The sequence below is a fragment of the Xenopus laevis genome, chromosome 3L (assembly GCF_017654675.1).
Source record: "Xenopus laevis strain J_2021 chromosome 3L, Xenopus_laevis_v10.1, whole genome shotgun sequence".
Lineage (NCBI taxonomy): Eukaryota > Metazoa > Chordata > Amphibia > Anura > Pipidae > Xenopus > Xenopus laevis.
The window spans coordinates 159,364,693-159,436,781 of NC_054375.1; the positions used below are offsets into that span (position 1 = coordinate 159,364,693).

Here is a 72,089-nt window from a genome sequence, read left to right on the forward strand (position 1 = left end):
CAGAAAAAGAAACAAAGTTTCTAACTTAAGGTGGCCATACACGGGCCGATAAAACCTGCAGACAGATCGTGTCGGCAGCTTATTGGCCGGTGTATGGGGCCCCCCGACAGGCTTCCCCGATCGAGATCTGGCCGAAAGTCGGCCAGATCTCGATCGGATGGGGTGAAAAATCCCGTCGGATCGCTGTTGCATCTATTCGTTGATGTGGTCCCGTGATCTGACCGCCCATTACTATTCGTTAGGATCCGATTGTTGGGCCCTAGGGCCCACGATCGGATTAGCCTGATATTGCCCACCTCAAGGTGGGCATATCGGGGAGAGATCCGCTCGTTCGGCGATGTCGCCAAATGAGCGGATCTCTCCGTGTATGGCCACCTTTAATTGGCTTTTGGCAGAGAGCCCAGAACAGCTAAAGCTGCAGATAAGATACTTTTGTAACAATTTTGAGATAAGCAAATAAGTAATTGTAACAATATAAGATGAAAGGTCCCTTGGGAGACTCACAGCTTAAAGGGCAACTCACCTTCATTAGCAAAACTGTAATAACTGGAAAAACCCCACAGAAATATGTTCAAACTTTTATAACCTGCCAAATTTTGTAAAATGAACATGTTAATTAGGAGGTGATTCTCCGTCTTTTTATTTCCACAATGTTGTGAGGTAATTGTTTGGGGAGACTACTGAATGCTGTGACCCAGTACCACCCTGAGTTCTACACTGGAAACCTCTATTAACAGCAGACTCATAAGGGTCACATGGATTGGGCTCAAGGAACACAAGATATAGGTCTGGGCCACACGAGAAACAGTTATTGCAACATTAGAAGAAGGAGAAGAGGATAAAGCCCGAGGAAGAAACCAGTCAGGTCTCACTAACGCTTCTCATTTTAACCTTCACTTCATGTTCCCGCCAGTGATTAGCGCGTTACTGCGCATGTGTAACAGCCGGTCCCTGCGTGTGTGAACTGATCCTGCCGTCTGGCTTATTACTGCGCATGCGTCTCACCCCTGCACATGCGCACTGACTATTTGCCGACACCTGTGGAAGGAAGAGTTGTACAGAAAGCGGGAAGCAGTCCGACTCTGCATGTGTGTGATATGGGAACTGCTGGACATTATGCCGCCTCTGCTGTGTATTATTTCTTCAGTTCAGTCCCTTGCACAGCAACTGCAATTCACTCATTTCTCACACTGACACACGTCGCCTCATTTTGACTGACTGAAGAAAACCTGTGTGATCACCTGCATTACCTGTCCTGCCCATGTTGTACATCCAGGTACTAATAACTTGTATTTCACTAATAATACCTCCTCCAGGTAATGATAACTTATATCTGACTGATACCTGAGATACTGATATAACTTATATCTGACTGATACCTGAGGTAATGATATAACTTATATCTGACTGATACCTGAGATACTGATATAACTTATATCTGACTGATACCTGAGGTATTGATATAACTTATATCTGACTTGATACTGGGTCTGATATAACTTATATCTGACTGATACCTGAGGTAATGATAACTTATATCTGACTGATACTGAGGTAATGATATAACTTATATTCTGACTGATACCTGACTGATACTTATATCTGACTGATACCTGAGGACTGATAACCAATGAGGTAAGTGATAAACTTATATCTGACTGATACCTGAGGTAATGATATAACTTATATCTGACTGATACCTGAGATACTGATAACTTATATCTGACTGATACCTGAGGTAATGATAACTTATATCTGACTGATACCTGAGATACTGATAACTTATATCTGACTGATACCTGAGGTAATGATAACTTATATCTGACTGATACCTGAGGTAATGATAACTTATATCTGACTGATACCTGAGGTAATGATAACTTATATCTGACTGATACCTGAGATACTGATATAACTTATATCTGACTGATACCTGAGGTAATGATAACTTATATCTGACTGATACCTGAGGTAATGATAACTTATATCTGACTGATACCTGAGGTAATGATAACTTATATCTGACTGATACCTGAGGTAATGATAACTTATATCTGACTGATACCTGAGGTATTGATATAACTTATATCTGACTGATACCTGGGGTAATGATATAACTTATATCTGACTGATACCTGAGGTAATGATAACTTATATCTGACTGATACCTGAGGTACTGATATAACTTATATCTGACTGATACCTGAGATACTGATATAACTTATATCTGACTGATACCTGAGGTACTGATATAACTTATATCTGACTGATACCTGAGGTATTGATAACTTATATCTGACTGATACCTGAGGTAATGATAACATATATCTGACTGATACCTGAGGTACTGATATAAGTTATATCTGACTGATACCTGAGGTAATGATAACTTATATCTGACTGATACCTGAGGTAATGATAACTTATATCTGACTGATACCTGAGGTAATGATAACTTATATCTGACTGATACCTGAGGTACTGATATAAGTTATATCTGACTGATACCTGAGGTAATGATAACTTATATCTGACTGATACCTGAGGTAATGATATAACTTATATCTGACTGATACCTGAGGTAATGATAACTTATATCTGCCTGATAAAACCCTGAGGTAATGATACTTATATCTGACTGATACCTGGGTAAGGTTAACCTGATAACTTATATCTGACTGATACCTGAGGTAAATGATAACTTATATCTGACTGATACCTGAGGTAATGAAACTTATTGACTGAACCTGAGGTAATGATAACTTATATCTGACTGGATACCTGAGGTAATGATAACTTATATCTGACTGATACCTGAGGTAATGATAACTTATATCTGACTGATACCTGAGGTAATGATAACATATATCTGACTGATACCTGAGGTACTGATATAACTAATATCTGACTGATACCTGGGGTAATGATAACTTATATCTGACTTATACCTGAGGTAATGATAACTTATATCTGACTGATACCTGAGGTAATGATAACTTATATCTGACTGATACCTGAGGTACTGATATAAGTTATATCTGACTGATACCTGAGGTACTGATATAACTTATATCTGACTGATACCTGAGGTAATGATATAACTTATATCTGACTGATACCTGAGGTAATGATAACTTATATCTGACTGATACCTGAGGTACTGATAACTTATATCTGACTGATACCTGAGGTACTGATATAACTTATATCTGACTGATACCTGAGGTACTGATATAACTTATATCTGACTGATACCTGAGGTACTGATATAACTTATATCTGACTGATACCTGAGGTACTGATATAACTTATATCTGACTGATACCTGAGGTACTGATATAACTAATATATGACTGATACCTGAGATACTGATATAACTTATATCTGACTGATACCTGAGGTACTGATATAACTAATATCTGACTGATACCTGGGGTAATGATAACTTATATCTCTGTATAATGTGTGTGAGACTCATGCTGCACATGATGGGATATTCACTATAACACAAAGAGCTGACAGTGCTGCTGTTGGTGCCAGAAATCTGTATGTGTAAGAGTGACTCAGCAGTGAGAGCACATGTATGTGTGGTGTGTAATTGTGAGTCAGCGTGTGATCCAGACGTGTGACACTAATATTCATTATGTCTCGCTGAACTCCCCCGGCCCTGTCTAATTAAGTCTCACTGTAATTACCCCAAATCCTGTGTCTGCTCCACACAAAACTCCTGCTGCTTTGGGCGTTACATCGAATTAAATGTTTATTTAGGCCAGAAAATCATTAAGAAAATTCACAAATGAATGAATCTGGCAATTCAACACCAAAAAACAACGTTATTTTTTGCTGACAGATTAGTTGTTTTCTTAAAATGTTATAAAATGGCCAATTCTAAGCAACTTTTCCATTGGTCTTCATTATTTATTTTTTATAGTTTTTAATTACTTGCATTTTTTTGGACTCTTTCCAGCTGTCAAATGGGGGTCACTGCTCCATTTAAAGCTAACCCTAATAAATGCTGCAAATGTATTGTTATTGTTACTATTTATTCCTCATCTTTCTATTCAGTCCTCTCCTATTCTTTCTTGCCGAAAGACCGATTTTATCGAAGTCCGACCAATCCTTCGAAATTATCGTGCGGTTAGTGGGTTTTGAACGATCGTACATCTTAAGATTTTTCGGCCGACATCTGTCAGGAAATTGATCGGCCAGGTCAAAAAATCTTTGTCGTTCCCAGTGCAATGTATCTATGTCTGGTGGGCCAAGCAGCTCCCCTTTGTTTTCCTGCCAAATTGGTCTTTTTAGTTGATGGTCAATTCGTACGATCGTTCCGAGAAAATCGTGGTCTCACGATGACGATCGGATCTTTTAAAAATCTCAACATCTTTGGTCAGCTTTATATGTAACCTCGTCAGGTCTGAGATGCCGGATTTTCAGATTCGGACTTTTCCATCCTCAGGTATTATTAAATTCTGTAAAATTCATGAATTTTTTATCACTAAACATTCGGATTTTTTACAAAAAAACACCCCTTTTTTTGGGTTTTTGGAGTTTGGAGAATTAGACCTTATTTATTATTAAAAAAGTACTATTTAACTGGATCGGGGACAAATGAAAAAATCTTGGGAAAATCCGAATTGTTTTTTTTTTCTGAATCGCTCGATTCTTTTCTGGCTTTTTTCAAAAAAGCTAAAATTTTTCGGATTTTTCCCAAAAAGTCCGAAATAGTCAGACTGAGAGGCCGGATTTTGGATTCCGACTTTTTCCATCCTTGGTTTGAGTTTTTTCCCCCCCCACTTAAAATTAAGATTCTATATTAAAAAAAATAATATTTTTCGAGTTTTTGCCATTCGGACTTTTAATAAATATATATATAGTAATTTAAACATGAAATAAACCCAATAGGCTGGTTTTGCTTCCGATAAGGATCAAGTACAAGCTGTTTTATTATTACAGAGAAAAAGGGAATCATTTTTAAAAATATAGGATTATTTGGATAAAATGGAGTCTATGGCTTTTCCATAATTCAGAGCTGGATCCCATACCTTTACATATATATATATGGGGTTATACAGGCACATTCCCAGCGCCGATTCTGGGGCTGCTGCTGCCGCCTGAGACAGCCAGGGCAGCCATCAGGGGGGACAGGGAGGAGAGTTTTAGGGGGCCCCGAGGGTAAGGGGGGGGCCCTGCCACGCCACACTTACTTGATTAGCCGGGCCCCCCATCTTTCTGAGAGCTGCTGACTTCGGAAAGGCATGGACGTTTAAGGGGCCCTGGCCACCAATTTTCTTATAATGTGGGGGGGGCCTGGCCACCAATTTTGGCCACCAATTTTTTTTCTCATGGGGGGCCCTGGCCACAAATGTTTTTTTATGGGGGGCCCTGACCACCAATATCTTTTTATTTTTTATTAACCTGTGGGAACCCTAGCCACCAATATTTTTTTTGTTTTTTTTTACTGTGTGGTGGGGGGGCGGACCTGTGGTGTGGGGAGGTGTGGCTTGCAGTGGGCGCAGCCCAGGGGGCCCAGGAAATTTTGTCGTATGGGGCCCTGTGATTTCTGATGGCGGTTCTGGAGACAGCAGCCCAGATGCCGCCCCCTCCTCTCCCATTCCGCACTAAAAAATTAGCGTGGGGGCGGGTCTAAGGGGGCAGTATCGCTAGTGCCTTAAGCTCAATGGTGCTCTCTGCACTAGCGGAGCTGAATTTCCAGTTAAAACCCGGAAGTTCGGCTCTTAAAGTTACAAGCAGCTGCTTTTTGCTGCCCCTTGTAACTGCCGCTCGTCTCATCTTGTCTCATGGCAGAAGTGGCCCTGCACATCCCCCCACCTCCAATTCTGATGAGAGTATTTGCCGATAGATGTGTTTGTATAACTGTAACTTTTCTCAGATCCACTTTCATTAGTTCTATTGAAGGGCCTAGATGTGCTGGGGGTTTGGGAGGCACGAGGAACGTCTTCCTTACTGGTAAATGTGCCTCCGGGGCCCGGGCATTAATATCGCTGCTTATGAATGGCCAAGTACAATGTTACTGATTGTGCAAAGTGAGGGGCAAATAAAAGGCAGAAGCTCACGGGTTCCCGTTCTGACTGAGGCAGACTTTGAACTCAGTGTTTCTATAACTGGGGAAAGAGAATTAGTCACAGAGCCACTGGCCCTTTATTAACCCTCAGTGATATTAATTTGCTTTGGGCTCATTCCCAGCCTTTGATGTGGGACATTGGGCAAGTGTCAGGGTCGTCCTTTCCAGTGTTTCAGGCCTTTACACGGCAGATAACATGACCCATGAACCCTTGTGCAAACACCACGCCCAGTCTCCACACGTACACTCACATCAGCACTCGCATTAGCACCCACATTAGCACCCGCTCAGCACTCACATCTACACTCACATCAGCACTCATATGAGCACCTGTTCAGCAGCAGCACTGGCACTAAGTCCAGACACACAAACACACAATAAGATAATATTGACAGTACTGTTGGTTGTGCCAAAATGTGATATCCAATATCCAATAGAATATCAGTAGTAGCAGTAATATATGTTAATTGTCCTCTGAATGCTCACCTCCTGTGCTCCTGCCCAGGCACAACAAATCCAGTAATATTCACTTTGCTTTATAAGGAGTGTAAAAAAACTACATGTTTTGGGCCCACATGCCCTTTGTCAAGTGGGCAAAGGGCATGTGGGCCCGAAATATGTAGTTTTAAATACTCCTAATAAAGGAAGTTTTTGCAGAAAAGTTCTGCGCCTCCAGCCTCCTCCATTCAACTGAATATTACGTGATATCCAATATGGTGCTATGTGTAAATAACGTGGGATATCTCAAAGTGCAACTCCCAGTACTAAGGATTTACATTGGACTAAAGCTGGCCATAGACGCAAAGATCCGATCGTACGAATCGTGGATTCGTACGATTTTCGGACCGTGTGTGGAGAGTCCCGACATTTTTCGTCCGTCGGAGATCGGTCGTTTGGTCGATCGGACAGGTTAGAAAATTTCTGTCGGCTGCCGATAATATCTCTGCGTGTATTGCCGATCGTACGATTTTCAGAGGGAGACTGTCACTAGTGTTGTCAGACATAAGTATCGTACGATTGCCGTCGGGCAGAACATTGGGTGATCTGTTCTATTTGATCGGAATGGTAAAGACTTTGATCTGAATGGTTAGTGGAGGTTCGGGAGATGGGAAAGTCCGATCGTACGTTGATTCGTACGATCGGATCTTTGCGTCTATGGCCAGCTTTACAATCGAATGCCACTTCCAAATGCCACTGAAACTGAGGGATATGATTGTTTTCAGAGGCTCCAGCAGATCCAGCAGGGGCTCCTATGCTACAATATCACACCTCCCAACATCTGAAACATACAAAGATCTGCCTTGGAAATGTCTTGACTGCACTAGGGCCCAAATTCCCCTAGCAACCATGCACTGATTTGAATAAGAGACTGGAATATGAATAAGAGAGGTCGGAATAGAAAGATGAATAAAATGCAATAAAAAGAAGCAATAAGCATAACATTTTAGCCTTACAGAGAATTTTTTTTTAGATGGGGTCAGTGACCCCCATTTAAATCTGGAAAGAGACAGAGGAAAAGGTAAATCAAAAACCACAAAAAATAGAAAATGAATTGCAAATTGTCTTAAAATACCCCTCTCTAAATCATACTAACAGTTGCTTTAAAGGTGTACAACCTCTTTAAAACACATTTCGCCTACTGAATTTATTGATGGATATTGAGTACAAATCAGCCGAAAGAGTTTTATTCAGCTGGACAGATCCTTTCCCAAAGTTACACTGAAGTAATGGTGGTTGGAAGAGGAATTTTCTCTCCATCCTGTTCCCAATGTGTTTTGTCTTTGTCACAATGAGTGCGTCACAAGTATCACACGTATTCTCATCAAAGTCAGCAGGATAATTGCACTTCCTCTCTTGCACTTATTCCCACTCACTACACAACTATTTTGTCTGTTCCAGCATTTAGTCCACATTCTCACGTTGTTTTTTGTTGTCTCCAGTAAACGAATGCTGATTGCCGGAACCATATTCATTTCAGTGATGTATCTGAAAGGTCTCGGCAGTACTTAGGGGCCGATTCACTAACTTCGAGTGAAGGATTCGAAGTAAAAAAACTTCGAATTTCAAAGTTTTTTTGGGGCTACTTCGACCATCGAATGGGCTACTTCGACCTTCGACTACGATTTTGAATCGAAGGGTTCGAAGTAATCGTTCAACTATTCGACCATTCGATAGTCGAAGTACTGTCTCTTTAAAAAAAACTTCGACCCCCTAGTTCGGCATCTAAAAGCTACCGAAGTCAATGTTAGCCTATGGGGAAGGTCCTCATAAGCTTGGCTAACTTTTTTTGATTGAAGGATATTCCTTCGATCGCTGGATTTAAATCCTTCGAATCGTTCGATTCGAAGGGTTTAATCGTTCGATCGAAGGAATAATCCTTCGATCCTTCGATCATACTATCTGCGCTAAATCCTTCGACTTCGATATTCGAAGTCGAAGGATTTTAGTTCCTAGTCGAATATCAAGGGTTAATTAACCCTCGATATTCGACCCTTAGTGAATCGGCCCCTTAGTGTGCAATCACCCTTTATTGGTGTATTCTCACTCACGACATGTTTCGGGAGCTAGTCCCTTTTTCACTTGAAAATACACCAATAAAGGGTGATTGCAGACTAAGTACTGCCGGTTCCTGGTCTGTTTCTAATTTCTATAAATCAAATGCTTATAGATACTCGCTACTGCTATACAGTGCTATACTGCTATACGTTATGTTAACGTGTTACTTATCACCCTGATATCATAAATGCAGAACTGCATTGTGGCTATTATAGTATCATAAGTAATAAACGAATGCTGCCGTTTCAGCATTACAGGAATAACCCCAGTTGTGTGCAGGTTTATTGCTCCGAAATAACTGCAAGTTTGCATTCCCTGCGCAGAAATGATATTCTGTTTATATGGTGCCACATAGTAAGGAAGCTTGGGGAATAGGGAAATCAAACACTGATTGGCTGCCATGGGTTACTGCACTAGTGCAAACTTGCACATTGTTAGTAAATAAGCATACAATATACAATAGCTGAAAGGGGAAGCTATCATTTACACAGACCTGCCATTTTCAAATAATTTACTGCAATTAATGTAGGTTTTACAAATGAATTCGTTTAATTTTTGTACATCTTGTATAAGCTCAGGAAGCAAGGTCACTGGCTTTCTGAACTGTTAAAACTTTGTGCATTTGTTGATGCATTTCTAACCAGCAGCAGAAAATTCCAGCAGGGGCTGCAGCTGCAAATATGCACAACATGTCTCAATGACCTTAATATATTGATAATGGGTTGAGTGCTGAGGAACTCAACTGTATTTGTATGAATATATATACAGTTCTGGGACCAGTTATGCAGAATGCTGGTGACTTGGGTTTTTCTGGAAATTGAATCTTTTCATAATTTAGATATAGTAGAAGATCATGTAAACATTAAATAAAGCCAATATACTGGTTTTGCCTCCAATAAGGACTAATTATATCTTAGTTGGGATCAAGTACAAGCTACTGTTTTATTATTACAGAGAAGAATGGAGTCTATGGAAGACAGCCTTTCCGTAATTCAGAGCTTTCTCGTTAATGGGTTTCTGGATAATGATGGATCCCTTACCTGAATATATATATATATATATATATACATATATATATACACACACACCAGCTTGTAGTTTCCATTCTGTTTGTATAAGCTAATTGCCTGGGTGCCAGAATAAAAAAAAACTAGATAACATTATATAAAACTGCATTCACGGGTATTTAACCAAATAAATAAATGACCACTTTTTTCACTTTGCAAGACCTGTGAGCGCAATTTTATATGATGATTTATATATTGTTTTTTTATATATAATTCCTTCAATCCATAGGTGCCATACCTAATGAAAGTAAGTCTGAGAAAATCTGAGCTAGGTTCTCCAAATACTGAGGGTGAATTCCGTCAGGCCCGGTGCCTTGTTCACAATAACTTTGATATTGAGAATGTTACTGATATTATTGAGGATGTTACTGATGTTATTGAAAATGTTACTAATATTATTGAGTATGTTACTGATGTTATTGAGGATGTTACTGATATTATTGAGGATGTAACTGATGTTATTGAGAATGTTATTGATATGATTGAGGATGTTACTGATGTTACTGAGAATGTTACTGATATTATTGAGGATGTTACTGATGTTATTGAGAATGTTACTGATGTTATAGAGAATGTTATTGATGTTATTAAGAATGTTACTGATATTATTGAGAATGTTACTGATATTACTGAGGATGTTACTGAGGTTATTGAGAATGTTACTGATATTACTGAGGATGTTACTGATGTTATTGAAAATGTTACGGATGTTATTGAGGATGTTATTGATGTTATTGAGAATGTTACTGATATTATTGAGAATGTTACTGATGTTGTTGAGAATGTTACTGAAATGATTGAGGATGTTACTGATGTTATTGAGGGTGTTACTGATATGATTGAGGATGTTACTGATGTTATTGAGGGTGTTACTGATGTTATTGAGGATATTATTGAGGATGTTACTGATGTTATTAAGAATGTTACTGATGTTATTGAGAATGTTACTGATATGATTGAGGATGTTACTGATGTTGTTGAAAATGTTACTGATGTTATTGAAGATGTTACTGATGTTATTGAGAATGTCACTGATGTTATTGAGAATGTTACTGATATTATTGAGGATGTTACTGATGTTATTGAGAATGTTACTGATATTATTGAGAATGTTACTGATATGATTGAGGATGTTACTGATGTTAATAAGAATGTTACTGATGTTATTGAGGATTTTACTGATCATGCACCTGATGAAGGCCGGTGTAGCCGAAACATGTTGTGCAGGATGTTCTGCGAAATAAAATGAAAAACTTTTAAAGCAAGAAGTTGTGCTCTCCGGCTATTTTTCTCCTTGATTTGGAATTTGTGCACTCCGGCAGGGGGTCTGCGGCACGTTGAGAGGCACTGAATACACAAACGACTCATATAAGGACAACCTCATAATTTATTTGATGTTATTGAAGAGGTCACTTTCTCTGAAATTATTACTGCTCTTGTGAACCATAAACCTTGGTTCTCCTCAGAGCTTCATCATTTGGTGAAAATCAGAGACAGACAAGGGCTATTTAAGAGGCAATAAGAGCCTATGCAGAGAAGATAAATTGCATGGTCTCACAAGCAGATAAGGGGCTTGTGCAAGTTATTGAGACTATTATGGGTTATAAACCAAGCCTGCTCTGTTTGACAAATTGAATGATTTCATTTTGAGGCAGAGAATGGAGAACCAGTGAGGAAGGTGATCTCCTCAAAGACTCCTCAAAAGACTATGAGGCGGATAACATAGGTATGGTTTTCCAGCTTCTGGATATTTTTACAGATATATCTAAAACTACTAAATTCATTCCAGCACCAACATAAGAGAGCAGTTTCTTGCCTAAATGATTACTGCAGTGCTGTAGTGCTGACACCAAATATTTTGAGAAGCTGGTGCTGAGATATATGAAAACTCAACTTCCCCAGAAGCTAGATCCTCTTTAATTTGCTTATGGGACACATTGTGTTGCAGATGATGTGATTTCAACTGCATTATATTTCTCTCTCTCATTTGGACAAAAAGGACAGTTGTGTCATTGTTATGTATTGATTTTAGCTCAGCTTTCGACACAGTTATTCCTCACAAACTGGATTGAGGATTTCCTAACTGACCAGCCTCAGTCTGTCTCTATAAGAAACAAGGTCTCTAGAGTCTTTAGATTGGGCACAGGCTCACCCCAGGGCTGCACATTTAGCCCAATGCGGTTTACTCTGTTTACAGAATTCTGGTTCAAATCAATCCAAGAGGCTGGCTGAACTGAACCCTTGAACCCATGTAACTTTAGGCAGGGCAGGTATAGGATCTGTTATCTGGAAAACCCGTTATCCAGAAAGCTCCGAATTACGGAAAGGTTATCTCCCATATACTCCATTTTATCCAAATAATCCACATTTTTAAAAATTATTTCCTTTTTTGTATAATAAAAAAACAATAGCTTGTACTTGATCCCAACTAAGATATAATTAATCCTTATTGGAGGCAAAACCAACCTATTGGGTTTATTTAATGTTTAAATGATTTTCTAGTTGACTTAGGGCATGAATATCCAAACTTTGGAAAGATCCCTTATCCAGAAAACTCCATGTCCCGAGTATTCTGGATAACAAATCCAATGCCTGTATAACTAATTATACAGTAATCTGTAGTCAGTGTTAAATGATATTCAATTTAGTACAGTGTGTGTGTGTTTTAAAAATTAAATAACGCTTAAAATCCAATAGAAAATTAATTTATTTTCCCAAATAATCTATAAATATAGAAATATTTACAATTTTAACTTAATATCAAATATATACTCTCTTATAGTCATTGACATCTTTACTTACGCAATACACAAATATTTATATATATAAAAATGTTTGCCATATAAAAAGAGTCTTTGATATAAAAATGTTTTTTTCTCGTATAATTTCCTGTATTGGTTCATTGGAGTGAAGAAGAGTTCAGTAGGGATGATTGGGTAAGCGAGGAGGCCTCACGTTGATAGGCTAGCCTCCCGGCACACTGTCATCACTAGTAGTCTCAATTTACCTCGTAAAAAATTGGTGTACACAGAAAATAATTTTTTGAATGTCCGTACTGGAAGTGTCTTTCCTTCTGTCTGTGATGTCTGAGCTTCATCCTAAAGGGCAAAATTACAGAGTCAAGTATGGACAACGGTGTATTAGTAAATCTGTTCTACTTTGCTACACTAGGAATGGTCCTATACCCACCCCTCTCCAACTGTCACATTCATAGGACAGTCTTTCTTCATGCACTGATCACAGAAGAAAGGGGTATCTTACTGGTGGGTTGGGAAGAATGTTTTTAAACCATTTTTACTGTATAGAAAAACCGGCACTGACTGTGAAAAATGTACTGTGGGGGTTCTTGATTATACATTTCCACACACACACCTTATAACTGTCCTATACACTGACACACACACACACTATAACTGTCCTATAGTATAAATGGGATATATGGGGAGACTGTATCCTATACACTGACACACACACACACACTATAACTGTCCTATAGTATAAATGGGATATATGGGGAGACTGTATCCTATACACTGACACACACACACTATAACTGTCCTATAGTATAAATGGGATATATGGGGAGACTGTATCCTATACACTGACACACACACACTATAACTGTCCTATAGTATAAATGGGATATATGGGGAGACTGTATCCTATACACTGACACCACACACACTATAACTGTCCTATAGTATAAATGGGATATATGGGGAGACTGTATCCTATACACTGACACACACACACTATAACTGTCCTATAGTATAAATGGGATATATGGGGAGACTGTGTCCTATACACTGACACACACACACACACTATAACTGTCCTATAGTATAAATGGGATATATGAGGAGACTGTATCCTATACACTGACACACACACTATAACTGTCCTATAGTATAAATGGGATATATGGGGAGACTGTATCCTATACACTGTCACACACACACACTATAACTGTCCTATAGTATAAATGGGATATATGGGGAGACTGTATCCTATACACTGACACACACACACACTATAACTGTCCTATAGTATAAATGGGATATATGGGGAGACTGTGTCCTATACACTGACACACACACACACTATAACTGTCCTATAGTATAAATGGGATATATGGGGAGACTGTATCCTATACACTGACACACACACACACTATAACTGTCCTATAGTATAAATGGGATATATGGGGAGATTGTGTCCTATACACTGACACACACACACACTATAACTGTCCTATAGTATAAATGGGATATATGGGGAGACTGTGTCCTATACACTGACACACACACACTATAACTGTCCTATAGTATAAATGGGATATATGGGGAGACTGTGACCTATACACTGACACACACACACACTATAACTGTCCTATAGTATAAATGGGATATATGGGGAGACTGTGTCCTATATACTGACACACACACACACTATAACTGTCCTATAGTATAAATGGGATATATGGGGAGACTGTATCCTATACACTGACACACACACACACTATAACTGTCCTATAGTATAAATGGGATATATGGGGAGACTTATCCTATACACTGACACACACACACACTATAAACTGTCCTATAGTATAATGGGAATATGGGAGACTGTATCCTATACACTGACACAACCACACTATAACTGTCCTATAGTATAAATGGATATATGGGGAGGACTGTATCCTATACACTGTCACACACACACACTATAACTGTCCTATAGTAAAATGGGATATATGGGAGACTGTATCCTATAACACTGTACACACACACACACTATAAACTGTCCTATAGTATAAATGGATATAGGGGAGACTGTATCCTATACACTGACACACACACACACTATAACTGTCCTATAGTATAAATGGGATATGGAGATTGTGTCCCTATACACTGACACACACACAGCACTATAACTGTCCTATAGTATAAATGCGGATATAATGGGGAGACTGTGTCCTATTACACTGACACACACACACTATAACTGTCCTATAGTATAAATGGGATATATGGGAGACTGTGTCCTATACACTGACACACACACACTATAACTGTCCTATAGTATAAATGGGATATATGGGGAGACTTGACCTAATACACTGACACACACACACACTATAACTGTCCTATAGTATAAATGGGATATATGGGGAGACTGTGTCCTATATACTGACACACACACACACCTATAACTGTCCTATAGTATAAATGGGATATATGGGGAGACTGTATGCCTATACACTGACACACACACACTATAACTGTCCTATAGTATAAATGGGATATATGGGGAGACTGTTATCCTATACACTGACACACACACACACTATAACTGTCCTATAGTATAAATGGATATATGGGAGGACTGTATCCTATACACTGACACACACACTATAACTGTCCGTATAGTATAAATGGGATATATGGGGAGACTGTTATCCTATACACTGACACACACACACACTATAACGTCCTATAGTATAAATGGGATATATGGGGAGACTGTATCCTATACACTGACACACACACACTATAACTGTCCTATAGTATAAATGGGATATATGGGGAGACTGTGTCCTATACACTGACACACACACACTATAACTGTGCTATAGTATAAAGAAAAAGCCTGCATTTTTTGCCCCCACCAGTTGCAGTATTTGCGTCCCCTGTAGTGACCCCTCTGATTATTCATGACATGTGTTGTCTGTGAGTTTAAGCTACACATTAAGTAACCCATTCAGTACTGAAAGGAATGTCAAACCTGCAAGTTGAGGCTCTTAAATAAATGCACAACACTGCGGATGTCGCTGTGGATTTTTTCAACTTGGAATTTGAGGCTGGCATCTGAGATGAAATCAGTAATTCTTGGGACAGCTTTGGTAAATAAAATGAGACCGTTCCAAACCTCTGCCGCCTGTTGGGACGTCTGCAAGAGAAAGACATTGTTTTGGTGGCTGGTGTGACAAACTGGCATGAACCCAACCCGTTTCTGCAGAAATCCTCTTAAGCGCTGCTTTATACCAGTTATCATCTCTTCCCTCCTGTTACACGGGAAATGAGCTCTATGTTTATTTCTTCTTCTGAAAGCTCCATCTTTATGCAATCCTTATATCCAAATTAAAGGGCCAGTTCCCCTTCCAACACTTGTTTCAGTTCACTTGGTGTCAGACAGTTCACCAGAAATAAAGACTTTTCCCAATTACTTTCTTTTTTCTATGTCTAACTGTTCTTCTAATATTGAAGTGTAAAGTTTAATTTTTCACCTTGACCCTGTAAACTGTTTTAAATTGATCCATTAGTTGATACATTTCTCATCTTTGTCCCTGAGTTTTATTACAGGCAGCTGTTAGAATTGATACAATAGTTTCTAATACTCCAAAGATGCTGCTAAGAAATGAATTAACTAAATGTTGTAAAATTGTAACAGTTTAGAGTCTGTGCCTGAATTACTGAGCTGCCAGACTCAAACACCAGAGACACCTACATTAAAGGGGAACTCTGGCTTCCAAACCAAAATTTGATATAGAGGCCCACATAACACAGAAACCCCTAATATGCCCATCACTGTTACCTGTTTCTTCAAAAAGTCTGAATAAATGGCATTTTCTATGCTGAAATCCAGCTGTGTAACAGTTCTTCTATTTCTGCATCATTCTGAAATCCTGGCAGGGACTAAACACTGATGTTACACATTGTACTTACAGACAGCATGCAGGAACTACATAACCCACAATGCATTGCACTGGGATGTTGTTTTCCTTATTGAAATCACATGTGCAGGGAATTGTGGGGTTTAGAGGATACAGGCTGAGGACAGATGGCTGTTTAAACAAAGTAACAGTAGTCAGACAGCTCAGCAAAGTAGTCAGACAGCTCAGCAGAAGAGCACGTGGGGCTGGGCTTAGGGAACTGTCAGAAACCATTAAAAAAGTCTGCATATTTTTTAATTGATGTATATTGCAAAGTTGCTTGAAATTATGTTTACTTTTCAAAAGGCTTAAGTTATGTTTGTGTGGAGTTCCTCTTCAAACTTTAAACTTAGATTTTGAAAAAAAATGAAAGTAATTGAAAAAAAGTCTTTATTTTTGGTGAACAATCTGAAAACAATTGAAGTGAAAACAGTGTTTGGAAGGTGAAAAAGCCCTTTAAAGACTATAGGGCTTATTTTTATCTGGTGAGGGTGCAAGTCCTGGGACACTACGGGCTACAAAATTGCGGCTCCATAAAGCTCAGACATGGAGCACATGCACCTAAATTAGCAGCAGATACAAAGAGAACTGGGTTAGAAATGTAGTTGAAGGTGCAGAGCGCAGGACACATAGGTGCAAGGGAACCCTGTACATATCACCTGTTATAAGTAGGTATTGTTTATAGGGCCGCCCAGTGCCTTCACCTGTAGCCTGTATGTTGTGAAAGATTTGATGAATGTGTGCTCCCCAGTGGCACAACTACAGAAGAAGCAGACCCCGTGGAAATAGGGATGGGGGTCACCTTTGTAGGAGGGCGCATGGATCAACACCCACAAATCTTTTCCATGATGGATGACAATTTTCAGGGGTGGGGGTGTGTTGTCCCTGCAGAATTCTGAGGCATAGCTCTTTGCTTTCCTAGAATTGCATCGCACCTTAGCAGAAAAACATGACAGTTTGCTCCCAGTTTTTGTGCTCTACACTTTGCCCTATGTTCTGTCAATGAGCTCACGTATTTTAATCAGCAATTCAGAGCCGTAGCTACAGTTCAGCTCTCATTGGAAAACTTGACAGCGCAATTCTCATGTGAGCCATTTAGGGACCTCGTCAACACGGGGCATTGGGAGCGGAAACAACAACAGATATGAGGGAAATGGATAAAATATCAAGTAGTTGTGTATTTTTCCCAAATGCCTAATGGGGCTGCTGGATGTCAGACGGCACCACACTGTTTATAGCTGGGTCTTGATTAAAGGGAGTGTGTGTCTCTTGTTATTCAAGTGGCGACATTAAGGGCTCCTCCTGTCCCTGTGCCACTGTCATCAGAGGATGTTTGGCATCAACCAAGTGGCCCCTCTGGGAATTAACCCTTTCCTTCACAACTCGGCAAAAATGATCTTTACTCTTCTATCGGCCGTTAAACCAGCATCCCAGCGTATGTTCCACAAATAACCCTGCACAAAAGCATTCCATCCTGTTTTGGGATACAAATAATGTGGAAACTGGAATACGTCACTGTGAGCCAAAACAAACATACATACCCAATGCTTTCCACTTGTTCCTTTACCAAAGGCACCAGAATTACATAAGTGCATTCCAGGGGTCACCCAGGACCTTTAATTCCAAGAGGGGGCCTAGTGTTGGTGAAAGAGGGTCGGATCAGGATGAATTGGGGCAGAGCCGGGGTACAACTAAGGCCAATGTGATAATCATTCCAACTCTGAGCACATGGTCAACATCATTATTCTGTTAACTGACTTCATACCCAACATTGGACCACATTCAACTGAGTGAGAAAAAGTTATCTCATGGTTTATCACGTGAAAACTCACGGAAGAGATTCGAGGAGGAATAACTTTTCTCCAAATTCAATTCCAGTTTTTTCCCATATACTTCAATTGAGTTTTCATGGGATAAACCACGTGATAAGTTTTTCTCACTCAGTTGAATGTGGTCCAATGAATCGAATTGCCTCTTAAATTGAATGTCGTTCATGAGTTTTCACGTGATAAACCTTTTTCTCACAAAATTGAATCTGGTCCTTTGTGTATCATATGGTAGAACTAATTAATAAATACACCTAAATATAAGGATTGTACCATTTATAAACCTGCTATACTGGGACATTTATATCTCACCTCAGCTCTCAGCTTTTTTAACATATCATGTATGAGACCAAGGTCGGACTGGGGGGGCCAGGGTTCCAACCTGGGCTGCTGTCTCATGGGCCCCCCGGAATGGTGAATTGACTCACTTGCCGATAATAAGATCATACTGGCACCTATGGACACCCATCAGAAGGTAAACAAATCAGTGGACCAATGAAGTTCCCATTAAAGGGGATTTTCTTACCTGTCTGATAGATGTCGGCCTGATTTACATGCGCCAATAAGCCAAAGAGTCTAGCCAAAGTATGTCTGATCCAAAATAATTTAATCATACATATCTATTAAACAGGATGTCATATACATACGTGTAATTTATTCCACTCTCCAAGATTCAGTTTTGTTTCAGGGACCATGATATCCTCAGGAAATTGACAGATAATATTGCAGGAGTCCTAGCAAGGAAATAAGATGTCTAGGTAAAAAGAATACATAGTTATAGGGTTATAAGGAGTTAGACGACGGTTCTATCGAGCAATAGGAGGAGTCATCTAATGTAACAGAAAAGGGTAAACACCATATTTAATTCTGCATCTCATTAGTTACTTAAATAGATGCAGATTTACCGTATATACTCGAGTATAAGCCGTCCCGAGTATAAACCGATCTACCTAATTTTACCTCCAAAAACTGGGAAAGCTTATTGACTTGAGTATAAGCCGAGGGGTGAGAAATGCAGCAGCTTCTGTTTCAATCAAAAAATTGAGGGTTTCTGCTCCCATTGGAGGTGCCGGCGTCTCGTTTTTGGACGCCGGCGACTATTCTGGATGCCGGCGACTATTCTTGGACGCCGGCGACTATTCTTGGACGCCGGCGACTATTCTTGGGCGCCGGCGACTATTCTTAGATGCCGGCGACTATTCTTGGACGCCGGTGACTATTCTTGGACGCTGGCGACTATTCTTAAGCGCTGGCAACTATTCTTAGATGCCGGCGACAGTTTTTGCTCTTGACCCCAGTATAAGCTGAGGTAGAGTTTTTCAGCATATTTTGGGGGCTGAAAAACTCGGCTTATACTCGAGTATATACGGTAAGATAAAATTAAGTATATTATCCTTTTTTGTTCCTATATGACTTCTATTGCTCCATATATCTCTCCCAATAACTCCTGTTGCTCCATAGAACCGTCCCTATAACTCCTCCTATTACTCCATATGCCCTCTCTATAACTACTCCTATTGCTCCATATATCCCTCCCTATAACTCCTCCTATTGCTCCATATAACCCTCCCTATAACTCCTCCTATTACTCCATATACCCCTCCCTATAACTCCTCCTATTGCTCCATATGCCCTTCCTATAACTCCTCCTATTGGTCCATATAACTCTTCCTATAACTTCTCCTTTTGCTCCATATACCCCTCTCTATAACTCCTCCTATTGCTCCATATAACCCTCCCTATAATGCCTTGTATTGCTCCATATACCCCTCCCTATAACTCCTCCTATTGTTCCATATAACCCCTCCTACTACTCCATGTACCCCTCCCTATAACTCCTATGTGAGTGTGTTCCTGCTGGAGGGGCCAGGATGGCCTCAAGCCCAGGGGAGGGTGGAGCTGCGCTGGATGATGTTTGTAGCCCATTCCCAGGCCTGAAGCAGTTGGAAGGCCCAGACCAAAAACATGCTGTAAGCAATACCTTTAAAGAGGGTTTGATAAGGAAAAAGCATGAAATTGTATGAAGGTTTCCTAAGGCAGAAATTGCTGCTGCAATTGGAATTGCAGAAAAGTACAGGTGAAGCTGAGAAAGAAAAGACCCAGTTCCAGATTAACCAGCTGGAAGCTGAGATCCTCTCTCTGAAAAGAGAAATGGGGGAACAGGCTGAAGCAATTGAAAGACTGACATGGGAATGTGAGGAGATAAAGCTGAATCAGTTAAAGAAACACGACCCATTAAAGGTGAAGTGTCCAATCCAGTCTCCCAAGGAGAAGCAAACTGAAAAGGTGATCAGTAAAAGATCTAATAAACTGTGTCACATTGCTGCCTCCTTGGCCTTTGTCACTAAACCTGTGCATATGTCTGGTATAATTGATGAGAGATTCAGAGCTTTACATGTAAATGCAGAGTCAGCTGAGAAAAATGAAGTTTCTGTGAGTACAGATGAACGTATCCCAGAATCCTCAGCTGGTCTCAGTCAGCCATGTTTGTCTGCTTCTAAATCTAAACTGCTGAACCTGACATCCGAAGCATTACTTGTGTGATGGAAAGCTTAATAAAAAGCAAGAAAAGTGCTAAAATACCTGACAGAGAACTTTGCAGCCTTGTGACAAAGCAGGAGTCATTTACGTCTCAGCTGTGCCTGCACCAAACACTGCTGGGGGGAGTAGTGACAATGCCAAAACCTGGAACTGGCAAAGCTGGAATGGAAAGTGCTGAAAATGCAAAACCCGGAGAAGGGAATTTGCAAACTGGAATGGAAAGTACTGCGTCTGTAGCATGTGCAAAACATGGAACTGGCAAAGGTGGAGTGGGAAGAACTGAGAAAACAGCAGCAGCAAAACATGGAGCTGGAAGTTAGCAAATTGGAATCAGTATTGCTGAAAACACAGCCCAGATAAATGCTGAAAGTGAAACCCCACAACCTGCAGTGGCAAATACTCGTTGTACAGAGAGTTTACAGGCTACTGGTGCAGATCCATCAGGCTCAAGAGGTGCAAACCAAAGTGCTATGAATGGAAGAGAGAGAAGTAAATCTACAATATCACAAGGTCTGTGGGAGAAGCTAACACAAGGAAACATGCTGGGCGTTTCATTTACACTGGGCCTGATGTACCAGAAAGAAAATGTATTGGTAAAAATCTGCTCAAAGACTTTATGGGCTTCTCACCTGATGATGTGTATGTCTTCATTCACTTTCCTGGCACAAAGCAGTTTAATACCAGTTTTAAATTGTCCCAAAATCTGGATCTTTTCTGGGAAATTTTCTAGAAACCCTATATGGAAAAACCTAAAGCTGGTTCAGTTATCAAAGCAGAGCACTGTGGCTATTACTGTTCTACTGAACTCTGAATGTGTGAAATTAACTGATGTCCTCTTCTGGCTTAAGAGACAATGTCAGGTTCTGGAAGAGCCTCAGAAACTGTTTGACGATGAAGGTTACTGGATTGGAGGCTGGAAAATTAAACTCAGGCTGTCGCAAGATGGAGGCAGAACGCAGCATTTGCCCCACCGCTTCTTCATTGGGTCCGATAAAGGTGTCTGTTTTTATCCTGGGCAGCCCAGAACCTGCTACAAGTGTGGGTCCAATAGGCACCTTGCCTACAGCTGTGATAAGATCAGGTGCTCACAGTGTAACAGCATGGGACACACCAAGAAGGACTGTCAGAAAGATGTTGTATATAACTGTGTTCTGCTGTGGGTCACTATTTCATTAACTTCCATCTTGTAGGGTGGAAGAAGAGCTGAACATTGACAATCTAATGAATGAGGCACTAAATGAATGTCTTGAGACAGAATTAACTGAAAGCAGAGATTTGGCACCAACAAATACTGTTTCCCAAGTCACCCAGGAAGCTGATACAGCAGATGATTATATGATGGAAGTTTTTGAGATGCCACCTAATCAAGAGTCACCTTATACACCAGCAGCCTCAGCAGATGATGGGTATCAAGTTGTACAGAGGAAAAAGAAAAAATGTAAGACAAATGTTCAGGAGAAAAGGAAAAGCACCAGTGATGATTCCCAGCAGTTACCCTATAAAGTTACTTCAGGCAGATTTGAAGTCTTGTACTGAGACTGAAGATCAAACAGAACAGTCACTTGGGAGATCACAGTCTTTTGAGGAACTTCCAGAGAGACATGATGAGCCTTAATCATCTTCAGTTAAAAGATGGGGCTCACAAGGTGACAATGTGGGCAAGAAGAAATCTAAGCTAATAGGTTCCAATGACTCTCAGGATCAGCTCACTTAATGTGAACAGTGTAAGAGCCACTGCGAGGAGGCATAAGGAGACCAGGCTTAAGAACAATAATGATGTTTTTCATGGACTTTGGGGCCCTCCTATTGGTCATTTGGAGTAGATGAATATGATGGGATAGGAGTCTTATTTAAAACAAATTATTTTTCTGTTGACAAAATAATTGAGATTCATACTGGTAGGTGTCTCCTATTAGATCTGACCAATAATAGTACCAGTTATCATATTATTAATGTTTATGGGCCTCAAAACATATCTGATAGAAAAGATTTATTTTGAAAGATATTTATATAAAAGAATCTGATACAGATTACTGGAAAAATATGGATTTGTCCTTTCTGTTTTAAGATTCATTTGATGTAATTGTTTTTTGAATTGTTTTTGTAAATTTGTTGCAAGAATTTTTGATAAAACAAAAATTTCCTCCTATTGCTCCATAAACCCCTCCCTCTATATAATTCCTCCTATTTCTCCATATACCCCTCCCTATAACTCCTCCTATTGCTCCATATACCCCTCCCTATAACTCCTCCTATTGCTCCATATAACCCTTCCCTATAACTCCTCCTATTGCTCCATAAACCCCTCCCTATAGCTTCTCCTATTGCTCCATATACCCCTCCCTATAACTCCTCCTACTGCTCCATATAACCCTCCCTATAACTCCTCAGAGTCAGCTCTTTTTTAAACAATTTCAGCATAAAGATATAACTTTTAGTGGCTTGTTAGACTAATTTGACACTACCCTCTATTATGTATTGAATTCTTTATTCAGTATAATATCAATGTCCAATTGCTCACCATGGCTGTTTCTGCTTCTTTGGCTTCTTTAATGAACATGTCCATTACTGTTTTGTCACAGACAGGCTTGTAGGGGGCGCATGTAATGAGCTTCACACTAACGAACAACATTGATAGAAGAGTAAGTAAACCTGGAAGATATAACATGGAATCACTGAATACAAAGGGATGAGGGACTGCCTGTAACCCCCTGTTTATTGCAGAGGCTGCACCAAGATATCTTTTGTGAAAAAGCAACAGGACAGTTTTTATGTTTTCACCGCTGTGTGAGTTAAGTCTAGGAACCCAATCAAAATGTTGAAAAAGAGGTATTTTTAATGTAAATTAATACAATAATTTTTATTCAAGTCCCAGGAGTGCCACAACATTTTTTACAAGTATATTAACCCCTCAGTGACTTCTAATATCCTTATCATTAACAGTAGGGGGTACATTACCCCTTATAATACATGAGTGATACTCAGAGTTCCCTGTATAACTCAGCCTGCAGCCTTGTGCCTTTATATGGTCACAGAACAACCCCTCAGTGACTTCTAATATCCTTATCATTTACAGTAGGGGGTACATTATCCCTTATAATACATGAGTGATACTCAGAGTTCCTGTATAACTCAGCCTGCAGCCTTGTGCCTTTATATGGTCACAGAACAACCCCTCAGTGACTTCTAATATCCTTATCATTTACAGTAGGGGGTACATTATCCCTTATAATACATGAGTGATACTCAGAGTTCCCTGTATAACTCAGCCTGCAGCCTTGTGCCTTTATATGGTCACAGAACAACCCCTCAGTGACTTCTAATATCCTTATCATTTACAGTAGGGGGTACATTATCCCTTATAATACATGAGTGATACTCAGAGTTCCCTGTATAACTCAGCCTGCAGCCTTGTGCCTTTATATGGTCACAGAACCCCTCTGTGATTTCTAATATCCTTACAATTAACAGTAGGGGGTACATTGTACATTATAATACACACATGCAGTGCCTTTGATTCTTCTGAGAACCTTTTAAACTCTTTTGACTAAATGTACAGTGTAGTGACTACAATTCTCTTTTGGATATAATTTGGGTCACTGCTTATGAACTCTATGCTAAAGTAGGATTTACTCACAGTATAATACACAGTGTATAATCTAAATTTAAGGCCACGTGTAACATACAGTACAGTAGATAAATAAATGTATGTTTGCATGATTATGATGTCTCAAAATGATTATCAACGTGTTCCCCTTTATTGGCTGAGTCTGTTTCTCATGGAAGTGCTCACCCCACTTAGGATACTTCCTGTTCTTAACTATTGCTTCCTGGAATCATCGGTGAGTAACACAATTCTACCCCTCACTTCCTTTAAAGGGTCATTTAATATCAAAAGTCCTTCCAAAATGAGTTAAAGAGTTAGCTCTTGCTTGCCAATTACCCATTCTGAATTTATTTACTGATCATTAAAAGGGAAAATGTTTCAAAATGAAAAGTTAATAGAGTATAAGCTTCCTCTAATGGAAATAAGAATCTCTAGTTACAGTCCATAATGATAATGTACTGTTTTGTGGTTAAACAAGTTAGTCTTTAATCTCCTCTGTCTTCTTTAATCTGTCTCTCTTCATTTTTTCCTTATGCAGGAGTCGGGCGGGGGGGGGCAAGATTTATTTGACAGGTCTAGTTGGGGGGATTCCTTTTCCTAGCAGATATATTAGAGTTAACCCATCTGCAGCACAAACCAAAATCAAAGGAAATAAATGACTCAGGCACAAATCCTGCATGCAGAGAGACAGTTGGGGTAATTTATCAAAACTGGGCAAATTTGCCCATGGGCAGCAACCCAAGTCAAACAATCAAATTGCTCCATTCTATATTCTACTTGCAGTTGGCTTTAAAGGAGAAGAAAAGCTCCAAGACAGTTTATTGCCAACAGATTAGCCACAATAGTGCAAGCTAGAATGCTATATTTATTCTGCAGAATGCTTTACCATACCTGAGTAAAGAGCTCTAGACATTGTCTCTTGTTTGTTAAAGGGATACTGTCATGGGAAAAAATTTTTTTTTCAAAATGAATCAGTTAATAGTGCTGCTCCAGCAGAATTCTGCACTGAAATCCATTTCTCAAAAGAGCAAACAGATTTTTTTATATTGAATTTTAAAATCTGAAATGGGGCTAGACATTTTGTCAATTTCCCAGCTGCCCCCAGTCATGTGACTTGTGCCTGCACTTTAGGAGAGAAATGCTTTCTGGCAGGCTGCTGTTTTTCCTTGTGTAATGTAACTGAATGTCTCTCAGTGGGACATAGGTTTTTACTATTGAGTGTTGTTCTTAGATCTACCAGGCAGCTGTTATCTTGTGTTAGGGAGCTGTTATCTGGTTACCTTTCCATTGTTCTTTTGTTTCGCTGCTGGGGGGAAAAGGGAGGGGGGTGATATCATTCTAACTTGCAGTACAGCAGTAAAGAGTGATTGAAGTTTATCAGAGCACAAGTCACATGACTTGGGGCAGCTGGGAAATTGACAATATGTCTAGCACCATGTCAGATTTCAAAATTGAATATAAAAAAATCTGTTTGCTCTTTTGAGAAATGGATTTCAGTGCAGAATTCTGCTGGAGCAGCACTATTAACTGATTCATTTTGAAAAAAAATGTTTTTCCCATGACAATATCCCTTTAAGGATAGCAGCTGCCATATAAGCTTGGTGTGACATCACGTCCTGCCTGAATCTCTCCCTGCTCACTTACAGCTCTGAGCTCAGATTATAGCAGGGATGGGAGGAGGGAGGGGGAGAGGAGCAAACTGAGCATGCTCAAGCCCTAGCCCTGGAGGTTTAAGCTGAAAACAGGAATTCTGATACAGAAGCCCATGAGTACACAATAGAAGGAAAGAAATGTGCTTTTGACAGAGGACTCAGAGCAACATTACTTTGAGGGGTTACTGGTGTATTTATATAGACCTTTCTGATGAAGTTTACTTAATTATAGCCTTTCCTTCTCCTTTAAAAAGCTATTCACTGATTGGTTGCTATAAGTAACTGACCAAGTGCAAATATGCCCAGTGTTGATAAATGGGTCCCATTATTTCTGTTATTTGGAAAGATTGAGCTGTAATACTTCTTCTAGCCAAATGGACCCCCCTCCCAAAAGGATGTTTTTGACCTACAGGTATTTGTCAATCGAAGGCTGATTCCCGACTCCATGAAGAGAGAATGGAGGGAGACAGATGGTACACACTAAGAGGATTATATTTAGAAAGTTTCTTATTTCGGTAAGATGACACTTTTGTTAAATTTTACTTTAGTGACGCTTTCTCTTTAAGGATTCAGCCAAATTCAGCAGGCTCTTCCCTAATTCATAATAGTTACTCTGGTTTCTTCCCTCACTCCAGAAACCTACAGACAAGTTAATTGTCTCCTGCTAAAATGAAGCACAGTGTGTGTGAATGAAAGAGTACATTAGAGTGTAAGCTCTTGTGCATGCATGGGCCCCAGCATGGCTGCTCACATAAAGACCTTTCTCCTCGTCCGGGTCCAGTGCTTCTCTTTTATAAATGCTATTGTTTCCCCTCGAGGAGTGTGGGTTCTGTTAACTATGGGGAAACTATTTGTTCTGAATGCATATCATCTCTAAATACATTTACACATCATTTTTGCCTAGGCTGTGGTTTTAAAAATTCTACATTTTTATTCTATTTTTGCTGGTCGCTTATTTCTGATTTCAATGTTGGCCTTTCCTCTGGGAAACATAAAGAACCAATGAACCTACATGAACAGTTTTCCTCATCTGCTCACTGAAGCCATTGGGAAGTAAGTTGAAGGGATGATACAATGTATGGGGTTAGGTCGGGGCAGGCAGCCAACTCATTAAAAACAAATCTATAAACATCTTGGCTGCCTGCCCCGAACTAGCCTGAGACATTGTATCCCTTCAACTTTCTTTTGTTTCTCTACCAACTGCTTCACTGAATTTGTCATGCTTTTCATTATTCATTCGTTATTTTGTGTAGAGACCGACTAATATAGTTTCGATTTCAACCTAATAGCTGAAGCAAGTGAGTTTTCTTATTTTGATCAGGTAAATTAACCAAAATGTGTATCTTCAAGTATTCATCATCATCATTTATTTTATTTATATAGCGCTGTCAAGATACGCAGTGCTTTACTGCAGTTATAGCAAACAGGGAATAAATGGTGGATAACAAACAAGGTTTACAGATACAATAGGGTTAGAAGGACCTAGAGATTAGAGTTTACAAACTAAAGGTTAGGGTACAATTGAGACATTAGGATTATATAAACACTTTGTCATTTTTGATCAGAGGAGAAGTGAGGGAAGATCAGAAGCAGAGCGTAGGTTTCGTGAAGGAGAGTATTTGGAGATTAGAGATGAAATATAGGGAGGGGTTTCATTATTAAGGGCCTTGAATGTGAGTGTAAGTAATTTGAATTTGATACTAGAGGAGATTGGGAGCCAATGAAGGGACATACATATGGGAGCAGCTGATGTTGAGCGGCGAGATAGATGAATGAGTCTAGCGGCCGCGTTTAGAACAGATTGGAGTTGTGAAAGGTGACTTGTTGGAATACCTGTGAGGAGTAAGTTGCAGTAATCAAGGCGGGAGATGATGAGAGACTGAATCAGTGTTTTAGTTGATTCTGAACTGAGATAGGGTCGTATTCGAGCAATGTTGCGCAGTTGAATACGGCAAGATTTTGCAAGTGTTTGAATGTGTGGTGAAAAAGACAGATGAGAGTCTAAGATGACTCCTAGGCAGCCTGTGTGGTGGAATGAAAGGTGGTGTTGTTTACGGTGAGTGATATCTGAGGGACAGGGGAAGATCTTGGAGGAAATATGATGAGTTCTGTTTTAGAAAGGTTCAGTTTCAGGTGTGACATCCAGGAGGAGACAGCAGAGAGACAGTCTGTGACTTGGGAAAGGACAGAATTAGAGAGATCAGGAGTAGACAAGTAGAGTTGGGTGTCATCAGCATAAAGGTGATACTGAAGTCCAAATGACTGAATGAGTTTTCCTAGTGAAGTTGTATAGAGCGAGAACAGCAGGGGGCCAAGAACAGAGCCTTGAGGAACTCCAACAGAGAGTGGGAAAGTAGTAGAAGTAGAGTTAGAGAAGGAAACTTTAAAGGAACGGTCAGACAGATAAGATGTAAACCATGAAAGCGCAGTGTCCCGAATGCCAGATGAGTGTAGAATGTCAAGGAGGAGTGTGTGGTCAACTGTGTCAAAGGCTGCAGAGAGATCTAGAAGGATTAGAATGGAATAGTGACCTTTAGACTTTGCCAATAGAAGATCATTGGTTACTTTGGTGAGTGCAGTTTCAGCCGAGTGTGATGGGCGGAAGCCAGATTGCAAGGGGTCGAGGAGGGAGTTGTGAGTGAGATGCTGGATCAGGCGTTTATAAACAAGCCTTTCTAGTAATTTGGAGGCGAATGGAAGAAGGGAGACCGGTCGATAGTTAGTGGGAGAGCTGGGATCAAGGGAAGGTTTTTTGAGGATAGGAGTGATTAGTGCTTGTTTGTATAATGATGGAAAGGTACCAGTAGAGAGTGAAAGATTAAATAGGTGGGTAAGTGCAGGAGAGAGTGTATCAGAGATTGGGTGGAGAAGGCGAGAGGGTATGGGGTTAAGGGAGCAGGTGGTGGGTTTTGAGCTGGCTAGAAGTTTACTAACTTCATCTAGAGTTGCAGGGGTGAAGGAGTGCAAAGTAGATGTGAGTGGACTGCACGTTGTTCTGAGATTGTTGTCGGACGGTATGCTCAGCCTAATGAGATCGATTTTTTCATTAAAGAAATGAGCAAGGTCTTGGGCGGTAACATTAATAGGTGGAGGAGGTGGAGGGGGGCATAGGAGTGAGTTAAATGTGGCAAACAGCTGCTGTGGTTTGGAGAACATAGTAGATATTAGATAAGAGAAGTATTGTTCTTTGGCTAATGATAGAGCTCGGTTATAGCAGGAGAGCATGAATTTGAAGTGGATAAAGTCAGGATCAGTTCGTGACTTTCTCCACCATCGCTCAGCTGATCTACTACATCTTCTGAGGTACCGTGTTACACTAGTGTGTCAGGGTTGGGGTGTAGCTGGCCGGCTGTGACGGGTGGTAGAAGGTGCATCAGAAACTTTGGAAATTGACCAGATTATATGAAATAAGAGTATGGAAGATCCCAGTTACAAAGAAAGGAAAGGCAAGTTGGGATTGGTTACAATGGAGAAGAGACAGTTAAGGGGGATATGATCACTATATATAAATATATAAGACGGATATGATCACTATATATAAATATATAAGACGGATATGATCACTATATATAAATATATAAGACGGATATGATCACTATATATAAATATATAAGACGGATATGATCACTATATATAAATATATAAGACGGATATGATCACTATATATAAATATATAAGGGGGATATGATCACTATATATAAATATATAAGGGGATATGATCACTATATATAAATATATAAGGGGATATGATCACTATATATAAATATATAAGGGGGATATGATCACTATATATAAATATATAAGGGGATATAATCACTATATATAAATATATAAGGGGATATGATCACTATATATAATATATAAGGGGATATGATCACTATATATAAATATATAAGGGATATGATCACTATATATAAATATATAAGGGGATATGATCACTATATATAAATATATAAGGGGATATGATCACTATATATAAATATATAAGGGGATATGATCACTATATATAAATATATAAGGGGATATGATCACTATATATAAATATATAAGGGGATATGATCACTATATATAAATATATAAGGGGATATGATCACTTTATATAAATATATAAGGGGATATGATCACTATATATAAATATATAAGGGGATATGATCACTATATATAAATATATAAGGGGGATATGATCACTATATATAAATATATAAGGGGATATGATCACTATATATAAATATATAAGGGGGATATGATCACTATATATAAATATATAAGGAGATATGATCACTATATATAAATATATAAGGGGATATGATCACTATATATAAATATATAAGGGAGATATGATCACTATATATAAATATATAAGGGGATATGATCACTATATATAAATATATAAGGGGATATGATCACTATATATAAATATATAAGGGGATATGATCACTATATATAAATATATAAGGGGGATATGATCACTATATATAAATATATAAGGGGGATATGATCACTATATATAAATATATAAGGGGATATGATCACTATATATAAATATATAAGGGGGATATGATCACTATATATAAATATATAAGGGAGATATGATCACTATATATAAATATATAAGGGCGGACAGTAATGAAGTAGAGAATGTACAGAGAAGAGCAACTAAGCTGATAAAGGGAATACAATGGATCAATTATAATGTAAGGCTGGCCAAATAGGAATTGGTAACACTGTAGAAGAATATGTTCTCTATGTATTAAATAAGGGGAACATACTATAGTAAAATTGTACAAGAGGAGACTGCGGCCAGTTTCAGATTTGTTCAGCTTGCTGTGATTCTATGCACTGGTGACTCATGCAATATAACAGGTAATATTATTTTAATTAATGATGAATAATAAACATTATCTAGGATTTGGGCAAAGCAAAATCTCCATTAAAAGAAATGATAGAACTGACATTTGTCCCTTTAAACTTCCTTCTGGCTCTTGGTCACATGATCACTTATGAACAATAGTGAATGGTCCATAGTGATATATAAGAGTGAAAAGTAGCGCCTGCTGATGTCATGCTGATGTCATGCTTAGTCACAAGTCTTGTGGTGACCTACTGCTTGTGTTGCCCAAACAATGAGCTTTTGTGTGATACTGTTCTGAATTGTAGCCCAGTTGTTAATATCTCAGAGTTTATGGGAATTTATGACTAGTATGTATTATTATATTTATTATTAACACATATTTATTAAGTGTCAATATATTCTGCATTGCTGTATCATAAAAGTATTGAATAAACTGGCAAACTCCCCAGTGCACATGTAATGAGTCTTCAGCCCCAGGTTGAATTGCCTTAAGAGGAATTCTGGGGCAATATATCAGGCCAAATAGACAGAATACATATAAATAGGGGCTTATACTGTATGTTTCAAATCATGATGTCATACACAAAGTGCAGGAGCTCTATGACATCACTGTACAGTTCTGCAGGATGGGAGATGAACTAGTTGGTGTAATAGGCTCATTCCAGGGGTTGCAGACGTTACACACATGGCTAATTTGCATACTGACACTTCCTGTAACTCCTTTGAAACTGAATATTTAAGGATTTCCCTTAATTAATTGTTGATTGTTTGCTGACAGACAGGATTCCCTGTAAATCTGAGTTCTTACAGTTAACTTTTAGTATGTTATAGAATGGCTCATTCTAAGCAACATTTCATCTGGCAAATCATTGAGAAATAGAAGTGCTAAATGTTTACTATTGTGTCTGGGAAGGTCAGAAGGTCTGGGAGAAGGAGGACGTTGGAATGCTGATTGTATTGAGTGGAGCAAGTGCAGTTATGTGCAGTTATGTGCAGCTATGTGCAGTTATATGCCGTTATGTGCAGCTATGTGCAGTTATATGCAGTTATGTGCAGCTATATGAAGTTATGTGCAGCTATCTGCAGTTATGTGCAGTTATGTGCAGCTATGTGCAGTTATGTGCAGCTATCTGCAGTTATGTGCAGCCATGTGCAGCCATGTGCAGTTATGTGCAGCTATATGCAGTTATGTGCAGCTATGTGCAGTTATGTGCAGCTATCTGCAGTTATGTGCAGCCATGTGCAGCCATGTGCAGTTATGTGCAGCTATATGCAGTTATGTGCAGCTATGTGCAGTTATGTGCAGCCATGTGCAGCTATGTGCAGCCATGTGCAGTTATGTGCAGCCATGTGCAGTTATGTGCAGCTATATGCAGTTATGTGCAGCTATGTGCAGTTATGTGCAGCTATCTGCAGTTATGTGCAGCCATGTGCAGCCATGTGCAGCTATGTGCAGCTATGTGCAGTTATGTGCAGTTATGTGCAGCTATATGCAGCTATGTGCAGTTATGTGCAGCTATGTGCAGTTATGTGCAGTTATGTGCAGCTATGTGCAGTTATGTGCAGCTATGTACAGCTATGTGCAGTTATGTGCAACTATGTGCAGTTACAGTATATGCAGCTATGTGCAGTTATGTGCAATTCCAGTATGTGCAGTTACAGTATGTGCAGCTATGTGCAGTTATGTGCAGTTATGTGCAGTTACAGTATGTGCAGCCATGTGCAGTTATGTGCAGCTATGTGCAGTTATGTGCAGTTACAGTATGTGCAGCCATGTGAGTTATGTGCAGCTATGTGCAGTTACAGTATGTGCAGTTATGTGCAGCTATGTGCAGTTACAGTATGTGCAGTTATGTGCAGTTATGTGCAGTTACAGTATGTGCAGCTATGTGCAGTTATGTGCAGCTATGTGCAGTTATGTGCAGTTACAGTATGTGCAGCCATGTGCAGTTATGTGCAGCTATGTGCAGTTATGTGCAGTTATGTGCAGTTACAGTATGTGCAGCCATGTGAGTTATGTGCAGCTATGTGCAGTTACAGTATGTGCAGTTATGTGCAGCTATGTGCAGTTACAGTATGTGCAGTTATGTGCAGCTATGTGCAGTTACAGTATGTGCAGTTATGTGCAGCTATGTGCAGCCATGTACAGCTATGTGCAGCTATGTGCAGCTATGTGCAGTTACAGTATGTGCAGTTATGTGCAGCCATGTGCAGTTATGTGCAGTTATGTGCAGCTATGTGCAGTTATGTGCAGCTATGTGCAGTTATGTGCAGTTATGTGCAGCTATGTGCAGCTATGTGCAGTTACAGTATGTGCAGCAGGGAGCGAGGGGGTCAGGAAGAGGAAATGTGACAAGCAGGTATTTATTATTGTGTCAGTTACTCAGCACAATGTAGAGATATTTCTTACAAGGGCAGCACGTGTCGACCATGAGACTGAAGTGTCCTCTGCTCTGAATTCCTACTCACTACTGACACATATATATCTTATATCCAACACTGAGTGACACCGTGCAAGAGTAACACAGGACTCACAGACTTAACACAAGATACTAAAGGGCAGACTGAGGCAATAGAGAGAATTGTACATTGAAAGTGGGGGGCAGCAAGAAGGGGGACAACGTGGAGGAGAGGAAGAGATGGTACTTGTAAGGGAAAAGTAAAAGAAAGGATGAGATGTCACTCCTGATACTGATCTCTCCTCTCTGTATAACAGTACTGAGTATCTCTCCTCTGATACTGATCTCTCCTCTCTGTATAACAGTACTGAGTATCTCTCCTGATACTGATCTCTCCTCTCTGTATACAAGTACTGAGTATCTCTCGCTGATACTGAGTCATACATCCTCTCTGTAATAACAGTACTTAGTATCTCTCCCTGATAACTGATCATCTCCTCTCTGTATAAACAGTACTGGAGTATCTCTCCTCTGATACTGATCTCTCTCTCTCTGTATAACAGTAATGGAAGTAAATCTCTCCTCTGATATCTGATCTCCTCCTCTGTATAACAAGTACTGAGTATCTCTCCTCTGATACTGATCTCCTCCTCTCTGTATAACATACTGCAGTATCTCTCTCTGCCTACTGATCTCTCCTCTCATGTATAAGCAGTAACTGAGTATCTCTCCTCTGATACTGATCTCTCCTCTCGTGTATAACAGTACTGAGTATCTTCTCCTCTGATACTGATACGTCTCCTCTCTGTCATAACGAGTACTGAGTATCTCTCCTCTGATACTGATTCTCTCCTCTCTTGTTATCAACAGTACTGAGTATCTCTCCTCTGATAACTGATCTCTCCTTCTCTGTTTATAACAGTACTAGTATCTCTCCTGATACTGATCTCTCCTCTCTGTATAACAGGTACCTGAGTATCTCTCCGCTGATAACTGATCTCTCCCTACCTCTGTATAAACAGTACTGGAGTATCTCTCCTCTGAATAACTGATCTCTCCTCTCTGTATAACAGTACTGAGTACTCCCTCTGATACTGAATCTCTCCTCTCTGTATAACAGTACTTGAGTAATCTCTCCTCTGATACTGATCTCTCCTCATCTGTAATATAACCAGCTACTGAAGTATCTTCTCCTCTGATACTGGATCCTCTCCTCTCTGGTATACAGTACTGAAGTATCTCTCCTCTGATACTGATCTCTCCTCTCACATGTGATTTATACAACTAACTGAGTATCTCTCCTGATACTGATCTCTCCCTCTGCTTTATACAGTACTGAGTATCTCTCGCTATTCTGATACTGATCTCTCCTCATCTGTATAACAAGACTGAGTATCTCTCCTCTGATACTGATCTCTCCCTCTGTCTCGGTTTCTTTTACAATTATAACAGTACTGAGTCATCTCTCCTTCTCGTAATTACTGCTCTCCTCTCTGTATGTATAACAGTACTGAGTATCTCTCCTGAATACTGATCTCTCCTCTCTGGTATAACAGTACTGAGTATCTCTCCTGATACTGATCTCTCCTCTCTGTATAACAGTACTGAGCATTATCTCTCCTGATGAGCTGAGTGTGCTCCTCCCTTAGTATAAAAACAGTACTGAGTATCTCTCCTCTGGATACTATCCTCTCCTCTCTGAGCCTTATGGTGAATATAACAGCACATTGAGTATCTTCCTGATACCTGATCTCTCCTCTCATGCAACACCATCAATATAACAGTACTGAGTTATCTCTCCTCTGAATTACTGATCTCTCCCTCCTCTGAGTACCTTTATAACAGGTACTTGAGTATCTCTCCTTTGATACTGATCTCTCCTCTCTGATCAGCTCATATATAACCAGTACTGAGGTATCTCTCCTCTGATACTGATCTCTCCTCTCTGCATATATTAACGTATGAGTATCTCTCCTGATACTGATCTCTCCTCTCTGATCTACGTCTATATACAATACTAGAGTATCCTCCTTGATACTATCTCTCCTCTCTGTGCTATAACAGTACTGAGTATCATCTCCGTGACTACTGGCATCTCCTCCTCTCTGGACTCTTATAATAACAGTACTGAGTACTCTCTGATACTGATCTCTCCTCTCTGCACGATTATAACAAGTACTGAGTATCTCTCTCCTTCTGATACTGATCTCTCCTCTCTGGATCGTTATAACAGTAGCTGCAGTAAATCTCCTCCTGCATACTGATCTCTCCTCTTGTGTATAACAGTCTGAGTATCTTCTCTCACTCTGATACCTGATCTTCTCCTCTCTGATACTATAACTAGTACTGAGTATCTCTCCTTGATACTGATCTCTCCTTCTCTGAATGCCGTAGATATAAACAGTATGAGTATCTCTCCTCTCGATACTGATCTCTCCTCTCTGCCATATAACAGCTACTGAATATCTCTCCTGATACTGATCTCTCCCTCTCGTGTATTAACAGTACGAGTATCTCTCCTCTGATTACTCGATTCTCCTCTCTGGATATAACACAGTACTGAGTATCTCTCCTCTGATACTGATCTCTCCCTCTCTGTATACCTAGTACCATGAGTATCTCTCCTCTGAATACTGATCTCTCCTCTCTGGTTATAACAGTACTGAGTATCTCTCCTCTGATACTGATCTCTCCTTCTCTGTTATAACAGTACTGAGTAATCTCTCCTCTGATACTGGAATACTCTCCTCTTCTGTATAACCATACTGAGTATCTCTCCCTGATACTGATCTCTCCTCTCTGTATAACCAGTACTGAGTATCTCTCCTTCGATTACTGATCTCTCCTCTCTGTCGATATAACAGTACTTAGTACTTCTACCTCTGATTACTGATCTTCTCCTCTCGGACGTTGTATAACAGTTGACTGAGTATCTCTCTCCTCTGATACTGACTCTCCTCCTCTGTATAACAGTTACTGAGTATCTCTCCTCTTGATACTGATCTCTCCTCTCTGACATTGATTATAAACCAGTACTGGGAGTATCTTCCTGATTACTGATCTCTCCTCTCTGCTTATAACAGTACTGAGTATCTCTCCTGATACTGATCTCTCCTCTCTGCTGACCTTATAAAACAGTTACTGAGTATTCTCTCCTCTGATACGATCTCTCCTGCTCTGACCATAACAGTAATCTGAGTTAATCTCTCCTTCTGGATACTGATCTCTCCTCTCTGATATTAACCAGTACTGCAGATATCTCTCCTCTGATACTGATTCTCCCTCTCTGTTATAACAGTACTGAGTATCTCTCCTTCTGATACTGATCTCTCCTCTCTGATATAACTAGTACTGAGATATCTCTCCTCTGCATACTAGATCTCCTCTCTGTATAACAGTACTGAGTATCTTCTGCCTCTGGATACTGATCTCTCCTTCTCTGACGCCTTATAACAGTACTGAAGTATCTCTCCTCTCGATACTATCTCTTCCTCTCTGGTATAACAGTACTGAGTATCTCTCCATCTGATACTGATCTTCTACCTCTCGCTGAAACAGTACGAGATATCTCTCCTCTTGATACGATCTCTCCTATCTCTGATATAACAGTTACTGTAAGTATTACTCTCCCTGATAGCTGCATCTCTCCTCTCGTGTGTCAGCCCGGACAGATTCTTGATAACAGTACTGAAGCGTATCTCTCCTCTGATAACTGCATCTCTTCTCTCGTTACATAATATAACCAGTTACTGAAGTATCGCTCCTGATACGTGATACTTCCTTCTCTGTATAACAGTATACTGAGTATCTCTCCTGATACTGAGTCTCCTCATCTCTGCACGTGAATATAACACAGTACTGAGCTATTCTCTCCTCTGATACTGATGCCCCTCTCTGCATATAACACACGTTTACTGAGGGTACTCCTCCTGATACTGGATCTCTCTCCTCTCTGTCACTAACAGTATCTGAGGTATGCTCTCCTGATACTGATCTCTCCTTCTCTTGTATTAAACAGTACTGAGTATCTCTCCTCTGGTGATATACTACTCTCTCCTCTCTGCTTTCATACAGATACACCCTGATATACTCTCCTCTGATACTGATCTCTCCTCTCTGTTCTTATAACGTACTGAGTATCTACTCATGCATACCTGATTCTCCCTCTCTGTCTTAAACAGTTACTGAGTTATCTCTCCTGATTACTATTCCCCTTCTCTGCTAATAACAGTACTGAGTATCCTCCCTTCCTCTGATACTGATCTACTCCCTCTCTCGTCCTTCAGTGCTCGACGTATAACAGTACATGAAGTATCTCTCCTCCTCTTCCTATCTACCTGTAGATCTCCTCCTCTCTTGGATCTTCCTCAGCCTCCTGCACCCCCGCCCCATACACGTACATTAACTCCAGTCGCGTATTCCACACGAATATAACAGTAACGAGTATCTCTCCTTCGATAACTGATCATCTCCTCTCTGTCTAGTTATAACCAGTACCTGAGTGATCCTCCTCTGTATACTGATCTCTCCTCTCTGTATAACAGTACTTGATATCTCTCCTGATACTGAATCTCTCCTCTCCTGTTATAACAGTTACTGCAGTATTCTCATTCCTCTGATAACTGATCTCTCCTCTCGTGGGCTCATAACAGTCACTGAGTATCTTTCCATGATACTGATCTCTCCTCTCTGTATGCGTTGTATAACAGTACTGAGTATCTCTCCTCTGATACTGATCTCTCCTCTCATGTACATATAAACAGTACTGAGATATCTCTCCTTCCCTGAATCGATCTCTGCCTCAATTCTGAACTCAACCGCTTATATAACCCCAGTACTGGAGATCTCTCCTCTGATACTGATCTCTCCTCATCTTGCTCTTATAACAGTACTGAGTATCTTCTCCTGATATGAATCTCTCCTCTCATGTCGGATCAACAGTTATGAGTATCTCTCCTCTGAATTACCTATCTCTCCTCTCTGTCATAAAACACGTATAACATACTGAGTATTCTCCCTGATACGATCTTCTGCCCTCACGGTATAAACGAGTACTGAGTATCTTCCTGCATACTGATCTGCTCCTCGTCTGTATAACAGTACTGAGTATCTCTCCTGATACTGATCTCTCCTCTCTGCCGGCAATATAAACAGTTAACTGTAGTATCTCTCCTGCATTACTGATTCTCTCCTTCTCTGTATAACCAGTACTGAGTAGTTCTCTCCTGATTACTGATACTCGTCTCCTGTCTATAACAGCTACTGAGTATCTCTCCCTTCTGATTACTGATCTTCTTCCTCTCTGTCCATATAAACATTACTGAGTATCTCTCACTGATACTGATCTCTCCTCTCTGTATAACCAGTACTGCAGTATCTTCTCCTCTGGAATACTGATCTCCTTTCTCTGTATAACTAGTAATGAAGTACTCCTCTCTCGATACTGATACTCCCCTCTATATCAACAGTACTGAACGTATCTCTCCTCTGATACTGCATCTCTCCATCTCTGTTATAACAGTAACTGAGTATCTCTCCTGATCTCTCCTCTTCTGGTATAATCAGTACTGAGTATCTCTCCCTGATACTGATCTCTCCTTCTCTGTATAACAGTACTGAGCAGTATCTCTCCTCGGATTACTTGATCTCTCCTCTCTGATATAACTAGTAACTGAGTAATCTTCTCCTGATACTGACTTACTCCCCTCTCTGAGATTTATAACACCAGTACGTGAGTTCTCTCCTCTTGATTACATGATCTCTCCTCTCTGTCAAGCGTATAACCCTTATATAGCCTAACTGAGTACAATCTCTCCTCTGATAACTCGATCTCATATCTCTTCTGTATAACAGTAACTGAGTAGTCTCTCTCTGATCACTTGCATCTTCTCCCTCTTGTTATAAACAGTACTGCAGTAATCTTCTCACTCTGATACCTGCATCTCTCCGCTTCTGTATAACAGTACTGAATCATCTCTCCCTCGTGATTATGAATCTCTCCTCTCTTGTATAACAGTACTGAGGTATCTCTCCTGCGATACTGATCCCCCTCATCTGTGCTATAACAGTTACTCGGTATCTCTGCTATGATACTGATCTCTCCTCTCTGCTATAAACGCCAGTAACGTGAGTACTCCTCTCCATGCATACTCGATCTCCTCCTCTTCTCTGACTCGCGACTGACGCCTGAGCGTCACATTCTAATCTCCTAATAAACAGTACTGAAGTATCTCTTCCTGATACTGATTCTTACCCCTCTCTGAATTATAACAGTACTGAGCTTATCTCTCCTGATACTGATCTCTCCTCTCCTGAACAGTATTTTATAACTAGTAGCTGAGTATCTCTCCTGATACTGGATCTCTCCTCCTCTGTTGTCTCTATACAGTACTGAGCTTATTCACTCTCCATCTGATACTGATCTCTTCCTCTCTGTCCGTATAACAGTAGCTGAGTAATCTCTCCTCTGAGATACTGATCTCCCCTCCTCATGTCATAAACGAGTACTGAGTATCTCTCTCTGAGTACTGATCTCTCTCTCTGCATCATTATAACTCAGCTCAGCTGAGTATCTCTCCTCCTGCATACTGAATCTCTCCTGCTCTTGTATAACAGTCACTGCCAAGTATACTCTCCTGATACTGATCTCTCCTCTCTGTTAATAAACAGTACTGCAGTAATTCTCTCCTGATACTTTGATCTCCCCTCTCTGCTTATCAACTCGATCCAATCACAAGCTACTGCAGTATCTCTCCTCTGGATACTGATCTCTCCTCTACCTGCTTCTTGATTTACTAACACGTACGCTGAGTATTACTCCTGCGCATAATCTGATGCTCTCCTCTCTGGTATAACAGTAACTGAGTATCTCTCCTCTGATACTGATCCTTCTCCTCTCTGATTATAACAGTTACTGCAGTTCTCTCCTGATACGTGATCTCTCCCTCTCTGTGATTAACAGTACTGAGTATTTCTCTTACCTGATTTACTTGATTGCCCCTCTCTGATATAAACGCAGTATCTGAGTATCTCTCCTCTGATTACTGATCTTCTCCTCTCTGTTTCTATAACAGTACTTAAGTATCGCTCTCCTATACTATGATCTCTCCTCTCTGATCCGATATAACAGTACTGTGAAGTAATCTCTCCTGATACTGACTCTTCTCCTCTCTGTTATAACAGTACACTGAGTGATCTCTCCTCTGCATACTGATCTCCTCCTCTCTGCTATAAACTCAGTACTGAGTATCTCTCTCTCGAGACTTGATCTCCCCATCTCTGATATAACAGTACTGCAGTATCTCTCCTGAACACTCACCTCGATCTCGCCTCTCTGTCTACTTCTCATTTATAACAGCGTACTGAGTATCTCTTCTCTGATAGCTTTGATCGCATACACTCTTCCTTGGTATAACAGTACTGAAGTATCTCTCCTGATACTGATCTCTCCTCTCTGTTATAACAGTACGAGTTAATCTCTCCTGATACTGATCTCCCCTCTCTGCAATATTATAACAGTACTGAGCTATCTCTGCCTCTCGATACTTGATCTCTCCTCTCTGTATTACCAGTAGCTGAGTATCTCTCCTCTGATACTGATTTCTCTCCTCTCTGCGATGTATGCCTTTAATAACCAGTTCACTAGTATCTCCCTCTGATACTGAGTCTCTCCTCTCTGTATAAACAGTACCTGAGTATCCTCTCCTCGATACTGATCTCTCCTCTCTGTATAACAGTACTGCAGTATCTCCCTATACTTGATACTCACTCCCTCTCTCGCCCGTCCGGATACGGTATACACCATCACTGAGTAGCTCTCCTCAAGTATACTGATCTCTCTTCTGCCGACAGGTCAGCTATAACCAGTACTGAGTTATCTTCCTGGAATAACTGATTGCCATCCTCTCTCTTGTATAACCACAGTACTGACGTATCTCTCCTCTGATACTGATCTCTCCCTCTCTGTCATATAACAGCTACTGAGTATCTCTCCTGAGTACTGATCTTCCCTCCTCTGCGGGCGGTGCTATAACAGTAGAGCATCTCTCCTGGTAACGGTGTAATCTCTCCTCCTCTTGCATAACAGTACTGAGTTATCTCTCCCTGATACTTGATCTCTGCCTCTCTGCTTGCCTATAACAGACTGAGATCTGTCCTGATACTGATCTTCCTCTCTGTTATAACACGTACTGAGTATCTCTCCTCTGTATACTGATTCTCCCCTTTCTCGTGTACCTCAAACAGTACTGAGTATCTCTCCCTGATACTAGCTCTCCTCTCACTGTATAACAGTATCTGAGTATCTCTCTCTGATACTGAATCTCTCCTCTCTGTGTATAACAGTACTTGAGATCTCTCGCCTGATAGCGTGGGATCTTTCCCTCTGTACTAAAACCAGTACTGAGTATCCTCTCCGCGAACTGACTCTCCTCTCTGTATACATACTGAGTATCTCTCCTGATACTGATCTCTCCTCTCTGTATAACAGTACTGAGTATCTATACCCTACTGATGATCTCTCAACTCTGTATAATGGTAGTGAGTAGATATGTTTTTGCAGGGCCATGTGATGTGTAAGGTCAATAAATCAGATTTGGAGCAGGACACATAGTGATGGGGGGTTCAGGGAAAGTTGATATAAATGTTATTTGGGGGCTGCACTGTTGGTAGAGAGTTACAGTTGAATATGTGCAGTCAGTGCAGCTGTAAGAAGTGCAGTTGTATCACATTCCCAGACAAGGAGCTGGTGAGTGTGGGGAAGTGTATATGGGGCAGTTGTTACTAACAGAACCTGCACTGGATCAGGTGCATCAGACTACAGCCCATGTTATGCCCATATAGTATATAGTATGTTCTGTATGTGTGTGTGTGTGTGTATATGTATATAGTATGTACTGTATGTGTGTATATATAAACTATATAGTATGTACCGCATGTGTGTATATATATATATATATATGTATATAGTAGGTACTACATGTGTCCCTGGCTTGGCTGTAAGGTGAGTTTGCAGGTATATAAAAGGCTCCTGGTAGTGACGCATGAGAAGTAAATGACAGTTACATTGAGTAAATACAAATAATGACCTACCAGTCACACCCATATCCAAATCTTCAAATGTAGGAGACTTGCATTTTCCATGGCATTAAACTGTACAATAATCCAGTGAAGTGAAGAGGATGGTGCCCGGCTGGTACAAATCCAGTTTGGCTGAGAGAAAGCAGCAAGTTCAGTCGTCCCCCCTATAATGTACGAGAGCTGAACCCCAGAAGAAGTCCATTGGATGACATTACAGGGGTTTAGCAGAGCCGTGAGTTTGTGGGTCTGGATGGGGAGAGAGCCATGTGGGACAGACAGACGCAGTTAATGTTTCACCAGCAGATTGGAATTAGGAGAGTAAAGGGTTGGAGGGAGCTGAGCTTTTCAGCACTGAGTCCAATTCATATTTGACTGAGACACAGGACGGGAAAGGGGGATTTCCTCATTTTCCTTCCTTAAGAAAAAGCCATCCTGGCGGAAGGAGACGATGCGAAACTTATCACGTCAGCCCCAAAGGCTTCCACTCCATCCACACTAGCGCCTGCTATAAACACTCATATAAACAATCATCCTCAGCTGCACAGACAGACAGACTTGCAGACACACCGACAGCTGTACAGACAGACACATAGAAAACAGGGCAGCTAAATAAAAGCTGATACAGGTATATATCTATATCTATATACAAAGTGCAAAGTGATTATAAGCAAAATGCAGACAAAAGGTGTCAAAAAAAAGAAATGGAATGGGATGAATAAACCTTTTATCTTTTTGTTTCTTTTTTTGACACCTTTTGTCTGCATTTTGCTTATAATCCTGTGAGTGCCATCACTTTGCACTTCGTATCTACTTCTTATGCATAAGCACCCACGTCTCCAATATATTCAGGGTGTGCGGCTCATACACCCTATTTGCTATACTGTATATATATATATATATGGATAGACAGAACCTACATTCATTGACCAGTAAATTCAGGCAGAAATAGATGGATTGATGATAAATGATAGATAGATATATAACAGATAATAGATAGATAGACAGACAGACAGGCAGACAGACAGATGATAGACAGACAGGTAGATAATAGATAGATAGAGAGATAGATAGATAGATAGATAGATAGATAGATAGATAGATAGATAGATAGATAGATAGATAGATAGATAGATACATTATCTATATATACATAAATCATATAAATAGAAATATAAATAATAAAGATAGATAATAGATGTATGGATATATAACTATTGGTAAAGCACTGTTAAGGAGCTATGCAATATATAAATGTACAATATAAAAGTACAATATAAATAACAGTTCAATATATAAAGGTACAATATAAATTAAAATGTAGAATATAAATAAAAGTATAATATATAAAAGTACACACAGGGAGGGCAAGTCAAATAATAAATATACACAGAGCTCATATAAGGACACAGAGATTAAGTGATATGTGGTAAGAGACACAATAGGAAGGAGGTCCCTGCCCCATAGAGCTTACAGTCTAGTGGTAGATGACAGATCGATAGATAAAATCTAACTGTCAATCCCACAGCCTCTCTCTCCTGTATATAAATGAAAGGGTTTTGTATTTGTTTCTATTATCTATATGTATATATATATATATATGAGGTGCTAGAGGAATGAGCAAGTTGCAGGCAGTGCCCCAGGTTGGAATCAGAGACAGTTTTGTATGATGTGCCAGGGAACATATTTGCAGTAGATAAGTCCCGTCCCCCCATGTAAATACAACCCCCATGTGTCACTGTGCAGATACGTGACTGGCTCACAGTTGTGGTTATAGGATCCAGCGCTGTCACTGCAGGAAAAAACATGCTGGGGGTTAGGGGAGAGGTGTTTAATGATTAAATAAGGGACAATATAACCCCTGCTGAGGGCTCCTCAAGGTGAGACTATTCTATAGCATATCTGCTCATATCATAACAGTCTCACATTTACATTATATTATATTGGAGCTGATATAATAACAAATACTGAACTGGGATTCCCTGCAGATAGTTCCCCAGTCAATCACAACTCTGCTCAGCAAGGTGATAGTGTTTGGCACAACCCAGCAGCACCACTGAGCGCTATCACCTGACCCAATCCTGACTCCCACGTGCTGGACAAAGAAATCTGACAGTTTGTCAAATAAATAGTTATCAAACCTAAAAGGTTCTGAAACATAATGTGCCATGAGTAATATATATGTTTCCCTTATGTTTGGGCGGGTGTCCTGCTGCTGGATCAGTATCAGTACAATGAGAATCGTTTTGGAAACACTGTATTTTCTCACCCATCCAAGCCTGAAAATGGCTAAAAGTATATTTTAAAAAATATATATATAAAAAATGGAGTGAGTGTATCCTGCACGGTGGTGCTAGAGGCACCCGTATAGATGCCGGCAGTCAGTCTGTATTCTGGGCTTGATACATACAATATAGAACAGGGACAGACTTCTGCTCTAACAGACTCACTTCCAGTACATTAAAGCAGGCCATGCACATGCCAATTCTATTGCACGATTATTGATACATGTATGGTGGCCCCCAATCCTGACCAATATCCATGTACTGTGGCCAATTCTAAGCAACATTTCAATTGGTTTTCATTATTTGTTTTTTATATATTTTTATAGTTATTTGCCTTTTTCTTCGGCAGCTTTCAAATGGGCGTCGCTGACCCCTTCTAAAAAGCAAATGTTCTGTGAGGCTACAAATGTATTGTTATTGTTACTTTTTATTACTGATCCTTCTATTTAGGCCTCTCTTATTCATATTCCAGTCTTTTATTCAAATCAATGCATGGTTGCTAGGGGAATTTGGGCCCTAGTTACCAGATTTCTTAAAATGCAAATTGAAGAGCCGCTGAATAAAAAGCTAAATAACTCAAAAAACCTTCAATAATAAAAAGTGAAAACAGATGGCAAATTGTCTCAGAATATCACTCTCTACATCATACTAACAGTTATCTCAAAGGTGAACAACCCCTTTAAAGGACATGTAAAGCCTACATTTTCCTATCATGTATATAAGTTGGGCAAATCTTCCCCACCCAAGCCACATCATTTCTACAGCATATACCCCTTCATTTGGCAGCGCAGCTTTCACCTGGCGGCCATTTTCCCTCTGACACATCAGTAACATTAACATGTGCAAACAGGACATATATGCTGTAAAGTTCATGCAATGTACAGGTTTACACAGGCACAACATACTTTGATAAAAAGTTCTGCTGGGGTTGAGCACACAAATGGTTAAGCTGAGCTCAGTAGAGGAAAAAATAAGATCAGACAGCTAGTTTCTATGGGAACCAGCAATGCTATATCTTCATTGGCTGTTAGACTGGAGGGTGTGTTTAGTAATCTGACCTGAGAAGAACTGAGCATGCTCATGAGCCAAAGCAATTTTCTGAGGGAGGGGGCAGCGTGGGTTAGAGGAGGAGAAGGATTTCTAAGTGATTAAGGGGATGTTGCAGTCTTACTTTTAACCTTTTAATAACCAGAGTGGCAGTTATCTAAAGATTTCAAAGAGGCTTTTCACTGATTACATTTTTGTGGGGAGGGTTTACATATCCTTTAACAAAGGCTGCAGCTGGGTGAAGGTAGGGCTTATATAGAAGGCTTCTCAGTGGACTGGATTTTGTTTGTGTGCCTATGAACCAGTTTCAGATTTTGCCCTGTTTTGTATAATGAAAAAAAGAAACTAATCATAATTCCTAATCACATTAACAGGCAGTAAGTTTGTGAAGCTTTATTCATTGTACTCCTGCTGAGAAATGGGGGTTGCTGTCCCTTTAATGAACTCGTTTGTTTCTTCCCAGTGTAGAGAGATGGTTTCACCTCCAAACACAACCCACCTGTCTCTGTGGTACTGGGATTGCTAAATCCAACCTGGTGTTTTATGTCCGACATCGGCAGCGCAAGATCCAGTGAAGAAAACCAGTCTGGGGAAAAGACACGGGAAAACTCTATTTCTGAGCTGAACCAGAGACACTGGGATGCAATAAGGTTGGATTTTTTGTTTTATCTCATCTGCTCCTTGTTAGTCTGGAACATTGACTTTGTGCAGTTTTATACGGAGCTGGCACAGATTATACATAGACCCCTGCCCCGGGATCATACAATCTACTCACCTATCACTTTCACACTGTGGTGACTTTTATTAGGAGGCCATTGACCCATCTGTCTGTTTTTGGAGCGTGGGAGTTAAGCCACACAGTCAAAGCATACAAAGTCCTTGCAGACAATGCTCTGGCTAGAATTGAACTTAGAACCTCAGTGGTACAAGGCAGTAGTGCTCAGCTTTGCACCCCCATACATTGTACCCTCATACATTGTACCCTCATACATTGTACCCCCATACATTGCACCCCCATGCATTGCACCCTCATACATTGTACCCCCATACATTGTACCCTCATACATTGTACCCCCATACATTGCACCCCCATACATTGCACCCCCATGCATTGCACCCTCATACATTGTACCCCCATACATTGTACCCTCATACATTGTACCCCCATACATTGTACCCCCATACATTGTACCCTCATACATTGCACCCCCATACATTGCACCCCCATACATTGCACCCCCATGCATTGCACCCCCATGCATTGTACCCCCATACATTGTACCCCCATACATTGCACCTGCATACATTGTACCCTCATACATTGTACCCCCATACATTGCACCCCCATGCATTGCACCCCCATACATTGCACCCCCATACATTGTACCCCCATGCATTGCACCCCCATACATTGCACCCCCATACATTGTACCCTCATACATTGTACCCCCATACATTGCACCTGCATACATTGTACCCTCATACATTGTACCCCCATGCATTGCACCCCCATACATTGCACCCCCATGCATTGCACCCTCATACATTGTACCCCCATACATTGTACCCCCATACATTGTACCCTCATACATTGCACCCCCATACATTGTACCCCCATACATTGTACCCTCATACATTGCACCCCCATACATTGTATCCCCATACATTGCACCCTCATACATTGCACCCCCATACATTGTATCCCCATACATTGCACCCTCATACATTGCACCCCCATGCTGCACATCAGGCTACCCACAGGCTATTACTGGGATCTGCAGCCCTGGAGCTTACACTTTGTACCAGTCTGTCCCTTGCTAGTTCTCTTATGGGTCCGGCACAAGCCTGGACCCACAAAGTAGTAGAGCCAAAGTCATATTGTAAAAGATTAAAAGCTTACATTTTATTCTCCATAATTAAGAACCAAGACCTGATGCATTTTGTGTCTACCAAGGACACTTAGTCATAAGCCTGTGACCAAGTGTCCTTGGTAGACATGAAACGCGTCAGGCCTTGGTTCTTGGAGAATAAAATGTAAGATTATAATCTTTTACTACTACTCTGTGGGTCCAGGTCTCTTTTGATGTCTCCTGGTGTTTGATCCATTTGCTGAAGGTCTGGGGCTTGTGCACCCGAGCCCACCGTACATAGTGATAAGCTCGTCTAACGCATTTAATACACTGCACATACTGGTTCCTTTTTTGTATATTTAGTTCTCTTATGTAGAAGGCCATGGAAGCGAGTTACAAAACCCCAGTATGTAACGATTTAAAGATAAAGAGTGAACTTTCCTGGAAAGAGAAGCAAGTCCCCTGCACTGCTCCCCTGGGCTGTTACCTGACAGTTTAACCTGTAACTGCTGCTTGTGGCTCTTCTGTCTCTTCTGCAAATAAACACGGGGGGGGGGCATCACGTTTCATTCACAAAATAAACACTTGTGATTCCTCAGAAAAGGAAAGAAGTAGCAGCCTTTCTGGCAAAGAACCTGCCCTTTCTCACTCTCCCACTTGGGGCAAATGGATTCCATAGAAGCAAATGTAAGTGACACAGGGCTTTGAGAATTCCCCGTGATCTCTGGGCAGCAGCTTGTACCTCACTGCCAAGTCTTTAGGGGGCAGATATTAGTCCTTGTTTCCCCGAAATCTGCCTCTATAGGAACAAACCTCATTTACTAGTGTCAGGCACAGGGTCTGCCTGGTGGGTGCAGGGCTCACACTCCCCTACAGCTGCCTGGGGGAGGAAGATCAGGGGCCTGGGGGAGCGCCAATGGGGTTCAGGTCTGGGCCATCAGGGCCCATCAGGTTTTTCCAGGTGTCCCACCATCCTAGTCTATCCCTGCTCAGTTGACTGTCTAGCAGAGCACTTCTTTTTTCCCAAACTACTTACTGTTCCACTCAGCGTAATGAGTTCCACAGCACAGCTCCATAGCAGAGAACCTACCCCCAGACACCACCTTTTTATTACAGGTAAGGCCAATCCGACTCACACCTGAGCAGCCCCTCATTCTCTCAGCCCTCTGTGCTGCTTTATAAAGGACTCTTGTGGGAATATACCTCTATATTTGGATTGTAACATAGTAAGTAAGGTTGAAAAAAGTCACTCGTCCATCAAGTTCAACCTTTTTACTTTTTTTTAACCTGCCTAACTGCCAGTTGATCCAGAGGAAGGCAAAAAAAACCTCTCCAATTTGCCTCAGAGGGGGAAAAATTCATTCCTGACTCCAAAATGGCAATGGGACCAGTCCCTGGATCAACTTGTACTATGAGCTCTCTCCCATATCCCTGTATTCCCTCACTTGCTAAACACCATCCAACCCCTTCTTATACCTATCTAATGTATCAGCCTGTACCCCTGATTCACTTCCCAGCTCTCCCTGTAACACCCCTTTCCCTCCTCTAATCTCATTGGCTCCCTCCTGTCTGCTGGGAGGAGCTACTGGTGAATAAAGCATCCGACCCTTCCTTGTACCTATCTAATGTATCAGCCTGTACCCCTGATTCACTTCCCAGCTCTCCCTGTAACACCCCTTTCCCTCCTCTAATCTCATTGGCTCCCTCCTGTCTGCTGGGAGGAGCTACTGGTGAATAAAGCATCCGACCCTTCCTTGTACCTATCTAATGTATCAGCCTGTACCCCTGATTCACTTCCCAGCTCTCCCTGTAACACCCCTTTCCCTCCTCTAATCTCATTGGCTCCCTCCTGTCTGCTGGGAGGAGCTAATGGTGAATAAAGCATCCGACCCTTCCTTGTACCTATCTAATGTATCAGCCTGTACCCCTGATTCACTTCCCAGCTCTCCCTGTAACACCCCTTTCCCTCCTCTAATCTCATTGGCTCCCTCCTGTCTGCTGGGAGGAGCTACTGGTGAATAAATCATCCGACCCTTCCTTGTACCTATCTAATGTATCAGCCTGTACCCCTGATTCACTTCCCAGCTCTCCCTGTAACACCCCTTTCCCTCCTCTAATCTCATTGGCTCCCTCCTGTCTGCTGGGAGGAGCTACTGGTGAATAAAGCATCCGACCCTTCCTTGTACCTATCTAATGTATCAGCCTGTACCCCTGATTCACTTCCCAGCTCTCCCTGTAACACCCCTTTCCCTCCTCTAATCTCATTGGCTCCCTCCTGTCTGCTGGAGGAGCTACTGGTGAATAAAGCATCCGACCCTTCCTTGTACCTATCTAATGTATCAGCCTGTACCCCTGATTCACTTCCCAGCTCTCCCTGTAACACCCCTTTCCCTCCTCTAATCTCATTGGCTCCCTCCTGTCTGCTGGGAGGAGCTACTGGTGAATAAAGCATCTGACCCTTCCTTATACCTATCTAATGTATCTGCCTGTACCCCTGATTCACTTCCCAGCTCTCCCTGTAACACCCCTTTCCCTCCTCTAATCTCATTGGCTCCCTCCTGTCTGCTGGGAGGAGCTACTGGTGAATAAAGCATCCGACCCTTCCTTGTACCTATCTAATGTATCAGCCTGTACCACTGATTCACTTCCCAGCTCTCCTTGTAACACCCCTTTCCCTCCTCTAATCTCATTGGCTCCCTCCTGTCTGCTGGGAGGAGCTACTGGTGAATAAAGCATCCGACCCTTCCTTGTACCTATCTAATGTATCAGCCTGTACCACTGATTCACTTCCCAGCTCTCCCTGTAACACCCCTTTCCCTCCTCTAATCTCATTGGCTCCCTCCTGTCTGCTGGGAGGAGCTACTGGTGAATAAAGCATCCGACCCTTCCTTGTACTTATCTAATGTATCAGCCTGTACAACTGATTCACTTCCCAGCTCTCCCTGTAACACCCCTTTCCCTCCTCTAATCTCATTGGCTCCCTCCTGTCTGCTGGGAGGAGCTACTGGTGAATAAAGCATCCGACCCTTCCTTGTACCTATCTAATGTATCAGCCTGTACCACTGATTCAGGGTGAATACTTTCCGCATTTATTGTACAATCATCAACTTCACATAAACTTACTCAGAGTGCTTCTCTAATTCCCATTCATTATCTATAATTGGCAGTGTCTGAGATATTAGGCTGCTAATGCCAGACTTGTGGCTCAGATGAAAGTCAGCAACCCTAGGGTTAACCAAGTACATAGCCAGGCACACTGACCTCTAGAGATACATATTGAGCTGAAATCCCACCTAAAACTGCTTATATACTAGAAACCAGTGAAAATAGAAAAGTGCTAGTTTGGCTGCAGAAGTGAGTGTGCATTGAGGCAATTCAGAAAGGTTTTTTTTTTTTTATTATTTCTTAAATCCCAGGATTGTGCGTTTGTTACACCCAGAGAGCACAGTGCCGCAAAGTGCAAAGTCCTACCGCAAGGGCATGGGCTCCAAAACACCTAAGAGCTCCAAGCCAAAAGGCACTGATGGCATCTTAAGTTTTTGGGCTCACCTTCACCGAACCTAGGGTGAGCCCCAATATCCCCGACCCCCACAACAAAAGGCACAGGCAGGGAGCAAGGGACTTCAGACTCTCCTTTGCCTAATGGCTAGTCCCTTCACCCCAGGTTCCACCAAAGCTTCCCCCAGGGATCCAAATCCTTGACCTGGAGGCACAGCCCAAAAGGACTCGAGTGCACACCAAGACCCGTGAGTTGCAGTAAAAACATATAAAAATAAGTGCACGAATAATGCTAAAAATAAGTGTTTTGGTGCCATAAGGCTAATGCCTGTGCCAAATAAAAACATGATCTCATTGGCCAAAAGGCCGGAGTAAAAAAATAAAAGCCGCAAAGTGCATATGTGCTTGACCCAGCATGAGTCGGGCACCCCCCATAGGGGGCACAATGCCCCAGACTTTCATAATGCTTAGGCCAGAGGATGAAGTGTTTCTCCGCAGATACTACACTTAATCTTAGCCAGAAGGCCTAGAATGTAATTATACTGATAGATGCTCCATTGTAAGTAGCGCTGAGCCCCATGGAAATACCATCAGTCCGGCCCTGAAAACAAAAGAAGAGCAGGCCCGGATTTGTGGAAAGGCCACCTAGGCCCGGGCCTAGGGCGGCAGGAATTTAGGGGGGCGGCATGCTGCCCAACCAAACCCACATTGGTTCAAAAACACTGGGGATACGCTGGAGATACAATCATTTTCTAAATTTCCCATGCGCCAATCCCCATTGCTCCTGTCCCGCTGAAGGGGACAGGGGCGATGAACGGCAGTGGACCTAGGGGCGCACACTATGTAAATCCATCCCTGAAGAAGAGGCCACAACTGGCCCATACCTAGTGAATTGCTGCAAGTGATGCAATTACAACACAAAATATGGGGAAACATGCTGCAACTTGCATGTGGTTTATCAGAATGCATATTAATTTGCATCTGTATTGGTGCATTGACACAAGCTCAAAAGTTAACATGCACCGGCAACTAAACTGGAATTCGGGGAGAAAGAAGTGCATTGTGGGTTAAAATTAACATGGCAGTCTACATCCAAAAATTGTACAATCCAGAAGTGAGATGCACATGCCTGTATGACTTTTATTATTCTCTTTGTCACTATCCCTCCTACACATCTCTCTTGCTCGGCCCAGGCTTCCAGAAACAATGCTGGCGTCTGTGCTTCTGAATATGCTTTGAAACACTCCAACGATTTCTCTTGCGAATTATCCATTTCCTCCAGGAAGCAATAACAATCATCGAGATGTCGTTACAGGCAGAGGCTTGTGGGAATGCAGTCCAAGCTCCTGGAGACAGACAGGCCGGGGTCGGGAGAAAGGTGCAGTGATTTGTATCGCTACTACGTGGCGCCCTGAGGTTTCTCTTCTGATCCTTGGGCCAATCTGTGAATTTTTCCATTTCAGAAATAAATAGCCAAACAATAAAGCAAAAATAGAAAATGAAGTATGCTGCTTCACTGGGTCGGTCAACATGAGCGCTGAAATTCCATCAAGGGACAGAACTTATGAGTTTGGTGTTTGAAGTACAGGAAGACTAGTCTACAGGGTGCACAACATGTCAATGTGTTAGACCAGGGATCCCCAAACTTTTTTACCCATGAGCCACATTCAACTGTAAATAAAGGTTGGAGAGCAACATAAGCATCCAAAATGTTCATTGGGGTGCCAAATAAGGGCTGTGATTGGTCCCTATGTGGACTAACAGCCTACAAGAGGTTCTGTTTGGCAGTACATCTGGTTTTTATACAACTAAAACTTGCCTCCAGGCCTGGAATTCAAAAATAATCACCTGCTTTGAGGCCACTGTGAGCAACTTACCAGCGGTTGGAGAGCAACATGTTACTCACAAGCCACTGGTTGAGGATCACTGTGTTAGACTAATCCACAAAATCTCATCATCCAACCAACAAGACTTTATGGGCCACTATATAAATGGAAGGGAATCAATACATTTTGACAAAGTCAAATCCTATATGCTGAAAAAGTTGGTTGGTTTCATACGGAGTCAGCCTGGAGAACTGGGGGCCCCTCAGGGGCTGCAACACCAAGAGTCCTCCCAAATAGCAAACTTCCGCATGTATGAACAAACACCGGCACGGCAATTCAGTTGTTTCTTAAGGAGATCGGGGGAGCAGGTCTGAGGGACGGGGCCCATCAGGTTTTTTCCCGGTGTCCCGTCAGCCCAGTCAGATCCTGGTTTCCCACCGTGCCCTCCACCACCTCAGCTCCCAATCTCCTGACAAGTCATTTATATTTTCTACTCAAAGATCTGATTTGGCCAGGGAACTAAATAAAAGACTTTCACCATCGGAGCCTTGTCTCCCAATCTGACCAAAATGGAAAGAGCTTTTGTCCAAACTAGGGCCAGGTGATATTAAGTCGTCCTTTTACTTTGAGGTTCACAATATTTTTATAAAACAAAGGGCAGAACAAGGGCTAATTTAGGAGAAGGCAATGGGTGAGATTGACATAAATCATCTTTGTTTCCTTTAACTCTGAGGGGTGCAGGTTCTCTATCAGTTCTGCAGCAGAAAGTTCTGGGGGTCCCAAATGGGCGTTGAAGACCACTAGGAGACCATGCTGGTTGTCACCCACGGTAACCCTTAAACAGACAATGAATAACAAGGACAATATTTTTTTCACAATTGAGGGACAACTATTAGAGCATACTCCGGCACAACCAAAATCAAACCAAATAACTGACTCCGGCAAAACCAAAATCAAACCAAATAACTGACTCCGGCACAACCAAAATCAAACCAAATAACTGACTCCGGCACAACCAAAATCAAACCAAATAACTGACTCTGGCACAACCAAAATCAAACCAAATAACTGACTCCGGCACAACCAAAATCAAACCAAATAACTGACTCCAGCACAACCAAAATCAAACCAAATAACTGACTCCGGCACAACCAAAATCAAACCAAATAACTGACTCTGGCACAGTCCTGCATGTAGGGAGGTGGGATTTCTGGTTATTTGAGTGATCTGTAAGACATCTCCTAGGCAAAGTGAGCCCACCCCAAAGACAAACCCCAAAATCCGACTCTGACTCCTGCATAAAGGCCGACACTGAGAGGGAAGAGTAACTTGATTATTTCCGAAATGGCACAGTGTTTCTAATCAATTATATTTATAAAATGTCTTATTTCAATATGATGAAACTTATATGTATAATCTCATCCCTCTGGCAGGCATCCGATTCCACTTCTGCTGGTAGGTTGTGCCATGTTTCTAAAACAACAGCAACAGTTACTGTTCCATTCGTGCTGCAAGTGTCAGAATATATTGTGGGATTTTCCTTGGCAACTACTTTGCTCTATTTATGTCCCGTTTAACAGCTGTGGAAGGATTTCCCCGTTCCTGTCCTCTATCCCAGAATGCCCTGTCCCCCTGGCTGGTCTGTATAATCCTGCGACACAAAGGCATGGCCTGGGCAAGTCTATAGGGAGTCTGGGTAAGACCTGACTTGGAAAGGATCCCAAAATAAATGCAACCCTTGGCTGTTCTGCTAAAAGCCCTTTCCCTGACTTTCCTTCTTCCAACTTGTAGTAACCCAACACCCTTCTGTTACTCTATCTTGTCTCTGGGCTGCTGCTCATTTAACCCTCACACTGCCTTACTAATCCCTAAACTATAAACTGGAAACCTCTAAACTGCCTGTTGTCTGTGCCAGCAAAGTTCTATTCATGTCCAACAGTCTCCATTATACACACGGGTCTGTGTAAATCTGGCTCCGTGCTCTTTGTTTCTGCAAGTGGAGCTGGAAGTGTTAAAACCAGTAGATGTGACCAGCAGTGTGTCGTCCCTTCTATTGTTTCACTACAGTGTGATATCATGAACCCGCAATGACACACTGACCTGTGTATGTATGGTGAAAGCATGATGACTGATGTAGTGCGTGTAAGCAGCAAACCTTGTAAGTTATGCACCTCTAAACCCCAATCTGGTACCTTTCTGGCCCAGCTGATGAAAGCCGTGCTCCCTTGCATTGCAATAGAGCTGCAGGTACAGGTAGCGAGAGTGAGAGCAGAGTTTGCAGGTGTGTGAGAAGCAACAGTGGTAAGTGTCAGAACTGCAGGAACTGGATCACAAGGCTAGAGATAGGAGAAAACTAAAGGTCTGCTCTTGCTCTGAATTCTGCAACCCTGGCAGGAAAAACCATGGACATGATTTCATTAGTCACTTTAGTTGCCCATTAACATTTGCACTGCTCTGCACTTTGACCTACCTTTTGTTACTTATTGGAAGACTCTGGCTACTATTTCTGAGTAAGGAATGTCAGCCACCTGCTACTCACTGGCATGACCTGTAGTATTGGTGCAGCTAGTAATGCTAGGGGTAAGGGCTGCACTTTACTCCAGACAGGGGACACTGCATGATGCTGCATTAGTGGAGGAAGGCTGTAGTTGCACTATAACTCTCACAATGAATAACTCATTAGGGTACCATTGATTCTTGCACAGTAAGTAGCAGTTTATTCCCAGGAATATATATATATAGTGCATATAAGAGAGAGGTTTGGACAGAAGACCCCCAGTTGTGTACAGTATGGCAGAAATCCAGCTCCTGGAGACAGAATGTTGTGCGAGTCTCTTCTCTACGTGACACACAAAGCTCTGATTGGGATCGTTTCACCAGATCCTCAATTATTTTTCCAAAATGAAACAAAAGGGAGACGTGATTGTGTGAGCGAGTCGTGTGTTTGGTGCTGCTGGGAGGGTGAACGTGACTCGTGTCAGAGGGAGAGAGGTGCAGTCGTACGGGGTCACTTCTCTGAATAACTGGCCTCTATATGACAAGCAGGAGATTCATTATCATTGGCTGTTGTCTTCCATTGGCCACAAATGTTGGGTCTCTTCAACTCCCCGCGGGTTCCATTGTTTCTGTGCCTTGTGTTTAGTGTTGCCTGGGGATAAGAATAATAATAATAATAGTCACTGAGGAACTGGATTGTTACAGAGAAAATCTAATAATCAGTAATAACCCTGATGAGAGGAGCCTCACCTGTACAGGTTAATAGGTGTTTGCTCATTACAGTGGCCCTTGCACTATACACATTGTATATCTCATATATTTCAAATATGAATTAATTGCATTTGCCCACACTATTGTTTCCCATTATCAGCTCTTGAACCTACTTCTCTGGTTTCTAACCTGTTGTAAATGATAATATTAATACATTGCTCAGCAGCAGCACCTTCAGCCCCTATTGAGCATGTCCTCTGAGTGTTACTAACGTCTGTCCCATAGCAACTGTTACATACGGTACATGAGTCACTTCATTTCCCTTAGGCCTGAATGTGGTTGGTAAATGTGTCGCCCCCAGAGTAACCTCAGATCCTCCGCTTATAGTGGAACATTTGAGTGGCCATTAGACACACACTCACCTCTGGTCTGGCCAGTTCTACACTGAAACACCCCTGGTCTGGCCATAGTAGTACTTATCTGTTATCTACTGTGTATCCTGTGCTTGAATGGCTGCCCCCATGGCTACACAGCAGCTTGTTTATATAAACTATAGTAGTACTTATCTGTTATCTACTGTGTATCCTGTGCTTGAATGGCTGCCCCCATGGCTACACAGCAGCTTGTTTATATAAACTATAGTAGTACTTATCTGTTATCTACTGTGTATCCTGTGCTTGAATGGCTGCCCCCATGGCTACACAGCAGCTTGTTTATATAAACTATAGTAGTACTTATCTGTTATCTACTGTGTATCCTGTGCTTGAATGGCTGCCCCCATGGCTACACAGCAGCTTGTTTATATAAACTATAGTAGTACTTATCTGTTATCTACTGTGTATCCTGTGCTTGAATGGCTGCCCCCATGGCTACACAGCAGCTATAGTAGTACTTATCTGTTATCTACTGTGTATCCTGTGCTTGAATGGCTGCCCCCATGGCTACACAGCAGTTTGTTTATATAAACTATAGTAGTACTTATCTGTTATCTACTGTGTATCCTGTGCTTGAATGGCTGCCCCCATGGCTACACAGCAGCTTGTTTATATAAACTATAGTAGTACTTATCTGTTATCTACTGTGTATCCTGTGCTTGAATGGCTGCCCCCATGGCTACACAGCAGTTTGTTTATATAAACTATAGTAGTACTTATCTGTTATCTACTGTGTATCCTGTGCTTGAATGGCTGCCCCCATGGCTACACAGCAGCTTGTTTATATAAACTATAGTAGTACTTATCTGTTATCTACTGTGTATCCTGTGCTTGAATGGCTGCCCCCATGGCTACACAGCAGCTTGTTTATATAAACTATAGTAGTACTTATCTGTTATCTACTGTGTATCCTGTGCTTGAATGGCTGTCCCCATGGCTACACAGCAGCTTGTTTATATAAACTATAGTAGTACTTATGTGTTATCTACTGTGTATCCTGTGCTTGAATGGCTGCCCCCATGGCTACACAGCAGCTTGTTTATATAAACTATAGTAGTACTTATCTGTTATCTACTGTGTATCCTGTGCTTGAATGGCTGCCCCCATGGCTACACAGCAGCTTGTTTATATAAACTATAGTAGTACTTATCTGTTATCTACTGTGTATCCTGTGCTAGTGTATAATATAGTGTATAATATAGTGTATAAAATAGTGTAATACATTTACATGATACACAGCTCATTGTACCTATTTCATATAGAATGTATAACGAATGTGAATACAGCAGTTCACAAGCACATTTGGTTATACAGTATATGTAACAAGATATGAAGCTGCCGGCTCTGCACAATCCATACGATGTGCAATACTCCTGCCTGCAACAGCGGCGCCCCCTAATGTCAGCAGTGCTACATAGCAATAAACACGAACACAACATTTCCTAACCGGGCTGCTGTTAAAGGAAAACTATACCCCCCAAACAATGTAGGTCTCTATTAAAAGATACCGAGTAAAACAGCTCATGTGTAAAACCCTGCTTCATGTAAATGAACCATTATCATAATAATATACTTTTTTAGTAGTATGTGCCATTGGGTAATCATAAATAGAAAATTGCCATTTTAAAAAATAAGGGCCGCCCCCTGAGATCGTAAGATTCACTGTGTACATATACAAACCACATGTAAGGTCACATGAGCCAATTAACAGACAGAGTTCTGCCTTTTGCTTCCTCACTTCTTCCTGTTACAGTTAGTGTTGTAGTATTTCTGGTCAGGTGATCTCTGAGGCAGCACAGATAGAGTCACGAAATGGTGGTTCAAGGCAAGAGATGTAAAAGGGCAATATTTATGTAAATATATATTTCAGTTTGGCAAGATTCTTTAATATGTCATTCAATTTGATATAAACTATCTGTTGCTTAAGTATTCAATTTGGGTGTATAGTTTTCCTTTAATATAATATACAATTCTGAGCAACCATGGGGCCAATTTATCATGTGATATAAAAAGTGGAGTGAAGCGTAACCGTGATGTTGCCCAGAGCTACCAATCAGCAAATAGATTTCAACACTTCGAAAACAAAAGCAAAGATTTGATTGGTTGCTATGAGCAACATCAGCGCTATTGTTTCACTCCATGATAAATAGACCCCACAGTCCAACTACTCACCAGAGTCCATAGTCCTTGGTAAATATCACAGTCCCAATCCTCCGGAAGGGGTTAATAACCACACAGCTCAAATGATTGTCCCTTCCCCAGAGCTCTTATTCCCCAGGTAGCGCTACCTTATTCCCCAAAAGTACCTCTCCTTTTGAAGTTGGCAGCAGCTCCCTCGTAGCAGATAAATGGTTAAGACCTGTCTTCAGTATGGGGCCCCACACTTGTATCCGTGCCAGTATCCTCCCTTGGGTGGCTCACTCACCGGGGGGCTCTCAGAGGAATTCACACTAGAGATCACATGCAGCTCTGCAGCAGGATCAATCTCACTAGTGGCACCTTTCTCCTTCTGAGTTTGCAGCAACTTGGCAGGGGACAGGCTGGGCTCAATCTCCCCAGATTCAGCAGCTTCTTCTCTGCACCTCACAGTCTTACAGCTACTCACACTGGCTCTCTCTGCTCTCTCTGGGACCCCCTGCTTTTGGCTCCAAAGTCAGGCACACCCTTTGTCCCAAGGATGCACTGGGGTTCCCAGCCAATCGGGTCGCTATCCAGCATGCAACTGGGCTGGATGATGTCACAGGCAGACAAACAGAGGAAGGATTCCTCATGTCCCCTACAGGTTAATAAAAGACACACGTCCATCAGGTTAAACCTTAAGCCTTTATATAACCTGCCTAACTGCCAGTTGATCCAGAGGAAGGGAAAACCCCATCAGAAGCCTCTCCAATTTGCCTCAGAGGGGAAAAATTCCTTCCTGACTCCAAAATGCAAACACCTTCCCTTCCCTCTTTTCTTCAAATCTCTTTGGATCCCTCCTGTCTGCTGGGAAGAGCTACTGTGAATAAAGCACCAAAGAGTTTATTGTATGGTCCCCTTATATATTTATATATAGTGATCATATCCCCTTATATATTTATATATAGTGATCATATCCCCTTATATATTTATATATAGTGATCATATCCCCCTTATATATTTATATATAGTGATCATATCCCCCTTATATATTTATATATAGTGATCATATCCCCTTATATATTTATATATAGTGATCATATCCCCTTATATATTTATATATAGTGATCATATCCCCTTATATATTTATATATAGTGATCATATCCCCTTATATATTTATATATAGTGATCATATCCCCCTTATATATTTATATATAGTGATCATATCCCCTTATATATTTATATATAGTGATCATATCCCCTTATATATTTATATATAGTGATCATATCCCCTTATATATTTATATATAGTGATCATATCCCCTTATATATTTATATATAGTGATCATATCCCCTTATATATTTATATATAGTGATCATATCCCCCTTATATATTTATATATAGTGATCATATCCCCTTTAATATTTATATATAGTGATAATATCCCCCTTATATATTTATCTATAGTGATCATATCCCCTTTAATATTTATATATAGTGATCATATCCCCTTATATATTTATATATAGTGATCATATCCCCTTATATATTTATATATAGTGATCATATCCCCCTTATATATTTATATATAGTGATCATATCCCCTTATATATTTATATATAGTGATCATATCCCCTTTAATATTTATATATAGTGATCATATCCCCTTATATATTTATATATAGTGATCATATCCCCTTATATATTTATATATAGTGATCATATCCTCTTATATATTTATATATAGTCATCATATCCCCTTATATATTTATATATCTCACCTGTAGGATTGTCAAGGATTAGGTAGGGGGCGCTGTGGAGACTGATGAGGGAAGGGTGAATCCTTGAGGCAGGATCTGTTTGTTCCTAGGGAACACGTAAAGGGAAGGCAGGTATTGGTTGAAGAGGGCGATGATTCAGACTGGAACAGGTGCAGAACAGGACGGAGAGGGTGAAGGTCAGGACTGGACTAGACAGGATGAAAAAGGCGAAGGACAGTAACAGACTGGAGGGACAGGATGGTGCGGGCCTAGATCAGGGGACAGGAGCAGATTAGAAGTAAAGGACAGGACAGTGCGGGTGTAGCTCGGGAGCAGACTTGAGATCGGGAACAGGAGGACTGGATAGAGGGAGGAGACTGGAGTATATAGCAGGAAAGGACTGGAAAAAGCAGGGCAAGATGCAGAGTAAGAGGAGGGAAGATATAGACAGGGTACTGGTTTATTTAGCCAGAAAACCAACGGTCCCTGATTCAAATCCCAGCAGATCCTGACAAGTATCTTGTAAATAAAAGGCCACACATCACACAAGTCATCAAATACCAAATCTATCCCACAAACCAGGTGTTTACCTGCCTAACTCACTAGCCCATCTAACTAGAATCACATCTAATGATATTGTGTTAATCTTATAAATACCAGTCCCCCCCGCACGGATTCACTTTAGTTTTCACTCTCTCAGCTCCCCAGTCGCACTTATTGTTCCCTTCTGATAAATGTCAGTTCCTGGTATAAATGTTATTAGCACTGTACTTACTGTACTTACTGTACTTACTGTACTTGCTGTACTTACTGTACTTGCTGTACTTACTGTACTTACTGTACTTGCTGTACTTACTGTACTTACTGTACTTGCTGTACTTACTGTACTTACTGTACTTACTGTACTTGCAGTACTTGCTGTACTTACTGGACTTACTGGACTTACTGTACTTACTGTACTTGCAGTACTTGCTGTACTTACTGGACTTACTGGACTTACTGGACTTACTGTACTTACTGTACTTGCAGTACTTGCTGTACTTACTGGACTTACTGTACTTACTGTACTTACTGTACTTACTGGACTTACTGTACTTGCTGTACTTACTGTACTTGCTGTACTTACTGTACTTGCTGTACTTACTGTACTTACTGCACTTGCTGTACTTACTGTACTTACTGTACTTGCTGTACTTACTGTACTTACTGTACTTACTGTACTTACTGTACTTGCTGTACTTACTGTACTTACTGTACTTGCTGTACTTACTGTACTTGCTGTACTTGCAGTACTTGCAGTACTTGCTGTATTTACTGTACTTGTGTAGTTGCTGCTAATACTCAGCCCTCTAAACTCTTCCATTACTCCTCTCCATGTAAGTGACAATACATGATCATGTCGATTTTACTTACAACACAAATCCAATGAAGGCATTTTTATCCCCCCAGTTAATCCCAACGGCAAAAATAGTTACTGAGGCTTTTACTTCGGTACTGTAAATGCTTCACTGATGGCAAGTTGTGTCCCTTTAAGGTGTGACTAATCCCATGTAGGGCACAGCAACGCGGCGTATAGTCTGAGAGATTCCACTTGTACTGCCACGTCCAACTGTCATGTTTGAGCTGCTAATTTCCTCACCGATAGTGATAACCCTGAAAGATTTCATTGGAGACCTGAGAGCGATAACTCCCTTCATGTGTTCAGTGACACCTACTGGCAGTTGTATAAAACTGCAAAAAATCTTATCAATTCAAGGGGTTCTGCACTGGTAAAAGCTGTGTTTGCTTCAAAAAGACTACTATAGTTTATATAAACAAGCTGCTGTGTAGACATGGGGGCAGCCATTCAAGCACAGTATACACAATAGATAACAGATAAGTACTACTATAGTTTATATAAACAAGCTGCTGTGTAGCCATGGGGGCAGCCATTCAAGCACAGGATACACAGTAGATAACAGATAAGTACTACTATAGTTTATATAAACAAGCTGCTGTGTAGCCATGGGGGCAGCCATTCAAGCACAGGGTACACAGTAGATAACAGATAAGTACTATTATAGTTTATATAAACAAGCTGCTGTGTATGGGGGCAGCCATTCAAGCACAGGATACACAGTAGATAACAGATAAGTACTACTATAGTTTATATAAACAAGCCGCCGTGTAGCATGGGGGCAGCCATTCAAGCACAGGATACACAGTAGATAACAGATAAGTACTACTATAGTTTATATAAACAAGCTGCTGTGTAGCCATGGGGGCAGCCATTCAAGCACAGGATACACAGTAGATAACAGATAAGTACTACTATAGTTTATATAAACAAGCTGCTGTGTAGCCATGGGGGCAGCCATTCAAGCACAGGATACACAGTAGATAACAGATAAGTACTACTATAGTTTATATAAACAAGCTGCTGTGTAGCCATGGGGGCAGCCATTCAAGCACAGGATACACAGTAGATAACAGATAAGTACTACTATAGTTTATATAAACAAGCTGCTGTGTAGCCATGGGAGCAGCCATTCAAGCACAGGGTACACAGTAGATAACAGATAAGTACTATTATAGTTTATATAAACAAGCTGCTGTGTATGGGGGCAGCCATTCAAGCACAGGATACACAGTAGATAACAGATAAGTACTACTATAGTTTATATAAACAAGCCGCCGTGTAGCATGGGGGCAGCCATTCAAGCACAGGATACACAGTAGATAATAGATAAGTACTACTATAATTTATATAAACAAGCTGCTGTGTAGCCATGGGGGCAGCCATTCAAGCACAGGATACACAGTAGATAACAGATAAGTACTACTATAGTTTATATAAACAAGCTGCTGTGTAGCCATGGGAGCAGCCATTCAAGCACAGGGTACACAGTAGATAACAGATAAGTACTATTATAGTTTATATAAACAAGCTGCTGTGTAGCCATGGGGGCAGCCATTCAAGCACAGGATACACAGTAGATAACAGATAAGTACTACTATAGTTTATATAAACAAGCTGCTGTGTAGCCATGGGGGCAGCCATTCAAGCACAGGATACACAGTAGATAACAGATAAGTACTACTATAGTTTATATAAACAAGCTGCTGTGTAGCCATGGGGGCAGTCATTCAAGCACAGGATACACAGTAGATAACAGATAAGTACTACTATAGTTTATATAAACAAGCTGCTGTGTAGCCATGGGGGCAGCCATTCAAGCACAGGATACACAGTAGATAACAGATAAGTACTACTATAGTTTATATAAACAAGCTGCTGTGTAGCCATGGGGGCAGCCATTCAAGCACAGGATACACAGTAGATAACAGATAAGTACTACTATAGTTTATATAAACAAGCTGCTGTGTAGCCATGGGGGCAGCCATTCAAGCACAGGATACACAGTAGATAACAGATAAGTACTACTATAGTTTATATAAACAAGCTGCTGTGTAGCCATGGGGGCAGCCATTCAAGCACAGGATACACAGTAGATAACAGATAAGTACTACTATAGTTTATATAAACAAGCTGCTGTGTAGCCATGGGGGCAGCCATTCAAGCACAGGATACACAGTAGATAACAGATAAGTACTACTATGGGGGCTCTGTAGCCATGTTTATATAAACTATAGTAGTGTTTCTGAAGCAAACACACCAGTCTTAGCAGTGTAGAGCAACACTACATTATGGGGCATATTTATCAAGGGTCGAATTTCGAGTTTATCGGAATTTATAAAAACTCCCATAAACTGAAAATTCGAAGAAAACGACCAAAATGAGATTTTTTTAAATTCGGGTAAATAGGATCGACCTGCAAATTTGAATCAAATTTGTTTCGAGTTTTTTCACCAAAAAAAAAATATATTTTTTAAATAGGCTAAAACACCAATTCGGCACGTTTTAAATGGTGAATAGTCAAATTCGAATTCTTAACATGAACATGATAAATTTCTTTTTTTTTTTTTTTTTTAAGCTTGAATCGAATTTGGACTATTCCCTAGTCAACTTACAGTAAAATAAACTCAAAATTTAAATTTCAAAATTAGAATTTTCAATTCGACCCTTGATAAATCTGCCCCTATATGTTAATTGCTGCTGTTACTATTCCTTTAAGTGTCGTTGGATTCGGCTCCGTCCTGATGAAAAAGTCAGAATACTGGATTTGCTGCATCTCTAGTAAAAAGTGCATCAGATACAGTGAGAAGGGATCAATTAAAAGGCAAACGCAGGGAGATTCCGTCAGATGAGGTGGAGTGGGCTATCAAACACATGAAACCTAAATCAAGGTCCTGATGGGTTTCCTCTAATGTATTATAAACAATTTGCTTCGTTACTTGTACCCCACCTGACTGCAGTCTTCAATGAAATACTGGAAGGCCACTCTATTCCATCTGATATGTTAGAAGCTACGATTTGTTTATTGCCCAAACCTAATGAAGACCATACAGATCCGCAAAATTATAGGCCCATTTCCATAATCAATGTCGATATGCGATTATTGGCTAAGGTGATGGCTAATCGTCTGAACAATTACATGCCAAAACTGGTTCACCCGGATCAGTCTGGTTTTATTTTGCAGAGACAGACCCCAGACAACATTAGGAGACTCATTAGCACAATAGATTATGCTAACTCCCAAGCTTTACAAAGCATAATCTTACTACTGGATCTGAAAAAAGCTTTTGATTCGGTACATTGGTCACACATCTTTCATGTCTTTCGACTATTCGGCATTAAAGGTAACTTTATTAACTTGATCAGGGTTCTCTATTCCACTCCCACAGCTAAAATTAAGGGGCCGATTCATGAAGCTCGAGTGAAGGATTCGAATGAAAAAAATTCGAATTTCGAAGTATTTTTTTGGTACTTCGACCATCGAATTGGTTAAATTCGTTCGAATTCGAACGAAATCGAACGAATCGAACGAAAAATCGTTCGACTATTCGACCATTCGATAGTCGAAGTACTTCCCCTTTAAAAAAAACTTCGACCCTCTACTTCGGCAGGTAAAACCTACCGAAGTCAATGTTAGCCTATGGGGAAGGTCCCCATAGGCTTGCCTGTGATTTTTTGATCGAAGGATTTTCCCTCGATCGTTGGACTAAAATCCTTCGAATCGTTCAATTCGAAGGATTTAATCGTTCGATCGAACGAAAAATCCTTCGATCGATCGATCGCAGGATTAGCGCTAAATCCTTCGACTTCGATATTCGAAGTCGAAGGATTTCAATTCGAGGGTCGAATTTCGAAGTATTTTTAACTTCGAAATTCGACCCTTAATGAATCTACCCCTAAGTGTATGGGACTCCTTTCTTCCACTTTTCCAATCCTGCGAGGTACACGCCAGGGTTGTCCCCTTTCCCCATTGATATTTGCTCTAGCAGTAGAGCCGCTAGCCCAGTTGATTAGGCAGGACCAAAATATTGGGGGTATTAGCATTAAAAATACAGAATTTAAAGTTAGCCTCTATGCGGATGATATATGTCTTACGATTACCAAACCCCAAACTTCTCTACCCAATTTATTTCTATTACTGGACAAATTGTCTTGTGTATCAGGTTTGCAAGTGAACATTTCTAAATCCCAGGCGCTACCTTTAAATACCCCTAAACATGTAATTAAACTGTTGGAACTCAACTTCCCATTTATCTGGAGACATTCCTTCATTGAGTACTTAGGGGTTAATATTACGCCGGTATATACGTCACTCTACAAATGTAATTATCCCAACCTAATTAAGAAATTAACGAAAGACCTTGAAGAGTGGTCTCGATACGCTATATCGTGGTTTGGGAGAATCCACTCAGTAAAAATGACCTTAGTACCCAGAATTTTGTATCGGTTTCGCGCATTGCCAGTGGCGATTAAGATAAAAGATATTAATTACCTTCAAACTAAAATTAACAAATTCATTTGGGCCCACAAACCACCACGTATAAACAAGAGGACTATGTACAGGCCTCCACTACAAGGCGGCCTGGGCTTACCTAATTTATTGCTGTATTATAAGGCTGCGAGGATCTCCCAGACCACACAATGGCATCTACCACCTCATGAGAACAGATGGGTCCAGTTGGAGACACTTTTAGCACATCCCACGGACCTATCATTCTATTTATGGGCAGATAAGACACAACTTAAGTCAGTCCCCGTAATTAGCTCAGTGCTGAAACATACCATTAAGATATGGCATGACAGTCGAGGGAAATTCCAACCGGCCGGATCTCATAATATTCTCACCCCATTACATAATAACCCGCTTTTTCTCCCTAGCTACGCTACTCCGGCGTTTCAATGGTGGAAAGTAAATGGCATCCATAGAATACAAGATATGTTATTGACTATAGGTATTAAGTCATTTCAGTATTTACAATTTGTAAAATCTTTGCCAGAGGGCGAAACCTATAGATATTCGCAGCTACTGCACTCCCTTCATTCTATTGACCCCTCCTTCAAGTCTAGACCTCCAACTCTGTTGGAAACCTGTTCTCAACGGGCTGGGAAACAGAAAGGTACCGTTTCTTTGCTATATAAATATTTAGTCTCCGCTGATGTGGAAAAGCCCCTTAAATATATGCTAGATTGGGAGAAAGATTTGGGGCGTTCTATATCTCAGCAAGAATGGTCACTCATCTGGAACTCTATTTCCAAAATATCCCCTAATACGGCCATTAGAGAATCTACATATAAAGTACTGATGCGTTGGCACCTCACACCAGCAAGGAAACATCGCTTTGACCCTTCCACTCCCAATTCTTGCTTCAGGGGCTGTACAGCAGTTGGGGATTACCTACATATCTGGTGGACATGTCCTGTGGCTTATCAATATTGGACAGAAGTTTATAACTTACTTGAGCGAGTATTTCATACACCTATAGTCCCTGAGGCCACTACGACTCTTTTAGCCTGCCCATCCAAAGTCCTCACGAAGCTCCAGAATACCTTGATGGCGCAAATCTTAGCTGCCGCACGAACCAATTTAGCGAGACATTGGCCGCAGAACACTATAGATGTTCATGCTGCACTTGCAAGAATTACCCAGACGCAGAATCTGTTGTATTTAACAGCTTTATTAGCGGACAGGGTGGAGAAACACACACAAATTTGGGCCCCATGGAATGTGTTTCTACAATCTTGATTGAAACTGTACCTTGATATATGTTATACTAGATGAAGTTGTACTGATGTAAACCAGTTGAAATATTTTGTACTGAAAATGATGATTGCATTATTCTCTGTCTATGCATCTGTTTTTGAAAAATAAAAGAGATTTAAAAAAAAAAAAAGGCAAAAGCAGGGTTTGTTGGGCCAATCTTTGCTCTACACTATTGAATCGCTATGATAAATAACAAATAACAACCTGCTCGCTATGTACTAGTATTAAATACTCTCTGATAGATTAAACAGTTTACTAATAGTCCATGATCAATTTATTAGTGATAATATGTGCAAATATTAATGAGACCAGGGCCCCAGTGCTGCACTTGTGCTTCTGTCTGTCTCTTATACAACCGGGGCTCTATATAAACATATAGAACAAGAGTAACTGAGTCTGCTGCTCGTGGGGCACTTGATATTTTTTTTTTTAACTCAGGTGAGATTTTTATTTGGTACAGTCAAAAGAAATTACACACATAGGCATGTTAAACCGTACAGAATCATACAATGTTGTCAAGTCATAAAGAGCAGCAGTGACACATCAATACAGAAAAACAAGTTCTCCCTGTCTCAGAACATACAGTAAGCATAAGAATTTATACATTCTCCAGGATCCACAGCTGCCATATTTCCATACATTTGTCAGAAGTATTGTTACGCCTAGCAATTAGTTGTTCTACATTACACATGTTTTGAACTGATTTTTCCCAGTCCGCATATAGAGGGGGGAGCTGAGATTTCCAAACTTGTGCTATGAGTCTACGCGCTTGAAATAGAATTTTATGTAGTATATTTTTTGCAGGGCGAGTCAGCTGGTTAGGGGGGTCCATACCTAAGATATACCACTTGGGGTCAAGTGGGATCTCAAAGCCTAGGATAGTGGTAATACGTGTTTGTATCCTGGCCCAATAATCCTGTAATACAGGGCAGGACCAGAACGTATGTAGTAAAGTTCCCTCCGCCGCATTGCACCTAACACAAGTATCCGGAATATCAGGATTGATCCTATGCAACCGAGATCTGGTATAATACGCCCCATGTATCAAGTACAGTTGCAAAATTCTGTATTTATATATGGGTGAAATAGACAGAGGGGTTAACAACACCTGGGCCCACTGATCGTCAGTTATATAATCAATGGAGCGCTCCCATTGCGCCCTTGCTTTTATAGAAGTTTTCCGCAAAACCAAATTTTGTAGTTCTTTGTAGAAAAGAGTGATAGAGTGCCGGGAGTTCTCAGAAATCAGTAGTTCCATTATGGAAGAGGTACCAAATTGCAGACGTTTGGATTTATTCAGTCTATAAAGCGCAGCCCTCACTTTGTGGTATATTAGCCATTGAGAATTGGGCAAAGAATAGGACTGCCTTAACTCACTAAAGGGAACCATACCATTGTCGGACCAAACCTGGCCTACAGACCATATCCCCGCCTGGATCCACTCTTTTGGAGAGGACAGCTTGTCTAGAGGAGCAAGTTTACTGTTATACCATAAAGGGGTTTGCAGTTCTAGTACTACTGGATGGACCAGTTGGAGAGACCGTTGCAAACAGAATTTTTGCGATTCTACCAGAGAGCAATCACTCACCAATTGCTTTGTCTTATACAGGTTCAGGGCCAGAATGGCATAGAAAGGGGGGAGATCAGATTTCAATAAACATTGCCATAGCTGAAATAGGGCGTCCTCAGGCAGAGCACTTTTCAGAGTACGGGTTTGTGAGAGTTGGGCCGGGGCACTTGATATTTAACTCATTTAGTAGCAGCTACTCGGAGATTAATTGCACAACTTGCATTTTATTGCAGTGTTTTGCCTGTCTGGCGTATGGGCGACTGCGCACTCACAAGCAAATGAGTTCAATGCTTATTTTAATTAACACTTATTATTGGGAACATTTGATTCAACTGAATAAAAGAACTCAGTAACCTGTGCATTAAGTCTAGTGTTGAGTCCAATCAGTAGACAAGGCTTGGGCAGAATATTGTATTTATCCAGCGTTTGATACTACAAGCCCAACCCTATGCACAGACACTCAGACAGACAAACTGCTGCCATTCCTGGCACTAAGTTTCTTACCTAACAACACAATTGTGGCCTTCACTGAATCTGACTTATCATATATAATAATTAAACATACACAGGTTATTCTCTACACACATCTATCAAACTCTTTGTATCAGTGGAGGCAATAGTTTTGTCATAAACTGCCACTGCTACACAATTTTCCATCTCCCACTCCCTCATTCCGCATCTCACTCCTTCCCCCGTGTCCATGCTCTCTCCCCACCTCCATGGTCCCTTCTACCCACCTCCATGGTCCCTTCTACCCACCTCCATGGTCCCTTCTACCCACCTCCATGGTCCCTTCTTCCAAATCCTTCCCCTCATGTTTCTTCTCTTTTCTACTTCTTCCCACTCCCATGTTCCCTTCATCTAACACCTTCCCCTCTCTGTTCTCCTTCTACCCACCTTCATGCTCCTTTCTTCCCCTCATATCTGTTCTCTACTTCTTCTTCTATGTCAACTCTTCTACTTCCCTCCCCCATATTCTCTTCTTGTAACATAATCGACTATTTCCTCAACTGATTCTCCAAAGTCTTATGTTCAGGCTCTTCAACAGTTTAGTGGAGTAGCCATCTCCAGCAGTATCGTGTAAAATGAAGAAGAACTGGAGAGCCTTCCAGTGTGAAAAAAATGTAGTTTTCATTGAAGCACTATATGTTCCAGGCTACACAGGTCCATCCTCTGGTGCAAGTTCTTGTAACTCCTTCCCCTCATGTCCCTTCTCTGTTCTCCTTCTACCCACCTCCATGCTCTTTTCTTCAACTCATATCCGTTCTCTACTTCTTCTTCTATATCAACTCTTCTAGTTTTTACCTCCCCCATATTCTCTTCTTGTAACACAATCGATTATTATTTAAGCACTACATGTTTCAGACCACACAGGTCCTTCCTCTGGTCTCTTCTTCCAACTCCTTCCCCTCATGTCCCTTCTCTTTGCTCCTTCTACCCACCTCCATGTTCCCTTCTTCCAACTCCTTCCCTTCATGCCCCCTTTCCCACCTCCATATTCTCTTCTTCCCCTCATATCCGTTCTCTACTTCTTCTATGTCAACTCTTCTACTTCTTCCCTCCTCCAATTTCTCTTCTTGTAACTCATTCCCCTCATGTCCCTTCTCTGTGCTCCTTCTACCCACCTCCATGTTCCCTTCTTCCAACTCCTTCCCCTCATGTCCCCCTTCTCACCCCCATGTTCTCTTCTTCCCCTCATGTCCATTCTCTTTTCTTCCCACCCCATGTTCTTTTCTTTAAACTCCTTCACCCATGTGTTCATCTCCATGGGTGTTTCTGCACTGTGTGCACTACCACTGCTCTATGTGAATACACAGCTAAGGGCCGGGTTAACTCGTATGGCTATGCTTTGTAACTGCAAGTAAGCATGGCTTGTTTCACTTGCTGTCAATCTGGCCCCATATGATCAGTGTAAGCCATTAGTCTGGCTATAAAACACCCTACTCTGCACTGACTCATTGTCCAACAAGGGTCTATTTACTAATAGTTCCTGGCTGTTATTCCTGTCTGATCATCTGTTCCTGACCTTTACCACTTTTGACCTTTCACTGTATCACTGCCTGAACTGACCCTTGCCTGTTTGACCACTGCTCTGACCCTGACTTGGTACCATGTTACTGACTCCTGGCTCCTGTTTATCCTGACTATGCTCCTGGTTCCTGATCCTGTACTGTACTGTCTGACTGGTACTGATCCGGCCTGTTTATCCTGACTACGCTCCTGGTTCCTGATCCCGTACTGTACTGTCTGACTGGTAATGACCTGTTCCACATCTGCACTCTCTGTCTCCTGAGTACATTTGCCTTGCTTGCCCAGAACTTACCCCTTGCTCCTCTCACGTTAAGTCCTGGTGGCATCTGAGTAGCACAGGGCCCCTCCCAAAGCCAGAGGCAGAAGAGTGACTTTGGGGTTTTGGGGTTCCATACATTTCAATGCTTTATAGTTCCCTTTGAAATAATCCTTAAATCCGTAAATGAAATAAAATGTACCACATGTGGCCAAATTGTTCAAAAATGTGCTGCATTGGTATTAGACGTAACTGTCAATATCTGACTCCGACTCCTGCACAAAGAGAAAATGAAGAGAGATAGTAAAGAGTCACTTGATTATTTTATAAACACTACAGAATTCGACTTGATTATATTCAGAAAGTTTCTTATTTCCAACTTGATTTACAAAATTTCAGTGAGATGAAGCTTTTATTACATTTTCACTTTTACTACAGTTTCCCTTTAAGCTAATCTGCTGGAAACCATCAAGGGTGACATTATTTAAAGAGGTATAATAAAAGCACTGGTCATTTAACAACACAATCACAACTGCCCCTTTAAATGACAGGCAGACAGAGCGGGGCAGGAGTTGGAAGTCGTTACATATTTGTTGGGCTTGTGAGTTGTAATGAAGAATGTTGTTGCTCAACTATTGGATTTGTGTTTAATAAACAGACGCAGGATTCCTTAGTG

At 41.0% G+C, this 72,089-nt stretch overlaps 1 protein-coding gene and 2 long non-coding RNA genes across 4 annotated transcripts; 1 reads left to right on the forward strand and 2 right to left on the reverse strand.

Annotated features, from left to right (window-relative positions):
• Window positions 1–866: 866 nt before the first annotated feature.
• Window positions 867–54,908, forward strand: LOC121401676. The gene is made up of 4 exons (XR_005966424.1): window positions 867–1,276; window positions 26,459–26,561; window positions 46,168–46,354; window positions 54,312–54,908. It is a non-coding gene; the product is annotated as an uncharacterized LOC121401676 (long non-coding RNA).
• On the reverse strand, window positions 12,412–42,604 carry epo.L (erythropoietin L homeolog). 2 transcript variants are annotated; one of them, XM_018253908.2, is made up of 5 exons: window positions 42,388–42,604; window positions 23,309–23,439; window positions 18,894–18,980; window positions 15,493–15,657; window positions 12,413–12,803 (listed from the first exon to the last, which is right to left on the reverse strand). In XM_018253908.2, the coding sequence occupies exons 1-5, from the start codon at window positions 42,398–42,400 to the stop codon at window positions 12,657–12,659; spliced, it is 543 nt and encodes a 180-aa protein (XP_018109397.2). In that variant the 5' UTR covers window positions 42,401–42,604; the 3' UTR covers window positions 12,413–12,656. The 2 variants fall into 2 exon arrangements, with proteins under 2 accessions (XP_018109396.1, XP_018109397.2); XM_018253907.2 differs by lacking the exons at window positions 23,309–23,439; window positions 42,388–42,604 and adding an exon at window positions 20,830–20,957 and having other exon boundaries at window positions 12,412–12,803.
• Window positions 54,909–55,572: 664 nt separating the features above from the next.
• Window positions 55,573–59,003, reverse strand: LOC108711831. The gene is made up of 2 exons (XR_001934947.2): window positions 58,826–59,003; window positions 55,573–56,026 (listed from the first exon to the last, which is right to left on the reverse strand). It is a non-coding gene; the product is annotated as an uncharacterized LOC108711831 (long non-coding RNA).
• Between the last annotated feature and the right edge of the window lie 13,086 nt (window positions 59,004–72,089).

Excerpts from the sequence above, each read along its gene's own strand:
- epo.L (XM_018253908.2), bottom strand. Across the intron at positions 18,981-23,308 it reads AAGAAGCAGAAACAGCCATG|GACTCCTGCAATATTATCTG; the intron begins GTGAGCAATTGG and ends TTTCCTTGCTAG. Across the intron at positions 15,658-18,893 it reads GAGAGTGGAATAAATTACAC|ACGTCCCAACAGGCGGCAGA; the intron begins GTATGTATATGA and ends TTTCTCTTGCAG.